The sequence below is a fragment of the Candoia aspera genome, chromosome 4, assembly GCF_035149785.1.
Source record: "Candoia aspera isolate rCanAsp1 chromosome 4, rCanAsp1.hap2, whole genome shotgun sequence".
NCBI lineage: Eukaryota > Metazoa > Chordata > Lepidosauria > Squamata > Boidae > Candoia > Candoia aspera.
Window position 1 is genome coordinate 25,302,380 of NC_086156.1, and position 63,338 is coordinate 25,365,717.

The 63,338-nt window shown below is 38.8% G+C and overlaps 1 protein-coding gene across 1 annotated transcript; it reads left to right on the top strand.

Annotated features, from left to right (window-relative positions):
- The first annotated feature begins 5,827 nt into the window (after positions 1-5,827).
- On the top strand, positions 5,828-55,401 carry COL1A2 (collagen type I alpha 2 chain). The gene is made up of 50 exons (XM_063303647.1): positions 5,828-5,841; positions 6,564-6,599; positions 10,377-10,460; positions 10,948-11,004; positions 14,580-14,624; positions 15,416-15,469; positions 15,906-15,959; positions 16,414-16,467; positions 17,550-17,603; positions 18,653-18,706; positions 20,090-20,134; positions 20,429-20,482; positions 20,577-20,621; positions 22,133-22,186; positions 23,796-23,894; positions 24,185-24,229; positions 24,338-24,436; positions 25,703-25,756; positions 25,864-25,971; positions 26,901-26,954; positions 27,099-27,197; positions 27,741-27,794; positions 28,220-28,318; positions 29,574-29,627; positions 30,546-30,599; positions 30,688-30,741; positions 31,834-31,887; positions 34,191-34,235; positions 35,137-35,235; positions 36,502-36,609; positions 38,108-38,161; positions 38,657-38,710; positions 40,811-40,864; positions 40,979-41,032; positions 41,130-41,237; positions 42,163-42,216; positions 42,316-42,369; positions 43,421-43,582; positions 45,099-45,206; positions 46,499-46,606; positions 47,512-47,565; positions 47,664-47,771; positions 48,436-48,489; positions 49,600-49,707; positions 50,280-50,333; positions 50,472-50,579; positions 51,394-51,640; positions 52,640-52,827; positions 53,727-53,969; positions 54,442-55,401. The coding sequence occupies exons 4-50, from the start codon at positions 10,969-10,971 to the stop codon at positions 54,586-54,588; spliced, it is 3,849 nt and encodes a 1,282-aa protein (XP_063159717.1). The 5' UTR covers positions 5,828-5,841; positions 6,564-6,599; positions 10,377-10,460; positions 10,948-10,968; the 3' UTR covers positions 54,589-55,401.
- The last annotated feature ends 7,937 nt before the right edge of the window (positions 55,402-63,338 follow it).

Sequence of the window (63,338 nt, forward strand, 5' to 3'; positions counted from 1 at the left end):
ACAGAGAGCAGACAATGTGGAGAAATGAAGTATTATGTATACATGTGCATAGGTGTGTGTGGGTACTTGCCTACCTACATATACATCCCTAGACTGGGTTATTTGAGAACTGATGCCCTCAACTTGGGCTATGGATGCCATGAGTTATTTATTGTTAAATGTAAAAAATAAAAAATCTGTGAAGAGGAAGAAAGCCATTTGACGAAGATGATGAACTGCTTATGTGGGCCCCCATCCACAGACACCTGAGGAAATTATGGTGACGCCAAAGGGCGCAGGGACAACAGCAAGAGTGGCTTCATAGCCAGAGGGAAGGACCCATGTGGGTGTTCAGGAAGAGCCAAATATCCAACTCTCCCTCGCCCCGCCCCCCTTTGAACCGAAATCCCAAATTCGCTTGTCTCAGAGTAGGTCCCTTCAAACGACCGGGAGGGAGGGACTCCCTGGACGGCTTGGGTTGGCGAGGGGCCCCAGAGAAAGCGCCAAACAAGAAGCGGGGGGGGAGGCGGGGGGGGAGGCGGGGGGGGAGGGGGGAAGAAAGGGGGAACAAGCGCTTTTTGTAGTGACGAAACCGTCGAGCTTTCGCCTTGGTGCCTCGGTCTGCCCCCGCGGCTCGCTCTTTCTCTCCCCTCCTGCCTTCACCTTGATGGCAGGACCTGGACAGCTCCCCCTTTGAACGCGGCGGCGGGCTCCACCGCTTGCCCCGCAAGCCGTCCAGTCTCCCAAAGGGCCGGTGAAGACGAATGCGGGGAGGAGGAGGAGGAGGAACGGAGGGGGGGAGAAAAAAAGACCCAGAATCCAGACAGCCACATTTTCCTTTATAAAGCTTCAAAATGTCCACGTCCTCAAAAAGAATGGAACCAATTTAACATCCCCACCTCCTGCCCGCCTCTCTTCCCTCCAAGCAGCCCACCTCTTCTTCGCGCTTCTGCCTCCCCCCGCCTACCATCGGCGCGCGCGCGCCCTCCGCGCGCCTCCCCCTCTCCTCTCCATCCCCACCCTGCACGGATCCCAAAGTAAGGGATAGGTTGGAGGGGGCAGGTCACGTGACGACCCCGGTTCCTCGCAGCCCACCCCCATCCACTAGCCAGCTTTGCTAATCTCCCATTGGCTGCGACACGTTCCACGGCTGTGCCGGACCAGGGAAACTCCTGCCGTATAAATAGGGCCGTCGAGGGCTTTATTATTTTAGCATCTCGGGCAGCAGGTTTCTGCTAAGTTTGGAGTTACGCCCGCCACGACTGTATGCCTGCGTCCCTTAGGTAAAAGCTCACCATCGACACCCAGGGACTCTGAAACACAAGGAGTCTGCATGTCTAGCAATTAGACATGCTCAGCTTTGTGGATACACGGATTTTGTTGCTGCTCGCAGTAACTTCATGCCTAGCAACCAGTCAATGTAAGTGCCTTTGGATCTTATTTGCAACCGGGTGGGGAGCGGGGAAACTGAATGAAGAAAGAAAGGCGGCTGGCCTTGGGGTTGGAGTCCTGAGAAGACTCGAACGAATAATTCTGGGCATATTCCACCGTTTAGAAAAACCAACATTTGCCCTGGTAAAGCCCCATTCAGATAGACTGCTGTGGTGTAAACAGTTGGGATATCTTAGTTATCCCTTTGCAGCGGTTAGAATTGACAAAAGGCCTTCTTGCTTCGGTCGGACGCAACGAAGAATTTAGATTGATTTAGGACGTATTGAATTTTCCCCCCTGCTTTTCTTGGCTCAGATCTAGCGATCCTGGCAAACAGCCAAGCAGCCTCCCAGCCCCGTTCTTGCTCCTACATACCGTTTCGGAAAGAGAGAGAGAGTTGGAATTTAAAACCGAACCCAAACTCGAAGTAAGAATCAGAAGAAACGACTTGCACTTAGATTGACATTGAGAGACAAAGAACTCCTAAAGTATCTTTAGAGAAATGTTAACGCTATCTTCGTTATTTCCTGTAAGGAATTTAGAAAATAAGAGGTGACCAAATGTTTAACAACAGTTCGCCTTCTGGGGCGTTGTACATAATCTTTGCCTGAAGTTGCTTCGGATGCTCTCAAAGCGCCCTCTAGGGGAAAAGAGGCGGCAGGGCAGGGTAGGGTAGGGTGCATGCAGACAGGCTTGTAAAGATAACATAAGCAAGAAGAGAAAGACCTTGTCAGTGGTCCTTTCAGGATAGGTGGGTTTTTTTTTTAAGTTCTTGAAAAGGAAGAAAATTTTTTGTATAAAGAGCCATCAAGTAAAAGTGTGTTTCCTGATATTTTTGTCAAGAACTGAATTTATATGCTGGATGGATCTGCCAGGTCATTATAGTTATTAATCCCAGAGACTGCTTTTAGCATAAGATGTTAAATGTTCAGCAGAATTATTTATAATATTATAAATAATATTCTCACAAATAATCTTAAGAAACAGTGCCTTGTTTCTAGTAAGTTATGGACTGACCATAAAATCTGATACCAGCGACGATTCCCAGATTAATCTTGGCAAACCTGTATCTACTTCTTTATCTTGGTACAGTGAAGTTAGAATTATTTTGCCAAGGCTCCCAACTAAATTACATAACTTTGCATGGATTTAACTTTGGGCTCACCACATCCAAACAAAATTGTAACAAGACATCTTTTATGGGCCTCATTTCTAGTACTGTAGACAAACATCAGAGCTACAGCTATACATTCTGCATAATTCAAAACCTTGTCAGAGCAGTCAGTTTAGATATGTTTTAAAACCTGCACACAAATGTGATGTTCCTGTTACTCACATAGCACATCCGTTCCCCAGTTTTTGTAAAAACACTTTCCATTTTGTATAATGCAATTCCTAGCTGGCTGTACATAGCTGACCTTAGTTGGTTTCAGACACTAAGCAAGGTCAGCCATAGATACTACTTGGGTGAGAAACTGTCTTGAGAATTCCTGGGCTATAGGCTACACCGGGAAGTTGAAAAAATCCTGGAGAAGGAATGGCAGACCAGTTCCCTGCTATTGCCAAGAAATTGACATGAATTCAGACCCAGGAGTGAAGCTCAGCTTTAGCCTGCCTCTTCTTTGATGAACTTGTAGGAGCAGACTGCCATGTTTTGCAGCAGACAATTAGATTTGGTGAAATCAATTGGCAGTAAGAGATTCAGCAGGCTTCAAAATGTTGAACAATTATTCAAGACGGAATTTAGCGGTAGTTTTTTGTTTTTAAAATGGCAACATTATCGGTTTGTTTCAACTGTATTAGGGATGTCTATAGGGGATGTCCTCTAGTGGCAAGGAGAAAAAGTGACTTTTTCCAACCAATTAGTATTTCTTTCTACCATTAAGTTCTCCTTCCCTTCAAGTTTCACCTCCAAGCATCACATATTCAAAAACAACACATAGCTTTATTCAGTCATCTGACATGAGCCATAATTTTAACTTATCCTTTCACCAGGGTAATTACATATATGCTTAAGATAATAAGAATTTGCTAAATTAGTTATCTCTGCTAGGAAGTAATGATCTGATTCAAATTAGTTATCAACATAGCACAATAGTAATGTGCCAGCATTACTATTAAATTTTAGAATAATAACAATTATACATTTGAGGAGGGAAGAGAATAATAGGTTTGTCTTTCAAGAAGTTGTTTGAAGTACAGATTAAGGCTGCCATCCTAACTACACTTAGAATGCAGTTTTACTAGCACTTTCCTGGAATTACATACTACTGAACCTGATGGGGCTTACTTCTGTGTATGACCTACCAAGAAAGGCCCACTGAGTGCAATTCAACTTATTTCTGACTCAATGTGAATAAGGTTGCCCTACCTAAGCATTTTTTGAAGTTCGCTACCCAGAATTATTTTCTTTGATTGACTAAGCAGAATTACTATGAGTAACCTAGCATGATGGGCTCATGGTACATTAATACATGTGTTGATATAAGTTTGGTACCTATCTGTATATAGCATTGCAAAATCCCAGGGGATCTCTGTCAGAGAAATTTATCTTATTTTCTGCAGTAATCCAGGTTTTAGCTACATCACCCAGTGGTCAGAGAAAAATGTGTGGGAAAAGGAATTGTTAGAAGAACAGTATAGGAAAAGTAGTTTCGTGTGCTTCAACAGGGAGCAGTTTTTGTGCAAGCTGGTAGATTTAGCTATTTAATTATAAAAAGAAAGCCCAAACAAAGAAACAAAACCAGAATGTAGAATTTTCAAACACATTAGGTGATAATGAAGTTTCAACAGTATTACTGTTGGCATCTATTTAGAAGTTTTGTACATACTCAGATGGACTTTATTTTTGGAAACAGCAGGCGTCTCCTTCATGCCACATGACAATCTACATGAGGAAATGTAATTTGGACAAAAGTCAAAACCGGTTGGCTTTCGGAATCCTGGCCTTCATATGCCTGGAAAATGTGGGGTGAAATCTTCTCCCAATTTTAAAAAGAGTATTTAAGAAGAAAATAATTTGTGAATGACTCTGCCAAGATATTAATTCCAAAAAGTTACTATTCAGCAATCATGTTCAACTTGTTCTCATATCTGAAAGGATGTGAAAGAATACTGTGAGCAGAGAAGGACTTTTTCTTGGTTTAACAAAATCAGTTCAGCGTTATATACAGGGAAATAAAGAGAAATGTCTTCAATCTGATTTATTCCAAATGCAATATTACCTGTTTTGGGATTTCTGTATCAACAAGGTGGTTCTAGCACCCAGAAGAAAAAAGGTTACATAATCAAGTTCTGAATGTCCAAAAAATATGGGTGCAGATGTTTAGAAGGTTTACCATAACTTTGGGTGCATCTTCTCATTGTACCTCAAGCCCTGTGGAGGATTTTCTTGAGGGATAGAGTTTTTATGTGTCCAGGTTTTATAATCTTATAATCTAAGAAAATTCAGGACACACCTGATGCTCTACCTATGGAATTTCAAACATAGCTTTTGATGTTATAATACATTTTATTCAACATATCAATTGAATCAAAGTCTTGTTGTTAGAAACCTTCCCCCCCACCGCCCAGCCCAATCCTCTGCCAGCAATGTACTGCAAGAATCAATGTTAAATCAGGTTTTTCTGAAAGAAAAACAAATTACACTTGATTATATCTCCTACAATCAGGCATGTAACAGTATAAAATGCGGTACTTAAATGAAAGCTGGCTGGATGACCTTGGGCCAGTCACTCTCTCTCAGCCCAACTCACCTGACAGGGTTGTTGTTGTGGGGAAAATAGGAGGAGGAAGGAGTATTAGGTATGTTCGCCGCCTTGAGTTATAAAAAATAAATAAATAAAGGCAGGATAAAAAAAATAAAAAAAATTAACATTAATTACCTGTTTCTTCTTGTTATTTTTTTCCAGATGTAAATGAGGTCAGTATAATCATTTTAAAAATACAATAGAGCATTTAACAGAAATAATAGTCTTTTTTTTTTTGGCATGGCCGTTTACTAACTACTGTTCTCAAAACCTGCATGGGTAAGCTGATTATTAAGTTTCATGGGCATTGCCCTAAATGTACCCACCCCTAGTTTCCTAATGGGCTGTCCTTGTTAAAAAAAAAAAAGGTACCTTCATAGGGGAAAGCAAGATTAAGAGAAGAGTCACATTGCATGCAAAGCAGTTTTGAATTTTCCTTGCTAGGTTTTGGTCTAGGATTGTGAAGCATGAATGAATTCAGGTATACTTTTTAATAATATCTAATTTTCGTGAAGTAACAGATACTAACTCAATTTTTATCCCTTTCCAAAATTTGAAATTGTTTAAGCTTGTTTGTCTTATAATAACTTGCTTAATTCTAGCATCTAGAATGGGACATTGCTAATTTAATACTTTCTTTAATTTTGTTTTTATTCCTTTCTAGGCAACGGAAGGACAGAGGGTAAGCAATCTCAAGAGCTTCATATATAAGAATTATGGATTAGTAATGATTTTGTAATGATTTGTTAAAGGGCAACTGGTGCAAATAAGGAGAATTTGGAAGTAAATATCATTAATTTCAAAAGCATAATTTAAAGGATACTACTGAGATTCATATTTAGTCTTGGTGAGGCTTTCTCTCAAACAAATGTGAATAATTATACTCTTCATTGAAAATATGTTTCAGCATGAAGAGTGGGATTTCTGATGTATTAGGATTCAGGTATAAGTGGACCATGGCTGGCATTATAAGCATATAGCTTAGAAGCATTTTTCTTCTACTGGTATTGTTAATTATATCAAATACCAATTTAATTTGATGATTTAAAAATATTTCTAAGGAATATACTCAACTGCTTTGGAGACTAAATGTATAGTAAATGAATACCAAGTGTTTGATAATTGACACCACTTAATAAAAAGTAGATTTTTACTCTTACATACATCCCCACTCACTTTTTTAAAAAGTTAGAAGTAATCTACTAGTGTGTTTAATCTGATTCCTGGAATAAGTCTTCTCTTGATGGATTGATAATTACCTTTTGGCAATACCCACAGAGAACAGTTTTGAATCTATCACATGTTTAGTAACAGATAGTTTTTATTAATACCATAATCATTCTGTAAATGATTATTTGAAGATTAATTTCCAATTAAGTCTCTTTATTTGTGTTTCTTTTTCAGGGTCCAAGAGGAGATAAAGGGCCACGAGGAGAAAGGGTAAAGGATTGTTTTCATTTGGCTGGATATCATCTGAATCATTTTGATTAAAACAGGAAAAAGCATAATCATCTGCATTGTGGAAAGCAAGAAACCCCCAGGTTTCAGTATTAATGCTGCATCTTATTCACAGTTATCCAAAACTGAGTCTTAATCCTCTAAGTGTGTGTACATGTGTATGTGTGTGTGCGCCCTTGTGCAGTTTAAATATCTTGGCAATCTGAAATCACAGAATTGGATCAATGCTACGTAAATGAGGTTTTACTCTCCTTGACTGAGGATTTTTAGTGGGACTAAAATAATGATTTTGGTTTACCTGAAACATCTGTCTTGGCCAAGATACATGTCCTTTATGTACAACTAGTCCCTTCCAGTTAACTCTTTATTCAGAATTGTTACTCAGATGTATTTGTATGACTGCATGTTTTCTTATATAAGTCATTTAAATGAAATTGTTCTGTGTAAAATGGAATACATTTATTTGGGAAAGTGGGTATCATTTAGGAAAGCATAAAGAGGTCTGAGGGAATTTGGACAGTAGATGTCTTAATTTTACAGTTTGAAAATTCAGTGACACAACTTCATTATTCCCAAATCCTACTTAAATATCCAGGATTATTCACAGAGTTTTTACCAAAACTACACTTGCAAATTATATTTACTTATGGGGAAGGCTCCTGCTTGTTATAGTTTAATTAATAGAGGTTCATGGGGCCTAAATGAAGAAAAATAAAAAGGAATTAGATACATTTCAACACAAAAAGTGCTAAAACTATCTCTACAGAAATCACATGTTGCAGTGATGAAGCCTCACCCCTCTTTAGCCCATACTTGTAAAGTCCCTTAGTTCAAAAATATATGATATACAATGGATGGAGCAGATCCCAAGTTAATCACTGGCATCCCCATTATGGCAGAAAAAAAGCCATATATAAAACTTTTGACAGCAGACTATACTAATATTGTTGACTGTGATTAGCAACTGATTCAGTTTAAGGTAGTTGCCTTTTTTCCTATGATTCTGTAGTTTTAATCTAGCTACAGTGCCATTACTATAGATTTTGCTTCCCAGAGCTAGATTGTAGTTCACACCTCGAAGGTTAGCTGACAATTAGTCGAGATTGCCCTCCCACTAATTGCTAGCACAGGCCTGTTTTTATAGCCTTTTTGACATAGTTAAAGATTACTAGTGTTTGCAGAGAACAGTGGCTCAAAACCTTGCAGATAGAGATCTTGCCTACAGAGGTCTCTCTGAAGATTGGCCAACTGAAGAACACATATTCATAACTTAATGTATTTGCTGCACATGAGATGGGACTCTGTTCCTCTCTGTGATACACTTCTTACGCCAGACCCCCAAACCTGATGCTCTTCTGATTTTATTGACTCCCATTACCTCCAGCTAGCATAATAGGAGTTGTGATTAGATGTACAGTGTACAATGTCACACTGTAAAAAGAAGAATTAAGGAAGTAGTTCTTTGTCAGACATTGAGTCACACATATTTTAACCTACAACTCTCTCTCTCTCTCTCTCTCTCTGTGCGTGTGTGTCTGTGTATCATGCATGGCTTTCCACTCTACTATGATATTGCCATATATCCAATATCATATATGTGTATTGTTTGCTCCATGCAATGCTAAATATGGCTGTGACATATTACATAAAAAGGTAATATGTCCCAGTGGGGTTTTTTAGACCAAACGCCTCAAATCTAGTACCTTTCAGTTATATTAGGACTGCAGCTCCCACCATTGCTAGTCAGCACAGAATTCTTGCTATAAGTCTAGACCAGTGTTTCTCAAACTTGGCAATTTTAAGATATGTGGACTTCAACTCCCAGAATTCTCTAGCCAGCCATGCTGGCTGGGGAGTTCTGGGAGTTGAAGTCTACATATCTTAAAATTGCTAAGGTTGAGAAACACTGGTCTAGACTCACTTAAGGTTTGCTTTTCCACAATAATTTTAATCAGCCAACACTGATAGGCACTGGTGTTTGGCATTTAGCGTGTGTAAGCCAATAATATTTGTATTCACAAAATGCTATACAATCTACCAAACCTGCAATCACCTAGAATAGTGTTCCTCAACCTTGGCCACTTGCCAGGGTCGAGAAATACTGGCTTAGAAGGAGCTTGACAATAACTCCCTTCCCCCAACTGTAAGAGCTAGTGTTACCAAGCCTCCTTGTAAGCTGGGATGGCACTTGGCTAAATGGGTCACATCAGAACAGATTTAGTGATGACGCTGTGCTAAAGAAGTATCTTCACCTAACAGCTTGTCAGGAATAATTTTCTCTGACAAGTTTCCTTATTTAAACGTTCACTGTAAAAGTAGACATATTTCTCAAGTCTTCCAGCCACCATGCTTCTGTCTGTGCTGGAATGTATCTCACTATTTGAACTAACAGTCTGATGCATTGGTGGGAGGTCTTCCACAGCAGCCCCACCCCATGCTTGCAGTGCAGATACCATAAAACTGCAGCTTAAATTACTAAGGATCTGAAAACACCATACTATCATTAAGTTGGAAGTCATTTTCAGTTTATCAGACAATACAATGATATAGGTTAAGTTCTACCTGTCCTAGGTCATGGCAATCTAATGAACCAGAATTAGCTTTAAAAATAAAAAGTCTACATCCAGCCTCTCCTCTTGGAATAAAAGTTGGGCATCATTCATAGATATATCCTGTTAAGTTCTATGATATGATACTTTTAGGCAACATATCAAAAGTACACATTTATCAGTAAATAATTCTGTAATTATTAGTTACCCAGATTTTCACTGTTAAGGTATAGTCTCCATTTATTGTGGCAAACAGCCACAGCTTAAAATTATGAAAGTGAATTCAATATTTGATTCAACGTTTTAACAGGTTTTAGTTGAACTAACAAGTCTGAGCAATATTAATCAGCTAACAGAATACACATTTCTACTTTGATTTGCTATGAGGTATATCAGTGGAAAACAATTTATACAGGCAGATCAATCCCTATCCTGCTCTTATAGATAAATGTCTGTGATTTTGTGGGAGCAAGCCAATTTGCTCAAATATCTAAGGAGCAAAATTACTCTTCCCTGTCAGTGACACTTAGGAGTTAATGCACATGAATTGCATTGCATTGTCCTAGGCCAGAAGAATATATAGAACTGGATTATATACTTACACTATGATGATTAAAGGCTACTGGAATATTTACCACAGTATGCTCAGGTAGCATCTTCAGAATTATTCTTGTTTGTAAAGTAGCAGCCTCCAAATGCGCTCAGATTACACATCTCAAATCCCTAGACAGTTTGCCTTTTGTCATGTTGCCTGGGAAGTGTGGGAAGTGTAGAGCAAATGTAACTGAAGAAGGTTGATATCAAAACTTTCCCAAGATAATGGGAAGATTTTTTTTTCTTATGCCCTGCCATAAGTCATCTTGGAGTTTGAGACTCCCATCTCTATATATATTTTTAAAGTCATATTAAATACTTTCATAAAATTCTCCATATATTCCAGCCTCTAGGGTTTCAGTCCAACAGTTACACTCATTTACTTGGGAGGCAGTACCCTTGAGGTCCGTGAGGCTTACTGAGAAATAGTCGTGTCTGGGACTGCATCATTAATCTTCCAGTTTTCTTGAAATAATGTAACATGAAGTTTGGATGATTCTAACTTACAATAATTGTGAAGCTAATAGACATTTTGTGCTGAGCAATATAGGGGTCTCTTCTAGTTACTTCAGTTTTGTTTTGTTTTGTTACTGATTGTTATATTTTCCTTCCCTAGGGTCCAGCAGGTCCACCAGGCAGAGATGGTGAAGATGGTCCACAAGGTCCTCCAGGGCCACCTGGTCCTCCTGGTCTTGGTCAAGTAAGGAGTCCAACTTTTTATTTGACTGATGATGCATTTAGTATCTAAGGATAAATAATATTTATATAACACCAAAGAAACCACAAAAGACATAGCACTTTAAAAGCAGGATGTATACCTTGAAATGCATCTTTTCAAGTGTATCTCAGATGAACTAACATATGTCATTCATATAACTTAGAAACATTTAAAGAGCAACTATTTGATATGCGGTTTTCCATTTTCTTTCTTCAGTGTCTGTTCACTTTATCCATTTAAGAGCCATTTGATGAGTTGAGGTTTCAAAATCCCTGAAAGTAATATCGAATATTTATTATAATACTGACACTAATTAGAAACCTAATATCATTTAATATGATGAAGTTATCATTTTAGAAAAATAAGTATGAAGGACACAAGGTCCTGTACAGATACGCAAGTTCAGTGCTCAGTGTTCCTAAAGAAGCCCTTCTTAGTCATACTGATTTCTGTTCTTGGTTACTTACAGAACTTTGCTGCTCAATATGACATGTCCAAAGCAGCTGATTTTGGCCACGGACCTATGGTAAGTAAATGTTTCATTTCATACATCTCCAAATTGCATCAGTGGGCACTTCCAGTGAGGCAAGATGAAACTTGCAATAAGGCTTCCCAGGACTGCACTTCAGCTATGTGATGTATGCCTAGCCACCCAATATAAATTACATTACAGACCTATGAAGCCCATTCTGACCTTTCAAACACCATTAGCACCCAAACTTAAGGCTGTGTGGAATACCAGTCAAAACTGTCCTCTGCAAAGGATAATAATATTACAGAGCAAAAATGTGTATAACCATGATATTCAACAGCTGAATTTACAGAAATGTAGGCTAGTTTGAATGCTATCTAGAAATAATTGAGAAACCATGCATATAATGCTTCTGCTCCCTGTAATTCAATAAACCCGACATGGATAGATGCTCTTTGCATGCCTTCATTAAGAGAATGGGCTTCTCTCTTCCATTCCCACCTTCAGAAGTGCTCCAGATATTGAACTGGGTTTGATACCTGTTTCTAAAACTGCATTTCTCTTCTTACATGTTACAAAACACATGAAGTTGTAATAAAACAGCACTCCTTCATAACGTCAGAAAAGCAATACTTGCTTAAGTAGGCAAAAGATCCCCAAAGCATTACAAGGCAGGAACAGCTTCAGAATTCAGCAGAACTGGGTATCAGTAGTTTGTTTCCAGTTTGCACAGAATATCCACTTAGAATCAGATGCAGCCTAAGAGAATTCTCAGTGTACAGATCTTGCTTCTTCCAGATTAAGGGAGGGAACTATACCCAAAGGACCCCCAAACCACAAAGCTAGCATTGCTTCAAAATATGCATCTCAGAATAGGTTGGCCTCTTGGCTTAGAGTCATGTCTTAGACTTACTGGCATCTATAACTATTTGACCAGGCAGATATCAATAGTGACTGGCCTGTGATGAGATATTATAGTACTATGCCTTTGCTGCCTCTCCATGGGGTTACAGGTGCTTGCAGTAAGCTTTTGAGCACTTATCTCATAGTTACCAGTCATCTCCAACCTCCCTCACACTTGGAGATAAGTCTATTTACAGATATCTTCTGTTTCTTTCCATGTGCATGTGTTTAGAGAAATGTCCTGTTGGAGGTGGCCTCCTCAAATTAGCCAGCAAAATTGTCTCACCAGAACACATGACATGGCATACACTCAGGGGAGATGTCACTTGCTGCATAATGTCAGTCATGTCATATGGTTTGTAGTGATAGCTATATTGAGGAAAATGTGGAATTGCAAACACAGACACAGTTCTTAGATGAACAGTTCCCCAACCAGGACAACATATGTATTGGGACACTCAGAATCCCCAATTGCAAATTCTGGGACCAACAGTCTCAACACATTTAGAAGACAACAGGTAAGGAAAGCTGCATTAGTCTATGAACCTCACCCCTCCCGCTTTGTCCAAATATTTTGGATGAGGTTATTAGAGAGAAGTCTGTTGCATATTGCATTAAAATGTTCTTCTAACCCTAGTTCCATTTAATGGACAGGACTGAGCTGCGTATTCCATTGTCTGGTCTATCTTATAGTAAAATGTATCAATGGATGTGGCCTATGACCTCAGATCTCACTGAAGGCAGTGATAGTACAATGGTGAATTAACTGTTTAAAAGTTTTTATTACCTGTTGCAGTATATTGTCACAAGTAATGCATACTGTAATATCAGCTCCATCTATAGAACAAGAAGCAGAACAGGATGGATGGCCATCTGGGAAAAAGGGGGGGGAATATTAATGTCAATTTACTTAGGTTTCCCTTTTACAGACATGCAAACTTTAACATAAATGAACTAAGGAAATTTCACAAAAAGGAAAAAATACCCATGCTCTCCCCCTTTCAGTTTCCCGTGGCCCACAAAAAAAAAAATCTCTAGGGAATTGGAAACAGTGGAAATTGTCATGGCAAGGACAATGTGGACAACATCCTTCTGTGTATTTCCTTATGTTATCTCATCTTAGAGTCCAAGTCTTACTCTGAACAGCTTTCCTCTTTCCTGGCATCCCATTCCACATCATTTAGGAGAACCCACCCCAATGTCACAGAGGCTTTTGGGGAAGATCCAGGGGCAAGGGGGAAGGAGAAAGAAAGGAAGCTGGTTTGAGACCATTATTCTATTAATTTATGTTAGGATCCAAGCCAGTTTGTGGTTGTTGGGAGATGTAACCAGGGTTGCTGGGGCCAGGGAAACTATATGCAGGAAGCCTTCTTCATACATATGATAAATGAAGGTGGTACTCTCCTGAAGCAAAAGGGCAGGACTAGGGATGTGCAGTGGGCTGTACCCATAAAGCAGAACAGGTCTTTATTCATGCAGTAGAAACTTATTTTCCAATTCTCCCCCTTTGGAAGAGATTTGAAAAGTGCATGGGATGTTGTAGGAAGGAAGGAGTTTTGATCTGCCAGCAGTATCTGTTCTGTTGATTGAAGAGCCCCTCATATTATGGTGGATCCTTTGTCCTCTCAATGTTGTCCACCCCCAGTGCTGAAAATCATGAGGTGCTTGAGGCAGTAAGGCTTCCTATTTGCAGCATAATTAGGATATCATTCTGTCTTCTTGCTCATACAGCTAAAAGCTGTAGAGGGTGCAGATCAGCCAGAAAAAAAGCAGGGAGGGGAGTTTTATTTCATTTTTGTAAAACAAATTAAAAAAAGACTTTGGGCTAGTTAAAAAAAAATGATGGTATTTCAGCCAGACATTTGGCCAGCTGCTAAAATCTTCTGGGTAAAGAAGAAATGTCCTGAATAAAAAGCAAGAATACTTTTCTCCTCAGCCCTACTGAATTATGTGTGTGAGACTACAGGGCACCTCCTGGAATTGCTGTTGCATTTCAGTTTTCTGTCTGGTTTTCCCCACATTTGACAAGCACTTACCATGCTTGACAAGAACTATCAGATAACATAACATTATTGCTGTTGATTTGCACCCCCAGTATAGTGAGATCCACTGGGATCCATGCTTATCTAATCCAGCTCAAAGTCCACAATTTCAATCATTACAAAATCAAAAACTATGCCCCCCCCCCAAATATTCTGTCTTCAAAAGCAGTAAGGGTGGCAGCAGCAGCAGCAGCAGCAACAACAATAGAGGAGCATGCAAAAATACCGAAATAGAAAAAAGGATCTATTTTCTTTTAGACAAATCCGAAGCCAAGCTAAAATGCAAATGTAAATTCTCCAACAAGAAATAGCATAGTGCTTAAATCCAAATTAGATAGACCAATGTAAGGATTAGACATATTTTCATCAATACTGTATTAACAGTCTATTGTAGGGAAAGAATTAGCCAACGTTCTATTTTTGCTTTCTTTTTTTTTAATTGGCTCAATGATTCTAAGCAGTTAATGTAATTTGCAATATTGTCCTAATCTGAAGTCTTCAGTTATGTTGGATTTCAGATCCCATAATCTCCAGACATCACCTTTGTTGTTGTTTTTAATAGCAATAATACTATCTCATTATGGTTCAATTTTAGAGAAATTATTATTGTATATTTCATGAGCAATTATCTAGTTTTTTTTTTACTTTGATATGAATTTGACCTTTTAAAATACCTTTTTCCAGGGTTTAATGGGACCTAGAGGCCCTCCTGGAGCCAACGGACCCTCTGTAAGTATATTTTGATCACTCCCATTTATAGGAAACGAGTTTCATGAGATATAGCTGTCAAAAGCATGAGTTACCGGTATGAATGGCTCTCTTACCTGGAGTATAACCATAGTGTTCTATATTGACAAACTGAGGAGAGTCATTGTGAGTTCCATAATATAATCCTCAATTGATGATCTATGGTGACATGACTTTGAATTTTTCTAAATGTTCTGCCAACTAGTGTATATGCTTAGCAGCATATGTGAATCACAAATTGTGGTTAAAAACAAATCATGCCTTAATGCAATGTGTGAACTAGTCAATCACAATATTGGGGGGCACATTTCATACACACACACACACACACACCTGGTACACTTCCATGTTCCCTTTGATTATGTCTTTCTTTAAAGAGAATGATCCTCTAGTTGATACTATCATGTGTTTGAAGGACTACCCAGGCCAATTCTGATTTAAAGTTAAATTCTAAGAAGAGGAAACACAGCACCTGGATAACAAACTGAGCAGACACACAAGTTTCCTAGTTGCAGTCTTCCTCACTATGATGAGATGTTTGACACTTCAGTTAAATTATAGTAATAATTTGGAACGTTGCTTCTGTCCAAACAGATTAGTAGCATTCTCCTCTATTAACTCTGTTCTCTTCCAAACTCATCACTGTGTCACTGAGCCATGTGTTTACTGGTTGAGTCTGTTCAAACTATTCTCCAGGCACTTTTATTATTAGAAGAGTGTGTACTTCGCTTTTTCTCACAAAAATGGAATGATGTGTCTTCTTTCCATTCTAGGGTGCTCCTGGCTTTCAAGGACCTCCAGGTGAACCTGGTGAGCCTGGTCAAACAGTAAGTAAAGCAATCTTCTACTATAAGAACAATTCTAATTGTTAAATAACGGTTTCAGTGCATGGCTTCATTCACCAGATGCACATCTTGACGGTCTGCATAACCCCACTGCACATTGTTTTGCAAGTGACCCGGAGTTTATGAACTTAATTTTCTTCCAATCTAAATTATATAAGATCTCCTGTGAGAAATGAGATCTTGCTAGAAAGGAAGTTAGAACAACTGTCTTGCATTGATTTTTAAATGAAGAAAAGTATTGAAAATTGGACTGTGTAATGAAACATGCTTTCATGAAACCTAGAAACCATCTTAAGGAGAAAGGATTCAGAATTATTATTTTGGTTTAGTTAAGTCATTATTCAAATGCAATATAAAGGGTGTGACGCCTCTTAACTCCCATTATCTTGTTTCAAAATGACTTAATTTTTATCACTAGGGTGCCCATGGTGCTCGTGGTCCAATGGGTCCTCCTGGAAAATCTGGTGAAGATGTAAGTATTCTTTTACACAAGCCATTCTTTTTACTAGCTGAATTTTCTAACGTGCTTGATTACTGTAATATGAGGAAATATGCAGAATAATCTCACAACAGAAAAAAATATTACCAAGTTTAATGGAGATTTTGCATTTGTATTTAGGAAATAGCTTTGAAGATGTAATATCTATGCCTCTTGAGACCCAGAAACAAAAAATAACAAAAATTAGTTGGAACAATTCATGGAAGTCATGGGGATCAATGGCACTGAAGGCCATCTGCTGAGAGACTAGTGGGCTTCCTTGTGCAGTTGGTTGACTATTGTGGGAACAGACTGCTGGACTAGATGGGCCAGGGGTCCAATCCAGCAGGGCACTGCTTATGTCCTTATGCTTATGTTCATAAATGTACAGGTTTAATTAATTTGCACATTAAAAAGTCAATTGTTCTCTCCTTTAATGTTTTCCTAGGGTCATCCTGGGAAATCTGGAAGACCTGGAGAGAGAGGTGTTTCTGGAGGTCAGGTGAGTATTGTATTTGGGAGTGAAATTATTTATTCTTGACTTTTTACTGATTATTTTGGTATAACCAAATTCATCATTGCATATAATGATATAAGAAATTCTAAAACAGCCTTCCCTTACCTGATGCCCTCAAGTTATGCTCAACTCCAACCTCCAGAATTCCCATTCAGAATGGCTAATGACCATAGGCATGTCTCAATATTTCAAGTCTGTAATCATAATCAGCAGCTAAAGCCTCTTATGAAAAAGAGAGGCAACAGCTCAGTGGGGGAGCACATGCTTTGTCTCTAATAGGTCTTGGTTCCTTTCTTGTCATTTCCACATCAAAGTTTCAGTCACCAGGTAAAAAGGTAAAATTCCACCTTCTTCAGAGAGTATTGGGTGAAATGGATAAATAGTTCAACTTGGATCTGGGCAGTTTTGTACACATGATATTCATGTCTGAATGGGCCAGTGACTGCCTCAGTAAAACAGATAAACAGTTCGTTATGTTGGTAGGAGGTGAAACGTGATCCCTCACTGTACATCTGCCGCCTCCTCTGCATGGCCAGAGTTACAGTTCTTATTGCAGTGATGCTGATCAAGGTGCACACATTGGATGTAGCACTAGTGCCTGTGTACCAGTCAACATAACTGGAGACCTCACATGCCTGAAAAATAAGAAACCCCTTTCCAAATTACATGTATAGGTATTCAAAATCTAAAAGCTCATAAGCCTGGTTACTTGTTCTGCTCACTGTCCATGCCTAAATGCAATGTCTCAGAAGTGAGCATAGCAACAGCATTTGACCTTCTCTCGTGCAATTTATAGAAACTGAAAGTAGAGAGTAGAGAGAGTGGATTAGCATTCTGACCAACAGTCTTATATTTGCACTGTCAAATAAAAGCACAAGTCATTTTTCAACCTCATTTGTGAATATACTCAGTTTGTAAACTTGTCCCGGGATACAAAGGATGCTGCATATTCAGATAGATCAATTTCCTAACTGGTCCCTTCATCAAATATATCTGCTTTACTGGTTGGGTAAAATAAGTAGCCTTTTCTTTAAAAATTAAACCTACTCTCTTGTGTTTTTTTTAAGGGTACTCGTGGTTTTCCTGGAACTCCTGGTCTTCCTGGATTCAAAGGAATAAGGGTGAGCATTTTATAGAGATGGGAGCACATTGAAATGGTGATGTTTTAGAAGATAGTATGTCTGTGCTACTTGGGTATTTTGTACAGCTGTTCCTCTGAGACCAGAGGTGCACAGCCTGTGGCCAAATTGCCACAAGGAACTCCCAAAATTTTAGAGCACACTTGCAGAAGATGCCATCATCATGAACTGCCATCAGGGTACCAGAATTGGAAAATCATGAAATGATATTAACTATAAGTATAAAGTGCAGCCATTGTTATTGATATGAGAATCAGCATTTATCCTATTCCCTGCACCTGTCAGAAGCCATAGCATTCACATGCACCAGAACTGTCCATAGACATTAGTTACCTAGTCTACCACTCTTAGCTACTGTAGCAGGAGAATGTTTCTCACCAGTGTACTGATCAGCTAGCTGGTGAGAGCTAAAGCACTGGTTTCCTAATAATGACTGCAAGAGGTCAGTGAGACATCAGTAATCCATCCTGATCAGTTATCTTGGGGAGGGAAGAGGGCAGGAAATGATTGCTCCAACAGTTCTGTAGGACACACTTTTAACATGCAGGGCCATCTACAATCCATAGACCCCAAGTTTCCCACCACTGCTGAAGTCCCTTGTAATTCACTTCCAAAGTTGTATATGTAAATGATTTGGGGAACAACCATTTCCTCCTTCGACAACAGACATTTCTATAAATAATTTAGCGTTGGGTTTCTGTTACCAGTCCCTGCTTCTCTATCCTTTACCTTGCATCAGATGATTATGCCTGTTGGCCAGGAACCTGTACTCATGCTTTCTATATAATTTCATGCATGATGAACATCCAGGATGGAAGGAGGAAGGGAGGGAAGAAAGGAAGAAAGAGTAGGAGGGAAGCAGGGACTATGAAATCATAAAGTTGAAGAGAGCTGTCAAAGTTTGCATCTAAAGAACTTCTGAAGCTTCCCTCATTATCCTGTATTATACTGAATGCCTATCATTTAAAAAGTATTGTTCCAGGTTTTTTATTTATATTGTATAAAAATAAATGTTTCTCCATCCATCACAGGGACACAATGGTTTGGATGGTCGGAAAGGAGAACCTGGTGTTGCTGGTAGCAAGGTAAAGTAACTGCTGCAAGTAATATATGAGGCTCTTCTAGGGAGAACATGTACTGGAGACCTGTAAGGTCAAGATAAATGCACACAGAAGGAAAAAGAAACTTGCAGGTAGAAATTCTAGCACAAACACTATCTCAAAAAATACAAGCCATCGAAAACTCTACACTTCCAGATATGAATCCCAGAAAGCATATATATAAATAAAGTGAGAGAGACCAGCAAATATACACATTGTGTTGTAATCATATATTTACTTTCTTGAGAATAAAACCAACTGAATTCCCTGACTAGACGAGTGCAGAATTGGAATTAGTTACTAAGAAACTAAAAAGCAAAAACAAGGCTCTTCTTTAGAAGTTTTTATAAACTGGTTACCACTTGATCTTGAGATTAAAAGGCAAAAATCTTTCAAGGAGAGAGTAGAGAATAAAATATTTCATATCTCCTTTATGACAAGTAATCATAATTAATTTGTTCAGTTCTTTTCTCCAGTTTGTTCAGGAAACAGAGTGGGAGTGGGAAATGTCATGAAATGGCCCCTAGAAATATAACTTGGAATGTATTGATCCCAGGGTTAACTATTGGCCTGGGGTATCAGACTTAATTATACAACATATTATGCTTGTCTAGACATTACTTTTAGAGTATATTCTGGTTTCTCCCCAAATTATATCATAGTGATCCTTTGTAAATCAACTCAGTCTTCTGATTTTTTTTTCAAGTCAAAGCTAATATTGTTTTGACTGGAGGCTAAAAATGCAGCAGATCAAAATCATGCTCTGATCCAGAAATTAGAGATATATCTGGATTATATTGCACTATTCTTGGGAATATGTAGTGGTGGCTATGTGTAGATCCATCTGTGTGCTATACATTTTGTTTCTCTGCTGAAATGAACAGGACAATCCTAGTTGTAGGAAAGTTCTAGCAAGCCCTCATGCATGTAAAATAGGCGTTATCAATTCAATATCCATCAGATAGAAAGATTGGATAATATCACTATATATTAACTAAACTGCTTAAAGAGCTAACCTATTCAATACAGCTGTGGCAATAGCTTTCAACTAGTAAAAAATTCAAATCAAATATCCCATTTATATGAATATGATTGAATTGGAACTTAGTACTCCCATTGCCTGGAGACTGTAGAGTGACTACTTTCTCTGGACAGCAGCCAATATTTATTGTGTCACTTTTATAGTGTTAAAAAAAATTATAGTTAACTAGCTTAGTAAGAAACTTTGTTTGATAGTATTATTATTATTATTATTATTATTACTTTGCATTAAATTTTAGAAGTATAGGTCTAAATTTACTAGCACTTTTAAAATATATCTACAGTAATCTAACACAAATCTTCAAAAGATGTATTTGCTCTTCACAGGGTGAATCTGGTGCCCCTGGTGAAAATGGTACTCCAGGACAATCTGTGAGTATTTTCTTTTTTGTAACTTGCATAGTATTAAATTAATCAAATATTGTAAAGTGTCATTTATTAATCTCAATCAGATACTATTAGAACAGTAGCTGTTTTCATATAATGCTCCAGTTGTACATATAAATCCTGTTTGTTATAAAATGTATTCATGTAAACCCTATTTATATCTATTATTTCTATGTGATTCACTTTGCTCAATATTGCCCCCAATTATGGTGCCCAAGAAAATAAAGAAACTTCATGCACTATGGTTTATTAAATAATTTGCGTGTATTTTGCTTTCAGGGTGCTCGTGGTCTCCCTGGTGAAAGAGGAAGAGTTGGTGGTCCTGGCCCAGTTGTAAGTTTTCTTCCAGTACAACATGGTCTTTATTTTTGTTTGTGATTATTTTATTTTATACCAGGAATTTAAAATTGACATTTATTTTCTTTAGGGTGCTCGTGGCAGTGATGGAAGTGCTGGCCCTGTTGGTCCCGCTGTGAGTCCACTTATCTTCTATCCAACATGTTCTTGCTTTGAATCATGCAATCAGGGAACTGCCATTTGGGTGTATCTCTCATCTGCTGCACCTCTTTTTCTGCCCTTCATTTAGTGCATAGCAGGGAGTTTTCAAAAACAATTTTCAGTTGTTTCCAAATATGTCTCAAGGAGTATTCATTTATCTGTAATATTTATTGCCTTTCTACAAATGTCACAAAGATGACATTTGTGACCAGAAACATAAAACAATGGAAGTCATATTTAAAAAGTGATAAAATGGTATTTTGAACCAATGACTAATACACTTCAAGGGACATGGATTTTCTTGGATTGGCCAAGAAAAAATGGAATTCCAACCTTATCTTTATAATTACAAGGAGTGTCTTAATTTTTAAACAGGTAAATTAGGTTATATGAGGGACGTGGTGGCGCTGCGGGTTAAACAGGTAAATTAGGTTATATGAGGGACGTGGTGGCACTGCGGGTTAAACAGGTAAATTAGGTTATATGAGGGACGCGGTGGCGCTGCGGGTTAAACAGGTAAATTAGGTTATATGAGGGACGCGGTGGCGCTGCAGGTTAAACAGGTAAATTAGGTTATATGAGGGACGCGGTGGCACTGCGGGTTAAACCGCTGAGCTGCCAATCGGAAGGTCGGCGTTTCGAAACCGCACGGCGGGTGAGCTCCCGTTGCTAGTCCCAGCTCCTGCTCACCTAGCAGTTCGAAAACATGCAAATGTGAGTAGATCAATAGGTACCGCTTCGGCGGGAAGGTAACGGCGTTCCGAGTCGTCATGCTGGCCACATGACCCAGAAGTGTCTATGACAACGCTGGCTCTAAGGCTTAGAAACAGACATGAGGAGCCCCCTAGAGTCGGACACGACTGGACTTTACGTCAAGGGAAACCTTTACCTTTACCTTAAATTAGGTTATAAGCAAAGTCCTTGCACAGAACTAGTTTTGCATGACATTCCCAATATGGATTTTAGTTTAGTATCTCTACTCTTTCACCTGTCCATCTCAGTTGCTGTATAGACACCAGAGATAAACCTCAGCTAAAAGCAGATTCTGTGGGGAGTTCACAACAGCTACATACTGGAGTGAAACTTGAGGGAGAATGTAGTTTCCTGATATTCCATGACCAGTAATCTCAAAGCACTAGTCTTTTAAGCCACAAACTCTTCAAAAACCCTCAAAGGGGCTGACAATTTCAGCTTTTCCTGACTGGTAATGCCACCAACATCACTGCTGCACCTGCTTCAGAACAATTGCCCATCAATACTATGGGCTGGTTTCAGAGCACATTTCTTCTCTTACAACTTCCCCCACTCACATTTGTTCTTCTTGTGTTCATTGCTAGTGAATTTTCTTATTTCAGTATCCCCAAAGATGCATAAAGTGTATCATAGCCATTCCATTAAATGTGCCAGGCTTAATTCCTATTTACTCTAGATAAATTCTTCCAGCTGTAGATCTCTAACCATTTCTTTGTTCCTTTTATCTTGCAGGGTCCTATTGGTGCTGCTGGTCCTCCTGGATTCCCAGGTGCTCTTGGAGCCAAGGTATGAACATGCTTCAGAGCCAGGCAATAACTAGAAAAGCCTCCTCCTCTGGCATAGATGCTCAGATACCTAGTGGCACATCAAAAACAAACAACTTTCAAACAAAGCAATCTAACAACTATACAGTTTTGATGAAGAGAGAGGATTTCCAGCTACTAACATATGGAAAGGAAGTCTCTCTCAACTGTTAGTCCCATACTTGGGAAGAAAAGAGTTTTGATGAGCGTATCTCCATTTTTAAAGGATCTCTGGGGTAAAAAGCTTCTTTGGAGAGTAGATGTTTTAAACAGCACTAGTCTAGATAGTCTACTGGGTTGCTTCTGTATATAAAGCAACTTTGTCAGTCATCATAACAACATGGTAGCCATTTCAAACATCTAAAGGCTAATTCACTCCCCAGCTCTTGTAACTGCTTTCTTAGAGCTCCTTCTCCACTATTCTAGTAACTTATCTGTGATGGAATGCGAGGGTGACCTTGGGGAACAGAGGGAAGAGATGCTGCCCAGGGAACGATCAGAGAAAAGGAAAGGGAGTCTGAGAGAGGGTGACGGTCTGAAGAAGGAACTTAGGAAAGACCAATCTGAACACTCAAGCAATAAATAGGGAGGGCGGGAGATTTGTACTTTCAGACTTGAAAGATTCTGTTAATTCAGCTTTACAATAAAGTAGAATTAGTTCATCTAGTCATGCTTCCTCTCTGGTTTATCTGGAAGGGCTGACATTATCTTTGAAAATTGAAATTGCAGGTAAGGTGGGGTGAAATGAGATAGTTCATTTTCATAATTCCATCTCTTCTCCCCATTTCATAAAATAACAGCTGCATAAAATTCTGTTTGCTTTTCTGCCAGGTGTTATTACATTGTTATTGTATAGTTATTTACCTGTGCCTTTATTTCTATTTCTGTAGTACTTTAATAAGGCCCTTTTTGGAATGTAGTAGGTCTTATGACCCAAAGACAGATGTAAGGAAATAAATATGTTTTTAAAATGGTTGAGACTGGGATGTCATACACATGCCATTCTGTTTTCTAAACTACATGTTAAAATTACTAGTTAATTTTTCATCTCATTGAGATAAGTACAGTGTGATACTGCCACTGATACACTTTACTGACTGATAGATTTAAAGCAATTAAATGCTACCTACTCTCTTAATGGTTTTGGGTGGCTTACAAAGATTCAGTAAAAAGAGGCAAGAAAGGTATTAAGCACATGCTTAAACAGTAACATTAAAGGATCTGGGGAAATAAATATGTTTTAAGCCCTCTCTTAAACTGTAACAAGACTGCCTCAACTCTCGCAATAGTTTCTTCAACAGAAGGGCCCCACTAGGAAAAAAGCAGAAATTCTGCTGATGTTGGACAAATTCATGGTGAAACCTGCAAAAGGTGCCCCATTGAAAACACTGAGCATGGCACAGACTGTACAGGAATAGATAGCTTGGATTTAAGCCACATAAGGCTTTGTACATCAAACTGAGCACCTTGAATTGGACTTTAAAGTCAACAGTAGAGCAGTGCAGATAACTTGTAGTAAAATGAACTACACATACCTAATGTTGCCATCCTGTCCTTGGAAAATTGATCGGTGCCCAATCTCTTTCCAACAGGGTGAAGTCGGTTCTGCTGGTAACTTTGGCCCAAGTGGACCTGCTGGTCCTCGTGGTGAGATTGGAGTCCCTGGTGCTGCTGGACCTGTTGGCCCTGCTGTAAGTTTCACTGAGTCTCTGCCACTGATATTATAGAGCTGGCTGGGGAATTCTGGGAGTTGAGGTCCACACGTCTTAAAGTTGCTGAGGTTGAGAAACACTGTTAATAGAGCAACTTTCTCCAGCTTGATACACTTAAGATGTTTAGGAATACGACTCCAAAATTCCCAGCCAATATGAATTCTGGGGGTAGCTTCAGTTGAATAAGTTGCACCCAAGAACGTGAGCCTATGGCCATATATTTTTGTAAAAATTAATTGCATATATTTTGCTTTTTTTTTTCTTTTTAGGGTAACCCTGGTGCTAATGGCATTCCTGGTGCTAAAGGTGCTGCTGTACGTATGCATGTATTGTGATGAAGGCATTTCTTGTGGGGAAGATTACTCTTGGGATTGCAGAGATGACAATAGCATTGCAATGTGGATTTCTTTCTCTCTGGACAGGGTCTTCCTGGTGTGGCTGGTGCTCCTGGCCTGCCTGGTCCTCGTGGCATAGTTGGCGCATCTGGTCCTGCTGGCTCAGCTGGTGCAAGAGGACTTTCTGTAAGTTCTGGTGTCTCAGGTGCACTTTCCTTTTGTTTTTGCTGCTTTTTCAAAGCCTGCAGTGTCCAGTTTTAGTAATGAATGTTTTAGCTGGCTATTAGACTTACGTCAACTGTCTAAGCCTGCACCCATCTTCTGGCTAAAAGCTATTTAACTGGTGCACAATTGACAGGTTTGCAATATTATTAGTATTTAGCTAATGGTAAAACTGCTGTGACTGATAACTGTTCATCTGGATCTGGATTCAGTGTTAAAGGGAATTCATCCCTTCAAAAAGAAAAGTAAACAAAAAGGAGATTTGTTGAATCAGATCAAATCAAATCAATCACCCTACTAATGCTCCTACCCCTCCTTTTAGATCCTTTTAGATTCTTTTAGACTCTTGTTTTTTATATGTACTTTCTGTTTTATATCTTTTAGCTATGCATACTTTTTAAAAATAACTTTTATGCTTTTTAACTGACTGTACCCCACCCTCCTTATGCTGGTCTATGACCATAATAAAAGTTTGATTTCTTTTGGAGATTTGTTGAATTTAGAATTCATTAAGTTCAGGCACCATTCTTTCCAACTGTTTTGTGAAGGAGGCCCTTGTGGCTGTTTCTTCATGTCTGATTAGCCAGCATAGTCATGCTCATAGCTTACCATTTGATTATGCACAATTGTGGTATATATTGGAAACAGTCTACTATATGAGGTTATTGTGGCTTAATCCAGTGCTAAATGTATAAGGATCCTATTTTCCACCAAGTTTTCTACACATTAAATGTTAATTTTGAATCCATACTATAAGCTTATATGGGTATCATTAAATTCCGGGAAGTTTAAAGGAATCATGCAACCATGCTGTTCAGTCCTGGCTGAAGTCACATTTAAATTTGGCACATCTTAGCTAAATTATCTATTGTGCTATATATACAAGGTTTCTTATTTTTCCCCAACTCATCTCTTTCTTCCCATCTCTGAATAAGTACATTATCTAAGCCAGTTCTAAAATTCCCATAAACCATAAGGAAACATAATTTTGCTAAAATGAGTAGGTGAAAACAGGGAACAGTTTGTTTAAAGATGCCTACTTTGTCACACTCCCTTGAATATTAAGCAGTAATCCAAACTAGAATCAACTAGAATCAATGTATGGGTGAGCTTCTTAATACATGATTTTGAAACTTAGCTTTTGCTGTGACAGTTCTTCTTGAAGAATGTGTAGCTTAGAGAGAAACTATAAAGTATTCTTCTTTGACATTTGGTTCTGTTTGGTTCTAGGGTGAACCAGGTCCTCCTGGATCCAAGGGAGAGACTGGTAGCAAGGGCGAGCCTGTGAGTATTATAAAAATATGGAAGGCCTTTAATTTTCAGAGTAGCTTTTCACCCAGTAAAACCTCTTATCAAGCTTGTAACTCTTCTGCTCGCTTTACCACCCACAGGGTTCTGCTGGCCCAGCTGGTCCTGCTGGTCCACATGGTGAGGAAGGCAAAAAGGGTCCCTCTGGTGAGCCTGGCTCTGCTGGTCCACCCGGACCTTCAGGTTTAAGAGTAAGTCTCTTGCATACTGAAAAAATAAAATAAAAATATTTGGGAAATCCATAGGAAACATTCCGTAGTGTGAATCCTTCATGAAAAGCATATTCTCCAATCTCCTGGCATCTCCAGTTACAAAACTAGATAGCAGGTGATTGGAAAAACCTCCCAGAATTATGTAGTGGTTAAGGTGTAAGACATTTCTGCCAAGATCTAGGTTCAATTCCCCATCTGATAGTGAGGGTCACTGGATGATTTCTGTTAGATTGTACGCCAACCATCCACAGACTGTGATTGTAATGATGAAATGAGGGAAGACCTCCACATGTACACTGCTTTGCCCTGCTGGTTCTGAGCTAAAGGCACCAACAGACTAAAGCAGTTTTCTTCCTTTACATTTAAAATGTGTCTCTTTTACAAGCACATGTGATTGCTGGACTTAGCCCAACAAGATGCAGTGTTTGATATGTTTAGGCCCAGGTTTCTAATTGAAAGGTGCCAAATACAAAGGGAAAAAATAAGAATAAGAGCGTTGGAAGCAATATGCTGCAGTGTTAAATTCTTGTGAATATCACAGCACATTTGTTTTTACTTTTTAGCAGTCCTGTGCATGATCTCCAAGTCTTCTCAACTTTAGAAATGTATTATGTTATGATCTGCTTCTTTCTCAACCGACAACGGTTAGTCTCCTGAACTGATTCTGAGAAAAGAAGCAATTCACATGCACAAATAAAGAATGATAAAGAAGTAGTAGATCTACATTAAAGGCTAATATTACCTACTCGTGTTTATGTTGAAATCATATCTTCCATATTATGGATAAGTTCTGGTTCTTTAAATTTTGCTCTACTATAATCCATAAAGATACTGAAAGCAAGTCTTGGAAAGACCCTCACTTTTCAATTTTTTCCAGTTCTGATCAAAAGTTGTGCTTTCTTTCATAGGGTGTTCCTGGATCTCGTGGTCTCCCAGGATCTGATGGCAGAGCTGGTGGTATAGTAAGTTTTCTATTTTTTTTATTCACCATTTTAACCAGTTTTATAGCTTAGTCAAATAAACTCCCCTCTGCCCTATACCACAAAGTCAGGCAGTTGATCACCAGTATTGTGTCCTAATGTAAACCTAATATGTTTCCTTTGTAGGGCCTTGCTGGCAGTCGTGGTGCTACTGGTGCTGCTGGTGCTAAAGGTCCCGGTGGTGACTCAGGTCGCCCTGGTGAACCTGGTCTCATGGGTGCAAGAGTAAGTAAAGATGGATGATGTTGTGAAATCAATGAGTAGTTTTGGAGAGCAGCTGCATCCCGAATTTACATGGCCTTTTTGTTTTCTTAATGGCCAGTTTTAAAAACATAACATTTTGAAGAAAATGTGTTTATCATATCTAGTAAAGAGAGATGCTATTCAAGACTTTATTTGCCTTCCATACCAATGCTGTAAGGCAGGTTATTCCTATTCACATTTTAGAGATATGAAACTGAAGCTGCAAACTCATGTACATTACGTTGTCATCCTATGCTCTCTTCCCCAGCAGAAAGCCACATTGAACTGAAAAATGGGGACAGAGTTACTTTTAAATATATTTGCATAAGTTTTGGTGAATAAATCTAATTGAATTCAGTAGAGCATCTCTAGATAACATTCCTTTGATTAATACAGAACAGTGCATTTTATTATTTTTATGCCCGTATTTAAAAATTCATGTAGGGTGGAATTAAATCTCCCATTCCAGTTTTAAGTAACTCAGAAGACATATTAAGGCTAAATACTGTATCTGTGTGTTTTTAGGGTCTCCCAGGACATTCTGGAAGCCCAGGTCCTGCTGGAAAAGAAGGTCCTGCTGTAAGTATCCCACCCTTGTTCTGCAAAGATTGATCAATAGATAGGAGAGAGAGAGAGAGAGAGAGAGATTTTAAATACATTTATGCATTTCCTGGATAGCATTTATATTTTTATATTGATTTTCTGTAGCAGTTTGTAATTGTACTAAGCTTTAATATTTGAATCAGATTTTTCTGAGGTAGTTTAATATTTATTCATTCTTTCTAGTTACATAGATCCATTTCCCTGTAATTATGATGGGGGGGATTTGATTTTTTTTTTGTACCAAACTAATGAACAGTGCCATACAGACAGCCATGTAGGAAAGTGATTAGCTTGGAAATGTCCTTATGTCCATTAAAAGTATGTTGCTGTCAATGGAAGCACAATATTCAAGCAGTGGTACTATATTCCACAATACAAGTTATGAACTTTTCTTCCTGCAGGGTGCACCTGGACCTGATGGTCGCTCTGGCCCAAGTGGGCCAGCTGGTCCACGAGGCGAACCTGGAAACATTGGCTTCCCAGGACCAAAAGGTCCAAGTGTAAGTACAATAGAATGTTATGGTGTTGCCAAATAACAGAACAGCCATTTACATTGCTGCTCATAGCATCAATTTTATGGCATCCCATTTAATGGCATCTCAGCAGTGCATACCGGAATGATACTACCATAGTGCTAATGTGGAAGCAAAACATTTGTCTTACTTGTTACCACTTTGCTGATCCAAGATGACTTTGGATTTAGCTGGCAGCCCCCTTTGTGAAGTCCTCTACTATCCTTCGTCATTTTAATTCTTAACCAAAAGAATGGCTGGGCCTCCCTATGACTTCAGTTCTCAAGGAATTTATTTTCAGCTTAGTGCTTATTTTAATTATAAATCACTTATTGTTTTTAACTGGTGGTGGGTTTCTATTATATGTTCTTTCTCTTTTTTTCTTTTTTGGGGTGTCTGTGATGTTTAATTTTTTTTTCTTCCAATGCTTGGATACAGCAATTGGGTGGGTACGAAATTTATTTCTGTTCATTTCTTCCATGGGGTTAGTGAATATGTCACCTAAATCTTGCCTGGGTATGAATAAACATATCCAGTGCCATTGAACTGGAAGAAAATGGCGGATATGTTTGGTTAAATGCATCCACAGCAGTGAACTAATGATAAGGTATCAGGTCAAAGCCACAGTGGAATAAACTGCTTAGTAGGGCTATAGAACTATAAAATACTCCTCCAAATGCCTTTGGAAGCATTTGAGACAACATCTATCTCCCCTGGATAAATGTAACAGCTGGTTAGAGGGGTGATGATGATTTGTTGCTTCTCTCTCAATTCTGCATTTATGTGATCTTGAACATATACTGTGCATATCCATTTTATGTAGTTTTTTTAACTGGGAGGAGGTTCCTTGGGCAAGATGCCTGAAAGTGTAGCTCAGGTTGTTTGTGTGTGTGTGTGTGTTGGGGGGGAGCTCATCATTTTGGCAATTGTTTGCTTTCCAATGAAAGTATATGCAGGCTTCATGAGTTGCTGTTTGTCCTCTTTATCAGAACTCCTAATGTGGTTTCTTAGTCTGGGAATGGGTGAGCCAAGAGGTAGCAACCTTAAACAGGAGAAGCTGCAGATCCAGGAGGTCCATCATGATAGGCCCTCTGCTAGAGCAGGAATCTCAAGAGATGCCCATCTGGGCCAGCCATAGACACAATATGGAAATGTAGAAGACTGGAGCTACTGAAAATACTGTGTAGAGAGCTGTTATTGATTTTAATACAGTAACTTATTTAAATGTATCATATTTTACCAGGGTGAGCCTGGCAAAGCTGGTGACAGAGGCAGCGTCGGTCTGGCTGGCCCACGGGTAAGTGAGATTAATTTATACCCTTCCTTGATACCCTTCCTTTTGTAAGGGAAACATGACCTATGTAGGCTTGCCAATATTTAAGAGTCTGCAAGTTAGTGTGAATAATTTAACTACCACAATTGGGACTGGAATTTCAGTTGCTAAGCAAAGCGGTTGTTAAGCAAATAAGACCCAATTTTACGACCTTTTTGTGACAGTCATTAAGCGAATCGCCGCAAGTGTTAAGCGAATCATGCAGTTCCGCATTGATTTTGCTTGCCAGAAGACTGCTGGGAAGGTCAAAAATGGTGATCAGATTACCATGGGATGCTGCGACAGTTGTAAGTGTGAGGACTGGTTGTAAATCGGTTTTTTCAGCACCGTCCTAAGTCTAAACTGTCACTAAACAAATTGTTGTTAAGCGAGGACTACCTGTAAAACTGAAAAGGGCTGCTGTTTTTATAGGTTCTCTGGCAGTAGTCAGAAGCTAATATTCTGAACGATCATTACATGAAATGGAAACAAATATGCTCTAAGACATCAGATATTTGGATGATCAGCTTTAGCTTACTGTATGAAATTCAAATTTTCCATTGCCATATGGTTAACTTCCTTTTAAAAAAGCTCTCCAACCCAATATTTTGGGGGGAGCAATCTACACTTACAGAACAGATCTATACGCAGATGTATTTTAAGACACACATGGCAGACATTAACCTTTTATAGTACTAATGCTAAAAGTCTGTGTATCAGATCTAATGTTGAGAGAGTTCCATATTCATTAAAAGTAAAGTTTCCTTCAAGTTGAACTCAGCTCCTGGTAATTTCAGAGACACATCCATGGAAATAATTAAGTAAACAAACAAACAAACAAACATGGTATATATTTTAGAATCAGATTGTCCACACTATGACTAACAAGCTTTGTTGTTCTAGGGTGGTCCTGGTCCTGATGGACACAATGGACCTCAAGGTCCACCTGGTCTCACTGTAAGTACAAGATCAACCCCTGTTAACCTTTGATGCTTCATTGCCAATGACTGATTTCTCATCATTTCAATTTAATTACTTATTTTAGGGTGGTGCAGGTGCAAAAGGTGAAACCGGTCCAGCTGGTGCTCCTGGCTTCCAAGTAAGTGAAGATGCCTTTTACCCAACATTGCCTTCCTTGATCTTTAATGTTAAAATGGAATATGGACTGTTCAGATGCTACTAAATATCTCAAAAACCCTTGGTGACTGATGGACAAGCATTTATCCTACCAAGTAAAATCTAGAATTCTTAGTAAGGGTGCTGACAAGGAAAGTAATGAAAGGAAGGGGAAAAACTCTTTGCTGGACCAGAGTTGCTAGTTAGGTTATATCTTGCAAAGTGTGCTTATTAAAAATGGGTGTACATAGAATTCAAATCACTTAGCTTCAGTGGCTCAAAGATGATCAGGTTATAAGAATTGGAGACACTGTACTTTATGACAGTAGATACATTCAGATATGTTTGTCATGTAGGGCTCTGCAGGGCCTCCAGTTCAGTTCAGAAGAGGGGTTTTGCAACATACAGGAGTGTGAACACAACCCTGGTCATCAGCTCATTAAAGAAATTAGATCTGCTTGGCAAGTTGCAGACAGGTGCTATGTTCACATTCCTAGGCATTTTGAAGCACCTGTTTCAAGTCAGATCTGAAATATTGCATCACCCTATGTTCACCATATGCAGGCTTAGTTTGATACAGAATCAGCAAGCATGTGTTCAGTGTAAATATGTTTAAGTACAAAGGGATGCAGGTAATGTGAACTGAGTGTTTTTTAAAGAAAATTTTAAGGTGGTCTTCCAAAGCCTACAAAGGAGTTTTTAGCAACTTGCTCCCCTCTAGTGTTGGACTACAACTCCTATCAGCACCTATCAACATATCCAGTGGCCAAGGATGCCTGGGATGGGGCCACATCATGGTGGGACCCAGGATGGGAAAATCAGTCACAGAGAAACTGAGCTATCACATACAGTGATTACTTTCATGTAGATCTAATGCCAAACAGGCAAGTTTTAGAATGGAGGCATTGGTTTCCTATTCAAAACTCAAGAATAAATTAGACTGAATAGAGCACAGTGATAGGGTCAGATGAAGGTATTTGTTTTATTGCATGACCTGTGGGTTCCCTTGTTTACAGCACCTAAACAAATTACATGGGATTGTTTTTCCTTCATCTGTTCATTTATTTTCCCGTAGGGCCTTCCTGGTCCCTCTGGCCCACTTGGTGAACCTGGAAAACCAGGTGATAGGGTAAGTACCAAAGCAGTTCAGATTGTCAGATTAGCGGTTCTTGGTTTAATCAAGAAAGATTCTACTTAGATGCATCACAACTTTTAACATGCGTTGGACAAACTGCAGATTGGGTTTGTTAATTTAATCTTCCCAAGTCTGGTGCCCTCCAAGTATCTTTCTTTCTTTCTTTCTTTCTTATTTATTTATTTATTTATTTATTTTCTATCCCACCTTTATTATTTTTATAAATAACTCAAGGTGGCGAACATACCTAATACTCCTTCCTCCTCCTATTTTCCCCACAAGATCAGCCCTGTGAGGTGACTTGGGCGGAGAGAGTGACTGGCCCAAGGTCACCCAGCCAACTTTCATGCCTAAGGCAGGACTAGAACTCACAGACTCCCAGTTTCTAGCCCAGCACCTTAACCACTAGACCAAACTGGGGATTATCTTCCATAATACCCAGTTCCTGGAGCCATTGGGAAAGGCTGAGTTAAGGAATTATAGACAAAATGAAGCATGAGGTAGTGATTCTGTCTCCTGGGAAGACACACTTCATGATGTGCCTGAGGCCTGGTCTAGCCATGAATCTTCTATTTCCCTGCTGTAATCAGAGGACACTAAAATCAGTGAGGATAGCATGCAGGTGAATGCTTCCCTCAGCTTCATTTGAAATTCCCCTATCTCATATTGTAGGGAAATGAAGGTGCTTTCATGTACCTGCTTGCTCATCTTCTGGCGAAGCGAAGAAACAAACTTCCTGCTTGCTTATGTTCTGTGAATATGTTTAGTAACTGAAAACAAACATTCAAATTAGAAAAGTGGCTATTAAAACACTTAGAAAAGTGGCTATTAAAACAAATCAACTGGCTTAGTTTATTTTGTTTTCTTGTAAGTATACAGCCTTCAACAAGTGACTTATGTATTGGCCACCAGCCTGTATTTATCTCCAGAGTTTTCCTTTTTCCTTCCTTTTAATCTACACTTTAAAATAAAGCCCCCTGGGTCCTTGTATTCCTTAAACCTGGTGACTTCACTGATTTGTCCATGTAATTTTCATGGCAACAATACAAAAATGGTTTGCCATTGCAGACTTCTAGGATCTTTTTCCACTTCTCAATACTGGGATTTCCTGCCGGAAAATCCAAGTGCTAATCCTAACCAGCACTACTTAGCTTTTCAAGATCAGCCAAGGTCAACAAGTGCTGCCACCTTCTTGAGCTTAAATCTCACAGCAACCCTGAAAAGTAAGTCAGTCTGACCCAACATCATTCAAGACCTTAAAGGAATTTGAATCTTTCATCATACACTTGACATTCTTCTACCTAGCACATCTTCCTCAACTTCCAGCTATAGGACAATTAAAATTCCTAGAATTCCCAAACAACATGGCATTTGGCCACATTGAGAATTCTGGGAATTGTAGTCCTAATACATCTAGAGGGCACCAGGTTAGAGAATACTGTTCAACAACTACACTACACAATTGTCATATTCTGCCATAAAGTCAAACAGCATCTTCTTGGATCATGACAACTTCTGAGTGAAAGGGGAAAGGTCCCCTGTGCAAGCACCGAGTCATGCCTGGCCCTTTGGGGGGATGCCGCTTTTGAGACATTTTCTTGACAGACTATAGCAGGGTGGTTTGCCATTGCCTTCCCCAGCAAGCTGGGTACTCATTTTACCAACCTCAGAAGATGAGAACTTCTACAGAGTTAGAAAAAAGTGAATATGGTTCCCTGCCATCAGTAGCAAGCAGCTTTTTAGTGGCCAAGGCCTGAATTTAACATTTGGAGGTGATTCAAGGGGCACTAAGTTGATTGGGATGCATTGCAAATACAGGCAAAAGTGGCTTTGCAGGGGGAATTTGAGAGTTCTTCTGTGTTTGTTTTCCAAATGCCATATGCCTATTTTAGACCTAATGTTACAGTTCTCATATGTTACCCATCTCAGAATGTTAGCAGGCTGTGCTGTCAATTTTCAGCAATCATAGCCAGACCGCAGAAAGGAGACTCAAGGGCTGCCTATGCCATTTGGAAAGCCAATGTCTTTCCCCCACCCCACCCTGCGCAGACTTGCTCTGAACTACACAGTGCATGTTAGTGAACTATAACAAACACTCTGGCAGAAATGCAGAAAGGTATAATCTGGTTTTACTTCCTTCAGTGGCCTCATTGTCTTTCTTTTGTTCAGAATAGCTGTTGCCTTTTATCTTCCTGGATGAAAATATCCTTAGATCTCAGAATGTCGTGTGAATTCTGAAACAGTGATAAGAAAATCCTTTTAAAGAATGGCTTAACAAATCTTTCTTTTGTCCCTAGGGTGCTCCTGGTGACTTTGGTCTCCCTGGCTCTGCTGGCCTAAGAGTAAGTATATACTTTTCTATATTTTACTATATTTTTCCTGTTATATTTGAAAAATAATAGAATATAGTACTATACTAGCATTATACTATAATATGAGAGAGAGTGTGTGCGTGTATAAGTTTCTTATGTTGTAGAAATCAATATTTTGTTGTCTTCCTATATAGGAAAATAGATCTATCATATAATTAGATTTTTCTGAACATCCACTTAACTGTAATCATATTCTAAAGATTCTTACAGAGTAATATAAATATTGAGATACTATTGCTATTGTTGTATTATTTACTGTTATTTATAAGCTTAGTGTGTAATGGACACTGAGTAGGACCCAGAACAAATTACCACTGTAAATAAGTAAGCTGCAACTATGTCCAGATTTGGTCGTGTTTTCATTAAACGCTTTGAAATAGTTATGACCAACTCTAATCCCACTGATAACGCATGTACACACAGAGACAGCATGTACAATGCTTTAGGTTTGCATAGTAATAGGTCACATTGGAGGAATTAGAGTGTGAACTGACCAGGCAATAAATCTAGACACCTGCTGGTCTGTTAAGCAAAATCGGTAGTGAATCCCACTGAACTAATGGAACTTTATTTCTGAGTCAATCAGAATTTCTAAAAAAGTAAATTGTAGAATTGCTGGAAATCGTTATGTATCAAATCTGAATAAATCTTCCGGGCTTACTAAAGTGCCCTCCCTCCCAATCTCTAGTTTAAGCTCAACATACCTTTAGATGGACACATTTAAACCTAAACCATCTTAAGTATAAAGATGTCAATCTGTATGAACCAACAAGTATAATATATGCAGCTTACAACCCCTTTCCGGTTTCTACATAAATGAGATTGAGGCATCTGGACTCCAATTCACTTTATGCCAATCTGCTTCCTTCAGGGTGAACGTGGCGCACCAGGTGAAAGCGGTGCTGCTGGTCCTTCAGGCCCTATGGGAAGCCGTGGCCCATCTGGTGCACCAGGGCCTGATGGTAATAAGGTAAGGCAGAAGGAAGGGTTGCTATTTTTCATGAATCCAGAAGAGGGCAGTGTGAACTTCTTGCGGGAAGAATTCAGTTGGATGCAGATAGCAACAACATCCACATTATTTGTAAAGCACCAGATCTTCAGTGTGAAAATGACAGATTTCAGCACACCTTCTGTAAAGTTTTGCAGTGTGCAGAATATGCAAGTGGGAAACATCAAACAATTAATTAGATGCTAAAGCAATACAGCTCAGGTCTTTTTCGCTTGGGCTTTAGTACTTTTGGTTAGAAGTGGACTTTTAAAATATTATACATGTAACCTAGAGAGTGCCTTCTATGTTAAACAGTTTGTGCGCATTGGACTTTGGAAAGTCACATTTCATTTTTGCTTAAATGACACCTTGTATTGAAACAAAATGTATTATGTAACAGTGGTGAACTGCTCTTTGATAAAGGGGACTTGGAAACCTTGTTCTGCACCAGCTGATCTACACAAAAAGGTGTCATCTTGAGATGACACCTTTTCCTTCAGGGGTACCGAGGAGGAAGAAAAGGAAAATGCAAAGTGTCACTAGCTTTACATGAAGGGGACATTTTCACTAATGGTCTACTATATTTCCTTCAAAAATTATATGCCTGCTTGGCTGAATTTGAGCAGGGAGAGGAAGACTCAACCTGCCCCTACTGTAAAAGGATCTTATACTGCAGATTTCTGTAATCTGCTATTTTTCTCATCTATTCTGGATTAGACGCAGACCACTCTGGAATGAAGGACAATGTGAAACTAATCCAATTTTTCTATCAGAGATCCACTGACATAAGTATAAATGCATAGTTAAGATGTATTCATCTACTTCTGAGTGCTTGAAGAATGCAGGATAAAAATGCCCTCTAACCTATGGCACCTGGTTGATGATGATGATGATGATGATGATGATGATGATGATGATGGGCCCCAATAAATCCACTGCAGATTATGGACCATAATCTACCATGCTGTTCCAGTGCAGGTTGATAAGACAGATGTTTTTTGACTTTCTAGTCTAGGGCTGAGAGACAGTGACTGGCCCAGAGTCACCTAACTGGCTTCTGGATCCTAGTCCAGCATCTTAACCATTACATCACACTGGCTCTTTTTTTTTAAACACCCAGCAGAATTTCTTAATACTGTTTTTCTTGCAAAAGTAACAAATAGGTGAAAGTAGCAGAGAAACCTTGCCTAGTTTTCTTTTGAGTCCTTAAATCTTTACTCTTTTCTTCCCTTGTCGCTGTCTGGCTAGGGCGAACCTGGAGTTGTTGGTGCAGTTGGTGCTGCAGGCCCATCTGGTCCTGGTGGAATCCATGGTGAGAGAGGTGCTGCTGGTGGTCCAGGTGGCAAAGGTGAAAAGGTAAGTATATAAAAGAAACAGCTACCTCACAATTAAGAAAACATATTTTACCATCAGTCTTCCTCAGGGAAAGAACCATAGCTGAACAGTAGTGCAAACAGCTTGCATTCAGAAGATACCCAGCATGACCAGGAATGAATCATTTCTAAAAGCCTAGTGTGCTTCTGTTAAGTAGGGGGGAAAAAACTTGATCAGGAAGGACCAATAGTCTTGATCTGAAGCACTCCCTTATACTAGAGGAAAGGGGAAGGGGAGGAAGAAGCTGAATTGGGGGTATCTCCAGAATTTGCGATTCCTGATCAAAGACATTTTTGCTCAGTTTCTGAAGCAGCCTTCCCAATAATGGCAGCTTCCAGAATGCTTTACCTGCATGAGCAATGTGCTTAGAATTTATCTGGTTTGTGTTTTTATAGTTCTGAGGGTTGGTACTTGTGTGAAACCGTATATGGTACAGCACAATCTTATATTAAGGAAGGTTAATTAATTATTTAACTTAATTAAGAAAGGTTTCAGACATATATTGTGAAAAGGCTGAGAGGAAGAACAGGAGATTACCTCCTAAGACCTGTGAAGAGGGTATGGGCATAGTTAGCATTGAGAAGAGCCAAATGAGAGGGGCAGTATTGAATCAATCATCAAATACCTAGAAGGATGTCACACAGAAGAAGGTCAAGATCTGTTCTCTGTTGTCCTAAAATCAGGATATAAAATAATGGATTGAAGTTAAAAGAAGGCTATTGTTGTTAATTCCTAACAACAATAGTAGTTCAACAATGAAACTAAGCCCAGAAAAGGGATGGGCTCTCCTTCAGTGCATGTGTTCAAATGGAGGCTAGATAGCCATCTATCAGAGATCTTTAATTTAACTCCTATATTAAACAGGGGATGGGAGTAGATGGCTTAAACCAGTGTTTCTCAACCTTAGCAACTTTAAGATGTGTGTGGACTTTAACTCCCAGCATGCTGGCTGGGGAATTCTGGGAATTGAAGTCCACATATCTTAAAGTTGCCGAGGTTGAGAAACACTGACTTAAACTATCCTTTCCAACTCTCTGTTTCTATATGCTTGTCAGAAAATGTGACCTTAGGTAGGTGTTAAACACTTACATCTTAATAATTGAGAACCTCAGAATCATGAACAATTTTTTTAAAAAAACAGCCATTTTGATGATGAGTAGATTTGAAATATTGGAGTGCCTTTAGAAGGCGCACAACTACTTTGAAACTAAATTTCTTTCATCAAAATCAGAGGGATTTTGTATCATCAGTAACTCAATGAATTGGCTGAAGTGGCTAACCAAGACAAAACAAAAAAGTAAAAATCATCATGACTGGAAGAGAAAAGAAACAGCAACAACAACAACATCACTATCTAACTTCATCAGTGTGAGCTTGTAGAATCTGGGATAAGGCTCTTCCCCAGCATTGCTTTGGGAATCGTTATCACATAAGCATCCCACACTTCTTAGATATAATCACAATTTTTGTTTTATTTCAGGGTCCATCTGGCTTCAGAGGAGATACTGGAACAACAGGAAGAGATGGTGCACGGGTAAGCATGTGTCTGTATTTATTTCCAAGGAACTAAGTGTGTGGTTCTTTTAGCAACCACAACATGAAAGCCAGCTAGCACTTAGGGGACAATGTAGATTTCATCAAGTTGACTTCTATTCTTCAGTGATCTTAGCCCAAAGTCAATGGCAAACAGCACAAAGTTTATTTAGAGTACTTCAACTCCCAGAATTCCCTAGCCAGCCAAGTTTATGTCGGCACATCTTCAAGCTGCCAAGCTTGAGAAACACTGGTTTAGAGTTTAAATCAAATTGCATTTTAACACAGCATGACTGCATTTATTTACATAAACTCTGAAATTAAACTTTGTTGAAACTACCTGCAAAGTTACGAACATTTTGAGGGGTGTTAGTAGAACTGAAAAAAATATTTTTCTTTTTCTGCAGTTCTGTATAGTTTAACAATATTCTCCTTATACAGAGAACTCTAAAAAAAAAAGGTAGATTGGGAACAAATTATTCTGTTTGATTTTCAGGGACCCCCTGGTGCTATTGGTGCCCCAGGACCTGCTGGTGCTACTGGTGAAAGGGTAAGTCTTTTTAGATATTTCCTGGGCATATTCCTAGAAAAGATGCAGAATATAGATGTGGAGTGTTGGCAATTAAATGGGTGGAGAAGTCCTCCTTAGTTACCATTCAGAAATAGAGGGCTTCTGCACACTGCATTCTTATGTATTTCTGTTTCACATACTGAAACAGTGAGCTGGAACAAAATTAAAGTAGTTGCATGTCCATGCCATGATAAAATAATGGAATAAACTTAATCATGACTAAAGACCCATTGACTTCAGTGCAACCAAATCCCTTGGAATTTAAATTAATTTTATTTAATAGATTTTAATATTTAATTTCAGGTCAGTTTAGAAAAAGTTTAAAATACTTAAACATACAATATCCAAATAAAAAGAGATAAATAGAAATTCCACAGATACTCAGAACATTTTAACCTGATACCTTGGAATAGATAATTACAAGTTTGCGGGGCCAGCACACTGAAACAGCCATTGCTCTAAAGAGTGTTTCTCAGCCTCAATAAATTTAAGATGGGTGGACTTCAACTCCCAAAATTCCCCAGCCAGCATGCTGGCTGGGAAATTCTGGGAATTGAAGTCCACACATCCTAAAGTCGCTGAGGTTGAGAAACACTGCTCTGAAGTATAGTAGGGTAGCCTCCAAATGTTTGTCGGGAAATGCCACCATCTTTTTTTATACAGGGTAGGGCGGATTAAAGATGGAGCTCGACAACATCCGGAGGACAACATGTTGCTTATTTCAATTCTAGTTGCTGTGAGTCTTATTTCAGACAGGAAAAGACTGCAGGCTAATGTCTTTAGAATGAAAGTAGAGAAATAAATGCAAATTATCAGTCCCAAAGAACACAAAAAAACTGAAGGCTGATTAGAGATTTGAATTGGGGTTTACCTTTTCTTGCCCAAACTTTGTAAGTTTAGATGGCTCACAGATCCTAATTCCTCTATATGCATTAAAAAAAAAAAGGTTTCCAGAGTTGTATAGCTACCCTGGAAATAAAACCGATTGGAGGAACATTCCTAGAAAGGTGAATAGGAGGTTTGAAGTAGTAAAATAGTTTCCTTCTCCTTTGCCTTCTTGTTCCAACCATAAAAGACAGAAGTTGTGAGAAGAACTCAACCATTAGCCTAGGCAACAGAAAAGAAAGCTTTTTTAAAAATATTAAAAAGACAGCAGAAGGAAATGGTACCTTAGCTTCTTCAGTCCTGAAATTATGCCAGTCTTGTTTGGAAAATACAGCTGTCTAATTTGATTTATTTTGAGTTCTTTGATTAAGAAAGTAGGTGGCATACAACAAATATTGTTCTCATTCTTTGTTCAAAAACAGATTTTAAATGTCTATAAACAGGAAGGATGAGGAGGGTGACTTACATACCTGTGTCTGACATCAGTGTGCAAGTACAAAAGACTAAAGTTTGCAGTGTCACAACACATTTCATATTTTTTTTCATCATAGCAGTTCATAGTAAACACCTAGTTAAAACTTCCATGAGGAATTGTTAACATGGCTTTCTATCACCTTTTAAATCTGTTCTCCAGCCCCTAAAAGTTTCAGGATACCTTGGTGCTCTCTGAGCCTTGTTGTTTTCTTGCAGACGTTTCATTGCCAGACTAGGCAACATCTTCAGTGCAAACTGAAGTCTGGCAGTGAAACATCTGCAAGAAAACAACAAGGCTCAGAGAGCACCAAGGACTCCACAGTTCAACCCTGAGCTACAAATATTCACTTCAGTAAGTTTCAGGATAGTTTTCAGGTTAATAGAAACAGATAAAAAAGACAGTTCTAGACCCTTTCCTGTTCTAAAAGCTGCATGGTTGTTACAATGATCAAATAGGATGAAAACAGATCAGGGAGAGAGGATGCCGAAAGAAGCTATTCTAACAGTAGCATCAGTGCAAAGGTCCCACTGCAGCAGCCTTATCGAATAGTGGCACCTGGGTAGCAGTTGAGGAAGAGCCAAAAGTAGTTGGTCTCTCAGTAGAAGTGGAGGAATAGGGGGATATGGCCCTATCTTTAATAGGAACTTTGAAGGAGAATATCATCCTTCCCCATGTGGTTCTCTGCAGCCTAGCAACAGCTGATACTTTGTTTCTATTAGGGTGAAGGTGGCCCTGCTGGCCCCGCTGGCCACGCTGGACCTCGTGGATCCCCTGTAAGTAGCAAAATAATTATTTTTCACCAAATAACATTAACATTTTTAGGAATCTTTGAGGTAAAAAGGTAGCTAGAGGTGTCCTTACTTCACTTATTTTTCTCCTTAATGTAGGGTGAACGTGGTGAGGCCGGCCCTGCTGGTCCTCCTGGATTTGCTGGTCCTGCTGTAAGTATAAGGAAGTACAGTCAGCTTTCTCCAGTTTTCTAACAGTTTGATATTATCATGGTACTTCAATAATTTAATTCAACCTTGAATTTTTAAGGGTGCAGCTGGTCAGACAGGTGCTAAAGGAGAAAGAGGACAGAGAGGCCCTAAAGGTGATGTAGGTCCCCAAGGTGCCATTGGTGCTGTCGGCAGTTCTGGTCCTGCTGTAAGTAAATGGAATCTTACATTAAATTCTTAACTTTTTGACTATATGATGTAGTCTTGGTATTTCATAGCCACATTCTTAAATCCACTGCTAAGATGCCAAGTAGCACACTTGCTAAGTAGTCTTAGGTGGTTAAATTCCTGAAATCTAGGTTAACTCATTTGTGGGATGTCAAGAATTTCTCCCAAAGAATATCCTATGTATTAGTGGCTAAAAAAATGAAGATCATTTAAGACATTATACTATGGAGGAAATTGTCTGTCTGTCTATCACCGATCATACAACGCATTTCATAATGACTCCCAGTGGTTAACATTTTTCACTGCTGGAAAAAATAACTGATTTTAATTAGGTGTAATATAAGCATTGCAAGTTCAAGAAGTTAAGAATAATACTATGAGCTGTAATTACTCATAAAATAATTATAAATTACCTTACATACTAATGAATTTTTGTAACTAGTCATGTAAACACTATTCCTAAATTAGAAACTTTGGGGAATCTCTTGTCAGTGTTATATCCTGAAAGGGTGAAGGGCATGAGACCTTTAACACACAGCATCTGTTTCTGTGAAAGAAGCCATCTCTACAAACCACCTATTACAGTGACATTGTTGTAGGGTAGTTAGGGCTACCATATCTAGGCAGCAAAAATCCAGACAACTCCTAGACGGCAGCAAGAGAATCTGAAACGTTTTGCTTCCTACATGTAATAGCCTGAAGAGAAGTCATCATTCCTACTGTCCCTCTCAACAAAATTGTTGCCTATTTTCATAGGCCTGAAGGTCATTATGAAATAGGAGCAAAGGTTGCTCCTAATAAGCCAGTAGCATAACTACCACTGATTCTAAGGGGAAACGGGGTCATCTGGAATTATGGAGTACTTCATGAGTCTTATATCAGACATGCTTTCTTCTTACATACAGGGTCCTGTTGGTCCAGCAGGTCCTGCTGGAGGCCGTGGCGATAATGGTCCAGCTGTAAGTCTAGAAACATATCTTATTTATCCCTCTCACCCATGAAAAATGTATCTATTGATTATTATGAATCCTGATTTTTCTCTTGTTTTTTTTAAATAGGGTATCACTGGTTTCCCTGGTAATGCTGGCAGATCTGGACCTCCTGGCCCTGCTGTAAGTAGTTCCTGATGAAATCACTTTGTAATTCATACAAAGTAAACTTCTTATTGCTCTGTCCAGAGAATTACTTTAATTAACTGAAGTTCCTTAGAACTTTCAAGCTAGTATAGCATGAGAATATTATCCATCATCTCCTATCTGTTACTACCAGTTATTGTACCTAAAATGGTTGGGTCTGTTCAGTACCTCAGCAGGCAGAGCCAGAACCATACTGAAATTGAAGACTCAGTTACATGTATTGTGTGTAAGGAAGCCACAAAAGCAAAATTCAAAGAGATCTAAGGTTGGAGAAGAATGGAGGTTTCTTTGCTGTTTTACTGCATTATGCCTATTTTAAGGCATATTAAAACTCTATTGTTCCAATCTCAAAATGGCAGAAAACTATGTTGTCAATTTTCAGCCATCAGGATTGGTAGGGCTTTTAAGGATCAAAAAGGGGATGGGGGTGGGAATTGCTTATAACCCTGGGAATGCAGGTTGCCTATCCCTGCTGTCCAGGCTCAAATCCTGACTTCTAAGTTCTATGAAACAGAGCCAAGATGTAGTGTTATAACACAAGGCAGTCTCACTTAAGTGATCCATGACTTGGAAAGTGAATTTATGTAGATTTGCCTGAGACTTGGCAGTCCTACATATGCTACTGTTGTCTTATTTCACAAGTGGAACTTGCAGCCTTTTGGATATTGCTAAAGTACATTTCCCATTAACTCCAGCAAGGGTGGCCAATGATGAGGGATGCTTAGTGTTATAGTTCAGACAGACAGACAGACTTAGGATAGGTCTATGATATATAACAAGCCACACCACTATTCCATCTGGATGACTGAAATTCTACCCCTGGATGACAGCAAAGACTATTTTACACTAATGTCAACCACCCTTTACATACTCACTTGATTCTGTGCAGTTTGTTAAAGCAGCATTACATGCTTGATGTGATCCCACTCATATCATTGTTCATTCTTTACTTGGATTAATAATGTATTATCTTCTGAGTGATGAAGAGAGGTGTAGCTATGCCATTACATTATGATTTTATTCCTAGGGTATCTCTGGTCCACCTGGCCCCCCTGGTCCTGCTGGCAAAGAGGGAATTCGAGGCCCACGTGGTGATACTGGACCAGTTGGCCGTGCTGGTGAAACTGGCATTGTTGGACCCCCTGGTTTCAGTGGAGAGAAAGGCCCAGCTGGAGAAAGTGGTGGTGCTGTAAGTCGTTCAGAATGCTTTTCAGTACCTGTTAGATTTATATCCTGCTGCTCTGAGCTTTTTTCTCTTTCCTGAGAGTTCTTTCTTTAGGGTTCTTCTTGTATTTCACAAGAACATATACCTGCTCATTCCAATCATATAGATATGTATGTACTGTATGCTAGAAGTTTTTTATTTATTTATTTTATTTTATTTATTTATCTATCAAATTTTTATCACCGCCCATCTCCCCCCACAAGGAGGGACTCTGGGCGGTTTTTCCCCTTAAATATGAGCAAATATAAACACCTCAGACTCTTCTGACTTGGCATCCCAGGTAGTTGGTTTGACCACCAGCAGGCACCATTCTGACCAATTTCATCCTATTGGGACTCATCAGATGTGGGGAACCAGAGGTTATTCTGTGGGGTTCAAACTCTGTACTGGGAATTGAACTCACAGATCTTTGTACTTTAGATGACTGTGTACAATACATTAGCCTTAGGAACTATCCAGATTAGCACTCAGCAGCTGCAAGAAGGCATATACAGAAGCTATCACAATAGCATATACAGCCACCTTCCTGTTAAGCTCTCAGAGCAGAGAAAACAGATGTTATGTTATTAGTAAAATAATGTAAGGGTTCTATGGCTTTATATGTTCTTAAAATGGAGCACGAATTAAAGAACCAGCTAACCATTCTCATTAGGAGTGTTGCTAGCATTTTCCATGCTTCTACACACCTATTTCCAGAATTACCAAGTATGACCATTTTGGTAATGATAGCAATTCCTTTCCTAAACTATGTAAATAAGGCCAAAAACCTCAAGAGTGTGAATTTAGGGATGCAATGAGAATTTTTACACAGTCTCTACATATGGTAGCCACCTGTATCAGCCACAGGTGACTTCAATGACTAGCAACCATTACCACCTTCTTCCACTGGAATTGCAGAACATTTTGATTCAGAAGATGCAGACCATACTGTTTTGCAATAGTTCTCCCAGTGAAGATACTTACCCAAAGCTCTTGTAAAATATGTTTAAAGGGAAATAAGGATGTTTAAAATAGCTGGCTCTGTCTCAATGCATAGTTTTCCCTCTAAGGTATAATAGTCATGAACTAGATTGACACACTATTCATAATACAAAATAAAGGCTGCTTATCATGATTTGTGCCTTACCCAGCTGAAGGTAGTCTACCAGCCAAATGGGTTTTTTTGTTAGTAGTAGGGGTAATATATTTGCCTTGTAAAAGTAGAGCTATTCGGATTTTATGTATTTACAAAGCAATCAGTCCTATTCCTTTGTGTACATGCATTCATAAGTTCAAATAGAAATTGGTTCTTAAGGCAATAGAGAATATCTAACTTTTCTTGAAGATAGCTAGATGTTAAAACAGACTATATCAGAAGATACTGAGGTCAAATTAAATAGGAAAAAAGAGAAAGGAAACAAAATTTTTCCCAAACAAAGAATGTGCTAATCTGTATATAGCATAAATTCTGAAAATGTTTTTCTATTCTCTTTTTATTCAGGGTGCTCCTGGTTCCTCAGGCCCTCAAGGTATTCTTGGAGCACCTGGTATCCTTGGTCTTCCTGGCTCTAGAGGAGAACGTGGTCTTCCAGGCATGTCTGGAGCACTTGTAAGTACAATCTTTACTGAATTTGCAAATAGGAGACATATTTGATTGGATAAATATAGGAGATACAAAAATTAATACCGAAATCTAATAACACATCTGAAGATGGCAATGGCATCCCCCACTTTTATCCAACATACAGCTGCTAATCAGTTTGACAACTGACTCTTACTTCAACCCTGGCAATTACACTAAAGCACAAATTGCTTTATTGACAGTGCTGGAGGCAAAGACAGACCTAAGGAGGGGAGGGATTATAGTCCATCTTTATAGATTTGTGCAAATTAGTGTATACAAGTGATTGGGAAGAGCAGCAAGGTATTTGCATGGAAATAACAGCAATGTATTTAATTGGATATAGCACATCATTTATCTAATGATGTTCGTTAGGCAATTAGGGCATAAATAGTTGATTGGATTAAGGACATAAGCATGAGGTAATGGAGCAGAACTACAAAGACAATGGTGGGGTTGAAAGAACAAAGAGGGTGTATTTTATAAACATGGTTTCCTTCTAGAGAGTTACTGTTATGAGGATCTTCAGACTGACCTTGGTTCCCAGAGTCTATATTTGCCTTCTGGTATCTTTTCCCCAGCCTATCAGCATTCCTTGGTCTTCAAAATTTTTGTGGCTGAGCTGACGGCTTACTTTCCCTGGGAAAATATATTTGGGAGGGGATAATTTTACTTGCCTAACTTGATGCCATATAGCTGAGGTAGCCCTTTGTTTTCCCTGGGAAAACCCTGTGTTTGGGTTAGGAGCTTTTTACTTGCATTGTGAGCACATGTGATGTCTTGTGATATTAGATTTCAATGCAGGAATGAGATTCTAGCTAGTAGCTTCCTGCTAATAGTGTCTCCTTCTTGTCTCTTCCCATTTTGAAAGGAGATGTGCTAGATGGTTGTGAAGGAAAGATAAGGTTTGGGAAATACGTAGCAAATTAAAAGCTTCTGTCTTGCCTGCAGGCCAATCAATTATGCTTTGATGCAATGGTGCCAGTTGTTGTTTATACTACCATGATTAGGGCCAATAAAGAAGCTGAGCCTGCACTTGTACCTTTTATTTATTTATATCACTGCCCGTCTCCCCCAATGGGGGGCCTTTTGTATTTTGTGTTACCTTTTGTGCTAATGTGATATATTGAATACAGTGAGGTATCTCACAAGGATTAGTGCCATTAACTAAACTTTTAATAGCAATCAGTTCAGTAACAGATATAAAATGTACAGAGCATTTTGCGAAGCTCATGTATGAATAAAAATAAAATATATTTCGATTATGGTTGTCTTCTTAGGGTGAGCTTGGACCTCTTGGTGGTGCTGGTCCCCCAGGTGCCCGTGGCCCATCTGGTCCCATTGGTTCTGCTGGTGTAAATGGTGCCCCTGGTGAAGCCGGACGTGATGTAAGAAATTCTTTTTGGTCATAACAGTGGGGAAAACCTAAAGTAAAATATCTAAATATGCAGCAGTATTTGATATAGCAGCCAGTGGCTGTTTGATACAGCTCTCTCTCCCACACTGAAAGTTTTTAAGGGATTTATTTTCAGTTCAGTTATATGAATTGGGATAAACAAATGAAGTTGTAAAGTATTTTATTTAGTTTGTGTATTGAAAAATGCAAATAGAATTATTGAGAGACATGAAGTTGATTTAACAAAACAATGTAGTTTAAATCTTATTACAGCAGAAAAATGCTAGACACATACTTTTCAAATGGAATCATTAAGATTTAAAAGTTCTAACTACCTTGTCTATGATGCTTCTTAAAATCTCTGCAACCCTTAATGGAAGTGACTATTAAGAAAACATGTGAAGGATTACAGCCCATACCTTATATAAAACAGCTTTTTTCTAATCTAATACCCTTCATATGGGTTGAACCAAATTCCATAATCCCCTAGTATGTGGCTAAGGATTATAGGAGCTCCAACACAGTGTAGAGGACATCTGGTTGGAGATGGCTAATATATAGTGGCCCACTATATATTACCATTAGCTTGGGTGCTGTTAAATGTTGATCCTTTGCTTTCTTTAGATTCCTTTTTCTAAAATATACTGCTCAAACACAGATACTAAAAATAAATTACAGGACGCAGCAGATTCCTATACTACTACAATATTTTATGACCAACAGTAAAGCTAGGAATTTGAAACAAAAAAGGAGAAGTATCATAACTGGAAGTAGAGAGTATCAGTCCATTTAAGATTTCAGCTTGTTCTACAGTTTATGTATGGTGAGGATTTCTTATGGTCAGTAAAATAATTTTAAAAATTCCATGTGTTACTAAGAAGACATTTTTCTTCCTAGGGAAATCCAGGTAGTGACGGTCCTCCTGGCCGCGATGGTGTTGCTGGTTACAAGGTAATCCTGGCTTCCTCCTGTAAGCAAAATGTGCTCCTTGCAAGCCAACTTCAGCATGTACATCTAAATCAAATATTTTTCTTCTACATTCTTGTTAGGGTGAACGTGGTGCTCCTGGCTCTTCTGGTCCTGCTGGTGCTCTTGGCGCTCCTGGTCCCCATGGTGCTGTTGGTCCTGCTGGCAAACCTGGAAATCGTGGTGAACGTGTATGTGACTTTCAACAATTGTGCAAACGTTAAAATGCTTATAATTGTGTCAGATATAAAATAGCAAGGCCCTGTGCTAAACCATTCACTCTTAAAGAAGCTGGCACACCTTTAAGATCCTGTGAAGCCTGAAAGGCTGGTAAACTTAGGAAACAAGAATTGCTTGGATTCCCATAAATATTTTTTATTGCTAGTAGGATAATGTGACAGAATCTTAAATGTCTGTTGAAGCAATTCTCCTGCTCAATTTATACCTAGAGTAATTAAGGGACAGTTGCCCTAAAGTTTATTTTTATTTCATCACATAGTTCCCCTGAACATAGTGGTCCCTGCCTCTTGCTTAGCTACAACCCTGTCAAAACTTTCTCCAGCTGAGTTTGTTAATAGAAGGACTAATAATTTTTTCACCATTGTGAATCTTGAAGTCCCATCAATTCATGGGGGAAGAGATAAAATATTAAAGATGATGATGACGATGATACTTGGTATCATCCAGCTTCTAACCTATAACCACATCTTCTCATCATGCTTCCAATGAAGGACACTTATACTACCTATTTTTAGTTAACTGAAATATATAAAATCATTACATTCACTTTTTATGACAGATATGTATTTCTTGCAATGGACAGTAAGCAACATCTCCACTGTGCTATCATTTCAGGGTCCTGTTGGACCTACTGGCCACAGCGGTCCGGCTGGTATAAGAGGTCCTGCTGTAAGTATAGTTTTAATTATTGGAGTTATTGGCTTTTAAAAATATGTATGTCAAGTATTTTTAAGAAGGACACTCCTTTTTGGACTAAAAATGGAGATCTGGGTTTTGGAAATAATTCAGTGGGATGTATGCATTATCAAGAAATGGCTGAGTGAGTAGGAGATGTGGAGTCCAGGCAAGGATGGTCCAAGGCATTTCATTGTCCAGGTCAAAGTTCAATATGGGAATCCCACTTTCATGCCAGAAGCCATCTAGGTTGGCAGTTATTTGAGTATAGTATTAGCAATATGTTAATGTCCTCAGGTAGTTTAGAGAATCTGTATGCATCATGTCTTCCCCACAAAAAAGGGATGGTGACAGCAGGAAGAATAGCTGGTAAGCTGCCACTGCTTCTCCTCAGGATCCCTTACTGAGGTTACCTTACTCTGCTTAAGGAGTACAAAAAACCCAGGAGAGGGAAGGATAGTGGTCATTCCTTATAGGTGGAAAGAGTTAGGGTTGGAAGGGCATAAGAATGTTCTTGGACACTAACATAATCCTCTATCATACTGCTGATTTGTATGGCCTGATGATCCTTTAGAGGATGCTAAGACAAAGAGAAAAGCAAGGATCAGGTGTAATCCTTTTTAATGCAAGTTCAGATGCAGATAACTGGCCCTGCAACTCAAGACTACAACAGGATCTATGTGAAATAAATGTATAGGAAAATAACAGTTCCCAAGCCAAGATCTTGATTTCTTTGTGTTAGTGCAGAACAGCCTTTCCCAAACTCCTGTCTTCAGGGTAGAGGTTTGGTCCCAGTTTCCATCCTCCACCTGGTAATGGGAAGTGTAGTCTAGTACATCTAGATGCCTCAGATTGAGGAAGGGTAATTAAATTATTAATAGAAGCTTGAACCAAGATATAAATAAAGTAAGAAAAGCAGGCGATCCAAAATTGGTGCAAACCAATGTCTCTGGAAGTGTTGCAAACTGAATTTACATGCATTTTAGTTCTTGCTTAGTGGGATTGTTCTTGGACAAAGGTGGTGTCTCTGAAAGCTCTCCCTAACTTTCTGGGGTAGGTGGAAAGCTTCCATTTGTAACTTTTCTCTATTTATTCTTCCCTTAGGGCCTACACGGTGCACATGGTGAGAAAGGTGTTGCTGGTGACAAGGGACCCAGAGGCTTGTCAGGTTTCAAAGGCCATAATGGACTTCAGGGACTGCCTGGTATTGCTGTAAGTAATTATCTGAACCACGGACTAAACAGAAATAAATCCACCCTTTAGAAGAGGTGTAGGTTGTTCCTGTGAGGAAGGAACATTCCCCTTCCCAGAATATAATATTCCATTTTCCCATCCTGAACCCTTCTGCCTAATGGTCACCATTTCCATATCCACTGAACATGCTCAGTCCTCCTTTGGTGGTTTTGGTGTTTCCTCTTTTAAAAAGTGTGTCTTTGTTTTGGCTCTTTAGTTTGCTTCTGCAAGTTTTTTCCCTTTTCCTAACCCTACCAAAACTTTCCTGCTCAAGCTTGCCATTTTGGTAACATAAGGAATGGCACCAAGAAAATTGGTTTGTTGTTCACACATTTACAACAACATATAGGAATATTGGAACATGTCAAGGTGACTCATGGCTCAGTATAGTGACCAAGTATAATTAAGCTCCAGATCATTGATCTATATAGTTCAGGTTTACCCAAGATTCCTTGATTCCCATAGTATTAGTGGTGTATGGAACCATAGGTGCAAGAAGGCAGAAGGAAATTATAATGCTAATTGTTTCCCCTGTTGTCTCATGTTAACAGGGTCATCACGGAGAACAAGGTTCCCCTGGTGTGACTGGTCCTTCTGGCCCCAGGGTAAGTTCACATGAATGTTCTTTGTGTGGAATATTGAAATGTTCCATTACATCACAATGTATGCGGTCTCATATTTTTATTGTTTAATTGCATCAGAAGCCTACTGAGCATTGGGTTTATTCTTTGTTCCTGTTTTAGGGTCCTGCTGGTCCTTCTGGTCCTCCTGGAAAAGATGGTCGCAATGGTCTGCCTGGAGCGGTTGGGCCTGCTGGTGTGCGTGGATCTCAGGGTAACCAAGGACCATCTGTAAGTTCAAGTTTGAAGGATTGTTAGAGTAACAAAAAATATTTTTTTTAAATTAACAGCATAATACTCTGCATGGTTATTCCAGAGTAAACCCACTGCATTCATTAAACCTGACTCCCAGATAAGTGTATATAAGTTTGCAACCTCATTCCTGTACACACGTTACTGGGACTAAGTTCCCTTGATATGTGACCAGGTTCTTAGTGTACTTCAGCTCCCAGAACTCTAAGGGAGAATTTTAGGAACTCTGACCCCATCACATCTTGGTAAGATACCAAGAAGAGGAAGGTTATTTTATGCCATAGGCCTAAATAATCAATCCTCCTGAAGTTTTCAGGAAGATTGATTTCTACAGTATGTTTAATATTGAATCATAAGATAAAATTTTAGTGGTATATGCCACTGTTAAATTGCTGCCATTCCAATTATTTAAATCAGCATTTCAAATGAAGCCAAATAATGCAGCATTCACTGAAGACATTCTTCCTGTTTCTGCAAGATGGCGCTCTTGCTGAGCCAAATAAAGAACTCACCCTCTAACTAGTAAACCTTTAATTAAAAATAGATGATGTTCATCGTACATCCATAGCATCATTCCCTAATTTAGCTAACACTGACCACTTCTGAACTCAGGCATGAGCAGATGTATTATTATATAGTAATTATTATTTATTCAATTTATATACCTTTTATCCGAAGTTTGTAATCCTGATTATGCTTAAGCCATTCAGACAGATTTGGGGTAGGACATTCTGCATGACCACTGTGAACTGTTTAAACAAGCTTATTTATTTCTTACAACTTTACATTTTAGGGTCCATCAGGCCCACCTGGTCTTCCTGGCCCACCTGGTCCCAATGGTGGTGGCTATGAAATTGGCTATGATGTAGAATACTATCGTGCAGATCAGCCATCTCTTAGATCCAAGGATTATGAAGTTGATGCCACTCTGAAAACTCTGAACAACCAGATTGAGACTCTCCTGACCCCAGAAGGCTCTAAGAAGAATCCAGCCCGCACATGCCGCGACTTAATACTCAGCCATCCTGAATGGACCAGTGGTATGTTAGCACTAACCACTTAACACAAAAATAACTGGTTACATTCTTGATTATTATGATCATTACACAAGTGATGTGACTTGCATACTTACAACAGACATCACGATATTCTTATATATCAAGCCATTTGAGTGCTGATGTAATGATGCATGTGTTATCATTCAGACATTATCATGGCACAGTATAGATGCCACTGGAATCAGTGATGCACCTGGACATTAATTCAAGCCAATAAAACTCTATGTATCATATCAGTGGAAGTCTATGTGTGCCATTTAACATACTGTAGTATAGCCCATGCTGGTATGAATAATACATGTATGCATGACATTTTCCCATTTCATAACAAGAAAAAAACAACCATAAACTATCTCACTGAATGTGTAGAGAAATCAGACATTTGGACAGTTGAATTTTTCCATCTTCATATTCAAATGTCTCATGAAAATATTGCTTGCTAACATCAACTTGTATGCCTTACAGAGGTTTGATTGGTAAACATATAACAGATTTGATTGGTAAACATATATAACAGTCCACCCAAAATAAGCTTTTTTTCCAATGCATTGTTTTCATATTTGTGATTTTTGAAGTAATGACTTTCTATTAAAACTTGTAGAAGCAGTTCTTTCTCCATAGTCTAGATTAGGTAGTGTAGCCTGGATGTCCATAGTGCCTCAAGTGGCATCTTGTAAACCTCATTTTAGATTATCATATTTGGGGAAAAAATCAACTCATTACACAATTGTACCACTCATTATAGTCAAGAAAATGCCAATCAACAGAGATCTATATTCCCAAGTTCTCTCCTTATTTTTAGATATTCATATTAATCAAATGTAAACAATTATAATCAGATAGACAGGAATAAGTAAGTGAAGATTACCCACACAAGGATTTCATGAGTTTTCTGCATTGTCTGTATCTAAGTTATTCCAACAGTTGAAGCAATATGGGTCTCTGGTATGTGCCTAAAGCCTTTTCTTTTATTAATGACAGGTTTCTACTGGGTTGATCCTAATCAAGGCTGCCCAACGGATGCTATTCATGTATATTGCAACTTCTCCACTGGTGAGACTTGCATCCGTGTTAATCCTGAAAGCATTCCAGTCAAGAACTTGTACACTAGCAAGAATTCTGAGATGAAACATGTCTGGCTTGGAGAAACCATCAATGGTGGTTCCCAGGTAAGGTTCATTCTGTATACCGTCTGATATACATGGAGTCATAGATGGGGGAAATATTATTATTAAACCTATACATCATACCCTTTGTATTAGGTAGGTTATGCTACATATTATACATTAATGTAATATAATACATTAAAGCTTGATGTTGGACTAGTAAGCCATCGCCTGTATCTTGCTGTCCCTGCACCTCAATTTTTTCCCTAAAAAAGTTTGTAGTTTGCAAACTGTAGGTTTCCGTTGGTACTGCTTATGGCTACATAAGCAGCAAAACTTTCATGACCAAACACAAAAAAATAAAAGGAATTATTATGATTACCTTAAACAAACCTGTTCCTTCTATGTGCTGGACTTTATGCCAACAGCTATGCTGTTGGGGAATTTTGAGTCATAATCTAACAAGTCTGTAAAGCACCAGATTGGGGAAAACTCATCTAACTCTTAAATCTTGTTTAAAACTGAACTAGTTGGTTGCCAGAACCATATGTTCTGATACTGACTGAATCTTTTAAACTCATTACACATTTTGTGATGAGATTTTCTTTTTACATCAGTAAAAAAATAGCTTCAGGAGTGATCATTAAGTTCTAGAAGGAACTGTCTTTCCATGCCATCGATGTTCTTAATAAATGCATGGATCATCTCTTTGGAATGATTAGTAAACTTACAACAAATAGCATACTTCTTGATAGGATAAAAGTTGGGTTAATTGGAATGCAGTTTCTATCATCAGTTAAGTACGTCCTAAACCACCAGTTCTGATTATTTGTTCTGTAATGAAAGTTATCTCCCCCCCGCCCCAATTATATTAACTTTCACATGCCCATGCATGCCATTTAGACTGAGCACATGATAGTTTATTTCTATGATTTCATCTGAAGGGTCCCCTTTTTTTTCAGTTTGAATATAATGAGGAAGGCGTGACGACCAAGGACATGGCCACCCAACTTGCTTTCATGAGGCTACTGGCTAACCATGCTTACCAGAACATTACTTACCACTGCAAGAACAGCATTGCTTACATGGATGAGGAAACAGGCAACCTGAAAAAGGCTGTGATACTGCAGGGATCCAACGATGTTGAATTGCGACCTGAAGGCAACAGCCGGTTTACTTACCATGTTGTTGAAGATGGCTGCTCTGTAAGTTCTAAATTACTTCCTGCTTGTAACTGTCTTTGATTATAATTTTGCTAATGCTAAATTACTGATGGACTTGATAGAAAAGTAGGTGTTAAAAGGCCCCCTTTTCTATCAAGTTCATCAGTAATTCAGCTTTATATTACTGAAGGCCACTTTGGTTCTGGCCCCACCCACTTTGAGAATGTGGCCTCAGATTATCAAGAAAGGCTGGTGTGGCTCTCAAGCCAACGGAAATGTCATCAGAGGACAGATGCAAAAGCCCAGCAGTGGGATTTTGAAGAGAATAGTGATAAGGGACTGATTCTGCTGGAGGTTGAGGTCTCCAGAAGGGTGAGTGTATGGAATGTGCCTGAAAGTTGGAGAACCACAATGCAGGTAGTGATGATATAGAAGTCTTTACTGATTTCTAATAACAGCAGATCAGTGGATGCCTTAATAATGTTTTTAACTATTTGCTATCATTATCTTACAGAGAAAGACCAATGAATGGGGCAAAACAGTTATTGAATACAGAACAAACAAGCCTTCTCGCTTGCCCTTCCTTGATATTGCACCTTTGGACATTGGTGGCGATGACCAAGAACTCCGTTTGGACGTTGGCCCAGTCTGTTTTAAATGAATGAACTAAAACTAACTTAAAAACAAAACAAAAAAAATATTCTCTTTGCCATTTCTTTTTTTATACTGAAAGCTGACTCCTTCCATGTCTTCTGTTCATCTACTTGCTTAAACTCTGGGCGAAAGAGAGGGAAAAGGATTTTTTTTGGAATGTTGTGCAATGCAATTTAATACAGCCCCAAAAGGAATCAGAAGTTTTTCAAGATTTTATCACCTTGTTGTGGAAAATGTCAGCCTTTGTGTAAAAAAAATAAAAATAAAAAACCAAATAAAAAAATCCTGAAAGTTTGCACCACTTGTGGCCTTTGAATATCTTCCAAGGAGGAAGTTTAAAACCACAACTTCCAAAGGTTTGAACTACCTCATACACTTTTAAACCAAGTGTGATCCACATTCTTATATGTATGTTCTGAGGTGCTTTTGGACCCATTCATAATAGAAAGGTGCTGATTAATATTACAGAATATATTACCAATACTTGAACTTTAATGGTGCTAGAGTAATTTGGGGAAACAAAAAAAAACACCCTGCTTTTCTGTATTAAGTTGTATTGTTTCTTTGCAATCTGTCTCAAAATCAGAATGCCCCATCTCACTACCAGATTAAGCATGTGGATCATTTCTTCCCACACCCTATCTTCATCCTCTTCTTCAACATCAGGTGTCCATGCTTTTAAACCTCATTTTCTTCCTCTACAAAGGGCCAAAAGGGAATCATCATTTCTCAACAAAAATTGTACCTATTTTGTATATGTGAGATGTTTAAATAAATTGTGAAAAATTGAAATAAAGCATGTCCAGTGTTCCAAAAGAAACCACTGATGAGTAAAGTTCCTTGCTTTAGTATATCTATTGATATTTTTGCACCTAATGTTTACTTTCCAACCTTACTTCTTGCCTATTAAAACTTTAAACGGTAGTAAGATTTGCCTTTGCTTCTAGTGTGTATGACTGTACTTGCAGCTACATTTTGGGTCTTCTAATTCATCTGAAAAGTAGAAACTACAGGAAAGTAAATCTTTCCTATTCTAATCCATCCAAACATTGAAGAATGAAACAAGCTTTTTACTTTAAAAAAGGCTGTTATTGATTGGTCCTCAAAGATCCATGACATTGGAATGCATGTTAGAAAATACATGGTAGTTCCTTGCATTAAAAGCTTCCTGCACACAGAAAGCTAGAATATAAAAAGAACACTTGTAATATTATCTTTTCAATATGTTAACTTTCTATGTAAAAGGAATTTAGAGTAAAGATGCATTGAAACATAAAAGTACCCATTACTCTGAAGTGACACAGTCCAAAAAGTTTACACCATATCATTTTTCAGAATGCATGGATTAGTTCTCAATTAGTCTCAACAGAATTGTTTCAGAATAAGAGTAGATTTATTCCAAGATACATTATTTCATCATTAGGTTTAATTAGAGAACTATCTTGTACATGAATCAATTTATCTGGGAACATTATAACACAATCAGATCTTTACTGATCCTGAAAAAGCTAAGCAAGGACAGACCTGTTTAGTACTTGGATAGGAGACCAACAGGAAATCCCCAAACTAGACTATATACTAGACTGAAAAGTAAAAGCAAAATCTTAGATGGGGGTAATGGCAATCCATTTCCATATTCCCAGAAGAAAACATGTATGTGTCCATATAGTCACCAGGAGTTAAACTCAATTCATAGCATGCAATGTCTGCATACTGGTATTAATAAGTTATTGAAAAGTGTGTGTGCACAGCAGCAAGCTGTCAATTTTGTCTAATTCCATAGAGATGAGCCCTACATTCTCCTATACCTGCAGATAGATGAACTGAAACAAAATGGTCTATCATGCAACATACTATCAGCTCTTGACCAGATTTTATAAAAAAATAATATGTTTTATTTTTTTTTAAAAATCATTTTGAAGTAGTGCAAAAGCCTAGAAGAGGTGCCATGTCATTAAGAACGTTATCATAATGGCTTGACTATATCTTTCATTGTGGAAAATGCAGCACAATCTTTATGGAAAGCACAACATGCACTCGGTGGATAGAAAACAAATTTGTCCTGCACCATTGTCTCCTTCTGCAAAGGAAAGGTGCCACAGAAATAATACATTTAGAAAAAAATAAAGACAAGCTTACTTTTCCATCAAGACTTCAGGTCCTTTAACAATTAAACCTATCGTTCAATGTTAAAGATACATAAGTCTGGAAAGAAACAAGACAACATTTTGATAATTAGATGTTATCCTTAAGTTAGACATGTAAGTTAGACGTGAACAGACAGAATATCTATCTCCATTTTCAGTTTTCAGACTGAAATCATTTATTTAGCCAAATATTTATGGCACTATCCAGAAACAAAGGGAGGAGGACATAGCATTACCCATAAAGACTGGACTAAGAAAAATCCCAAATTGCAGACATACGAGAGGTGGGGGGGAGGGAGGAAAGGTAGGACAGGGAATCCCTAGAGCTGCCCATGGGGGATTTTGAGGATGATACTGATTGAGGCGGTGGGGGGGAGGCAGGGAGGAGTATGAGGATGAATGGAATGGATCGCCCGCTTGGAGTTCTAAGCAAGAATACTCTGTGCTGCATTATTTTGTTCTAGAAATACTCTCCACAAAAAAGAATTCTAATATATATTCCCAATCTTCATCAATGCAATTTTAGACATCACTGAGGGCCTGCCCACAGCAAACTGCAAGTGGTTGCAATCTCCTTTTTAAGTTCTTCCTAATGTCATGCCATGGAACAGCAACATGATTTTTCCCATAAAAGAAAAAAGCAGTAAAAAAGATCTGTTAAGCCTCCAATAGGCTAAGTGCTTCTATTTTATCTTTCAAAAATACCTTTAAAAGTTGCAAAAAGGGAGGGGGAGAAAAATTTTAAGGCCATGCCCCTCCAGTGACATTACCCTGTATCTACTATGACTCTCCCTAGCAAAAATAGTAATAACAATTTTTTAAATATTGGGGAATTGAGAACTGGAGAGACTATATAAATAAACAAAGAAACAAACAAATCAATAGTCTTAGCACTTGGCATCTGGCTGATCTTGCTAGGCTCAAAAGCTAAGCAAAATCAGACCCAGTTAATACTTGGACGGCAGAGATCACAAGGGAATTCCAGGGCTGTAGGCTAGACGGGAAGTTGAAAAAAACATGGAAAAAAGGAATGGAGATCCACTTCCATCTTATGCCGTACATGTACATATCTATGAAGACACCAACAGGTGAGCTCAGCCTGAAGACGACTATCTTTTTATGTTGCAGGTATGCTGATAGGTAAGTCCCTTGCAGTTCAATGGAGTTTTCTCCAAAGTAAATGACTATAGCACGGTACGTGTTTAATTCCTTTGCATGGTTCCAAGACACATGAATAAATTCTTTGTTAGGAAAATGCCATGTATTAATCAAACAAACAATTAAAAAGAAAAAAAGAAACTAAAGTTTAAACTTCCCTAGACTGAATGCATGGACGCAGACTGCCACCTGTTGTCTCAGAAAGAAATTGTAGAACTACAGAAATTCAGGGATCTGACTTTTTTATACTGTACATACAACTCTATGTGATCGTGTATAACACATATAGCTATTAAAGAGCTTGGAGACAGATTTTGGACTTCAGTGGCTCAAAATGTTTTAAAGAGTTATCTGGGCACCAAGTCAGTTGTTGTTGTTAGTTGCTGTCGAGTCGTTTACGACTCATGGTGGCCCTCTGTATAACAGAACAAGATGCTGTTCGGTCTTGTGCCATATGCCTGACTGTTCCAATGTTTGCATCCATTGTTGCTGTGACTGTATCAATCCATCGCATTGAAGCTCTTCCTCTCTTCCGCTGGCCCTCGACTTTACCAAACATGATGTCCTTTTCAAGCAATCGGTCTGTCCTGACGATGTGCCCAAAGTATGAGAGTCTAAGCCCAGTTATCTTTGTCTCTAGGGAACATTCCTGACCAATAACTTTACTCTTCTAGTTCTGTAGCTCATGTACAATGCTGTCTTTTGTATCATTCTAGGATTCCAAGGGAATGATATGAGGAAAAAGTTCCATATACAAAGTGGTTATACATACACAAGACCCTGTGGCAAGGAACACCAACTTCTCCAGGTCACAGGCTGTAATTGGCTTATCCTAAACAACTGGCAGGCTCCAGGAGGCTGTCCAGTGATATGATGGCATCACTAGAAGGGGCAGGGCTCATTTGTTTGCCCGTTTTTTTATTGTTTGGGGGAGGTTGGAGGTTTTAGGTTGGAATGAGCGTGTGGGGGACCTTTACCACTCTTAACACCCTCTCCTGCCCTCAGAACAAAACCATAACATTGAAATTCTGCCATTTTATCATGGAGTAGCAGCTGATTTCAGACCATTTTAGTGGATCAGAGATAAGGATGGGAATGGGAGTAGTTTGTGTCCTAAGGGCCTCCTGCTCGCACTCTAAAAGAGAGAGCGATTGTAGGCCTATGTAGATTGCAGTCAAAACACCTAATTTAGGTGTTAGTTGCTTTTCCTCATAGAGACGCTGCACTAAACCATTAACTATGGTTTACAGACTGTGCTGGCTGAGCTCACACAGTTCACTAAACTGCAAACAAGTAAGCCCTGTTTTGGCTTGGCATGTTGTACGAACCAATGGGATCCATGCTATTGTTAGAAGGTAGAAATCTTCCTGTTCGTTTCCCAAGCCGGGAACCAACTGAAACCTCTAATTGGCTGAGTCAGAAATAAGTTGATTAGTATACAAAGCAACTCAAAATAACTCCGTATATGGTGGCTGCACCATACAAAGAGATCATTTAGTATTTATACATCTAATGACACATGAATACGTTAATTTCATTAGCCAATCTGCTTTAATCTATGATCATCCTAATATCTTATGTAGTAACTTCAGGGAGGGTTTAGTTTGAAATAAAATGCAGTTACTTATCAAATGAATAGAATGCACTATGAAGTCCTTGGTGCTCTCTGAGCCTTGGTGTTTTCTTGCAGACATTTCATTGCCAGACTAGGCAACATCTTCAGTGCAAAGAGGGCTTCAAGCCATGGTATATAAACAGAGCAATGCCCACTCCCTCTTCACACTGAAGAAGTTGCCTAGTCTGGCAATGAAACGTCTGCAAGAAAACACCAAGGCTCAGAGAGCACCAAGGACTCCACAGTTCAGCCTGAGCTACAAATATTCGCTTCAATTGGTAGAATGCACTATTCGTTAGTTCTAGTCTATATGTCTGAAGCTAACCTTGAATGTGTTATTTCAGTGGAACAGTACATTCCTTTCTCAAACATTTATCTAGTCTCTCACATGAGAGGAAGGCTTGTCCTGAAGGATTTCTAATGCCTCTTGTTTCTACCAGCGAAACACTCTTACACTATGGTGTTCAGCACCACTGGGCAATGAACCAGGAGTGTTTAAAGGGAGATCCTGTTCTCCACCTGATTGATGAAAGAACCAGCTAGTAATTCAAAGGCTATTCAAAATCCTATTGGTGTTTGGAATCCGGTGCCATAAGAGGACCAATCTCAGGTTACTGATTTTATTAAAAATCCCAGATTTTGGTGGGGTGGGTGGGAATTACTTAGTTTTGTCTCATGTCTGAATCACTTTTGGAGCTCAGCACTTGGATCCCAGTATTTCATTTTGTTTTATTCATAGTTTTTTTTTATCTACTGCTGTTCTACAAAGCTTCTAGAGAGTGTTATATACAGGATAAACTAAATAGCAATGTTTAAAATATGTTTAAAAGCCTGATTTTTGCCCAGGGCTAAAAGGGTTTGCCCGGCAGGGTGTTCACAGGGAGAAAATTACACAGATGGAATTGAGGGGGGAGAGTTCCCAGATCCCAGAGGGATCTTCAGATGACAACCCAGAAAGTGGCAAATAGTGATATTCTGAAAAAGGTGAGCAAAACTTATGGAGGCACTGTGGCAGAGGAATCATGCCTGATGGCTGACCCTGGGGTATGGGCCTTGGCAAAGGCCCAATAACTCCAAACCCAGGGGCCAAGGGGCCAAACTGTGAAGCAAAGCAAGCTGAAAATACCTGCACTCAGGAAGATTTTTTTGCTCAAAGATCCAGCACAAAACTGAAGCTTTTATAGCCATTTTGCAGAGGACCAATTGCCAGACTTGCTGCATAAGCCAGAACAGAGTCTGAGAATATTTCACTGTTTCAGGAAGATGTTCATATATTCTGGGGAAAATGCAATGTCAAACTACTTTCATGTTACCAGGAAAGAAAGCTATCTGTTTGTCTGTCTGTCTATCATCTCCTAGAATTTCATGATGGTCTCCCATCCAAGTAGTTCCCAAGCCCAATCCTGCTTAGCTTTTTCAAGCTCAGTCAAGCTTGGCTAGGTATTGCTCCTGAGCTGGACATTCTGGATCTCACGCTACAATTCTGTGAAAAGTTACAAGGAATATGCTCTATGTTGTGCTCCTACAATATAGCACCCGCTATATTGTAGCACCCGCCCTTTGGAAAATCAGTAGCGCCCGCCCTTTGGAACATCTTGCCCCCAGAGGTAAGATTAGCCCCATTGCTTTTAGCCTTCCGGAGGAAGTTGAAGACCTGGCTCCGCCACCGGGCTTGGGGCAGGGAGGAGAATCGACATACTTGGGGTTGGCTGGTGCCTTGAAGTGCCCCTCCTACATGATGGTTGAAGAGATCATAGCCATCTGGTTTTTATGAGCTGGGGTAGTCAAGAAATTGTTTTGGTTTTTAATGGGATTTTATTGGAATTTTATTGTGTTTTTATTTGAGTTTTTATTGTATATTTATTCTGTGTTGTAAACCAGCCAGAGTCCCTCCGGTCGGAGGAGATGGGCGGTGACAAATTTGATAGATAAATAGATAAATAAATAAATAAGCTTACTGGCTTTAAACCATTATCTGGCTTCACTTAATACACTAAACCAAAAGGTAACGGTTTGGGGTTTGGACAACCACTAAGACATAAAACGACTAGCTAAGCTTAACACTAACAGTCCTTAAACTGTTGCATGAATGCATCTGCTATACCTTTTCCTGCCCTAGTTACTATCCGAGCACTGCCAGTAAAAGTGAATAATTGCTAACAGGACTGCAGTTTTAGGGTTATTCAATCACAGTGCAATCCAATGAGAGAGTGAATTGCTTATACAGTTTTCCCAACACTGGGAAAAAAATATTTCACCTCTACAGATTCTATAGCATTATGTGGAATGACACATCTTATTGACATGCTTGTTAACTCATATAAACAAGTGGTTTGGAGTCAGGCAGCAACTAAATCGAATTAATTAATTAATTAAATATTTCATAAGGGATCAGAAGTTCAGTATTATGATTCTGATATTTAGGTAAGGAATCAGATTGGATCCTAAGAATTAAAGTGGGCACTACAACTTACCTTCATACATTGGAGGACTGAGCAGTCCGAAAGATTACACTAACTGCAAAGAGAAGATAGGAAGAAGCTTCAGTAACAGATAATTGTTTTATTTTACATCATTTGATAACTAATGAACTGTGAAGGGGAACAGCTTTTTGCTGTATTTATTAATTTGGGATGCTGGTAGAATAAATTAGTTAGACTAATAGAAACCAAAAACACCATGTTTGCTTTTATTGCATTATTTACAGAAACAGGCCCAGAGTTTCAAACATGTACACCTGGAGTCTTATCCCAAAAGGTAACAAGAAATTAATCAAAGATATTTTGGCTTCCATTTTATTTAATTGTTATGCAAAGATTTAGTTCTGGCTGTGTATGTTCACAAGAGTTAGTGCACTTACTGGTTAATGTGTTGGTCTAGGGCCTGGGGAGACACAGGTTCAAATCCACCCTCAGTCATGGAAGCCATGGAAGTGAGTTTAAGCCAGTCACGCCCTCAACCCAAACTAACACATCCAGTGTGCAGATAAAAATGGAGATCCCCCTTATAAGCTGCCTTAGCTCCTGGAGGAAGGCAGAATAGAAATCTAATACATACATAACTAAGCTTCTGCACTGGCCAGTAAATATTCTTTTACTGAAAATCATCCACTAAATTTCAGATCTGAATGCAGGTTTGGAGCCCCACTGGTTGAGAATTCTGTTAGTTGAATTCCAACACATCTGAAGGACATCAGATTAGGGAAGCTCATCTAATCACATCCTGTGTGCTTGATTTAATTTTTTTAGGCAGAGCCTTTCAAGGCCTAATTTCTATTGTATGAGACAGTGCTATAGACCTAGGGCATCTTTCAAGTAGTGACTTTATTATAAATACAAAAACTTAGCACACTGGAAGCAAACTAACTCTCTATAAGCAGAACATATCTAAAAAGCACCCCAGTTTTAGTGAATCTCAACAGAATAGTCACAACCTCTGTCTGTCCAAATTCAGAACTACAGTTACCATCTTTTTCTGCCATTTATGTCCCCATACCAGTAGAATACTGAACCTGGCCCCATCATGCAAGTTGATAAGCCATTAAGAAAAATATTTTCAACCAACAGGTCTCATTGGTAAAAATATCATGTCACCCTTGATTGAGCAGACTAGCAAAAATTAAGCACCCAGCAACTACAGTAAGAAAAGATGGTCACTTACCGATCATAGCAATAATGCCAACAAGCTTCCATGGTATTGCTTTCCTACTAACAAAGTTGGTTCAGCAAAAACTAAGGATACAACTGTGAACCTTGTTTCAGATCTCATCTATATGACTTGCCCCCAAACACCCACATTTATAGAGAAAATAGCTAGTGCTCAGTTTCAACGTGCAGA

Excerpts from the sequence above, each read along its gene's own strand:
- COL1A2 (XM_063303647.1), top strand. The coding sequence starts at position 10,969 with ATGTCCAAAGCAGCTGATTTTGGCCACGGACCTATG. Across the intron at positions 15,960-16,413 it reads CTGGAAAATCTGGTGAAGAT|GGTCATCCTGGGAAATCTGG; the intron begins GTAAGTATTCTT and ends ATGTTTTCCTAG. Across the intron at positions 22,187-23,795 it reads CAGGTGCTCTTGGAGCCAAG|GGTGAAGTCGGTTCTGCTGG; the intron begins GTATGAACATGC and ends TCTTTCCAACAG.